The 69,926-nt window shown below is 35.8% G+C and overlaps 9 protein-coding genes and 3 non-coding genes across 12 annotated transcripts in view; 7 read left to right on the forward strand and 5 right to left on the reverse strand.

Annotated features, from left to right (window-relative positions):
- LOC116129626 (internal alternative NAD(P)H-ubiquinone oxidoreductase A2, mitochondrial-like) overlaps positions 1-322 on the reverse strand; it is a 4,442-nt gene extending 4,120 nt beyond the window's left edge. The window contains exon 1 of the mRNA XM_031415356.1: positions 1-322. This exon is cut by the window's left edge and continues 249 nt beyond it. Coding sequence (XP_031271216.1) covers positions 1-237 — 237 coding nt within the window. The 5' untranslated portion in view covers positions 238-322.
- A 453-nt stretch (positions 323-775) lies between these two features.
- Positions 776-1,727, reverse strand: LOC116129434 (protein PSY1-like). Its single transcript, XM_031415169.1, has 2 exons — positions 1,608-1,727; positions 776-1,038 (listed from the first exon to the last, which is right to left on the reverse strand). The coding sequence occupies exons 1-2, from the start codon at positions 1,690-1,692 to the stop codon at positions 896-898; spliced, it is 228 nt and encodes a 75-aa protein (XP_031271029.1). The 5' UTR covers positions 1,693-1,727; the 3' UTR covers positions 776-895.
- A 2,238-nt stretch (positions 1,728-3,965) lies between these two features.
- Positions 3,966-6,050, reverse strand: LOC116129579 (PHD finger-like domain-containing protein 5B). The gene is made up of 2 exons (XM_031415297.1): positions 5,900-6,050; positions 3,966-4,615 (listed from the first exon to the last, which is right to left on the reverse strand). The coding sequence occupies exon 2, from the start codon at positions 4,571-4,573 to the stop codon at positions 4,241-4,243; it is 333 nt and encodes a 110-aa protein (XP_031271157.1). The 5' UTR covers positions 4,574-4,615; positions 5,900-6,050; the 3' UTR covers positions 3,966-4,240.
- A 1,393-nt stretch (positions 6,051-7,443) lies between these two features.
- On the forward strand, positions 7,444-9,530 carry LOC116129514 (gibberellin 2-beta-dioxygenase 8-like). Its single transcript, XM_031415250.1, has 3 exons — positions 7,444-7,880; positions 8,770-9,088; positions 9,177-9,530. Exons 1-3 carry the CDS (start codon positions 7,444-7,446, stop codon positions 9,402-9,404), a joined length of 984 nt encoding a protein of 327 aa, XP_031271110.1. The 3' UTR covers positions 9,405-9,530.
- A 2,368-nt stretch (positions 9,531-11,898) lies between these two features.
- On the forward strand, positions 11,899-18,542 carry LOC116129515. Its single transcript, XM_031415251.1, has 12 exons — positions 11,899-11,967; positions 12,057-12,125; positions 12,574-15,117; positions 15,234-15,363; positions 15,446-15,534; positions 15,693-15,922; positions 16,423-16,509; positions 16,635-16,734; positions 17,707-17,914; positions 18,003-18,123; positions 18,249-18,306; positions 18,393-18,542. The coding sequence occupies exons 1-12, from the start codon at positions 11,899-11,901 to the stop codon at positions 18,540-18,542; spliced, it is 3,855 nt and encodes a 1,284-aa protein (XP_031271111.1).
- Positions 18,543-28,936: 10,394 nt separating this feature from the next.
- LOC116129466 (protein PMR5-like) lies at positions 28,937-32,523 on the forward strand. Its single transcript, XM_031415205.1, has 5 exons — positions 28,937-29,637; positions 29,837-30,008; positions 30,510-30,688; positions 30,808-30,966; positions 31,984-32,523. Exons 1-5 carry the CDS (start codon positions 29,282-29,284, stop codon positions 32,312-32,314), a joined length of 1,197 nt encoding a protein of 398 aa, XP_031271065.1. The 5' UTR covers positions 28,937-29,281; the 3' UTR covers positions 32,315-32,523.
- Positions 32,524-32,567: 44 nt separating this feature from the next.
- LOC116129465 (asparagine synthetase [glutamine-hydrolyzing] 1-like) lies at positions 32,568-36,300 on the reverse strand. Its single transcript, XM_031415204.1, has 13 exons — positions 36,140-36,300; positions 35,600-35,738; positions 35,413-35,508; positions 35,094-35,235; positions 34,801-34,991; positions 34,545-34,706; positions 34,380-34,460; positions 34,046-34,267; positions 33,809-33,943; positions 33,623-33,703; positions 33,446-33,532; positions 33,236-33,343; positions 32,568-33,138 (listed from the first exon to the last, which is right to left on the reverse strand). Exons 1-13 carry the CDS (start codon positions 36,217-36,219, stop codon positions 32,893-32,895), a joined length of 1,770 nt encoding a protein of 589 aa, XP_031271064.1. The 5' UTR covers positions 36,220-36,300; the 3' UTR covers positions 32,568-32,892.
- Positions 36,301-46,769: 10,469 nt separating this feature from the next.
- LOC116129649 lies at positions 46,770-46,853 on the forward strand. The gene has a single exon (XR_004127930.1). It is a non-coding gene; the product is annotated as a small nucleolar RNA SNORD25 (small nucleolar RNA).
- A 64-nt stretch (positions 46,854-46,917) lies between these two features.
- LOC116129658 lies at positions 46,918-47,055 on the forward strand. Its single transcript, XR_004127938.1, has one exon. It is a non-coding gene; the product is annotated as a small nucleolar RNA snoR136 (small nucleolar RNA).
- Positions 47,056-48,588: 1,533 nt separating this feature from the next.
- On the reverse strand, positions 48,589-50,600 carry LOC116129516 (cyclic nucleotide-gated ion channel 1-like). Its single transcript, XM_031415252.1, has 5 exons — positions 50,511-50,600; positions 50,150-50,424; positions 49,637-49,748; positions 49,315-49,554; positions 48,589-49,056 (listed from the first exon to the last, which is right to left on the reverse strand). Exons 1-5 carry the CDS (start codon positions 50,598-50,600, stop codon positions 48,589-48,591), a joined length of 1,185 nt encoding a protein of 394 aa, XP_031271112.1.
- Positions 50,601-55,891: 5,291 nt separating this feature from the next.
- Positions 55,892-55,975, forward strand: LOC116129659. The gene has a single exon (XR_004127939.1). It is a non-coding gene; the product is annotated as a small nucleolar RNA SNORD25 (small nucleolar RNA).
- A 1,735-nt stretch (positions 55,976-57,710) lies between these two features.
- LOC116129518 lies at positions 57,711-60,984 on the forward strand. The gene is made up of 2 exons (XM_031415253.1): positions 57,711-57,875; positions 57,986-60,984. Exon 2 carries the CDS (start codon positions 57,992-57,994, stop codon positions 60,755-60,757), a length of 2,766 nt encoding a protein of 921 aa, XP_031271113.1. The 5' UTR covers positions 57,711-57,875; positions 57,986-57,991; the 3' UTR covers positions 60,758-60,984.
- The last annotated feature ends 8,942 nt before the right edge of the window (positions 60,985-69,926 follow it).

The following is a 69,926-nucleotide window of genomic DNA, read 5'->3' on the forward strand; positions in this document are numbered from 1 at the left end:
CACCACTCTCGGCTTCTCCCCGGCCTTCGTGGGCCCCAGCCCGGATCCCTGCACAACTTGTGGTGACAGTGATGATGCGGATGAAACGTCCGTAGTGTAACGTGACAGACACGTGAGTATTGAGTAGGTCGACGTGGAAAACGTGGGTTTGACTTTGTGAAGTGAAGAAGAAGAAGATGATGATAATGATGATGATTTCAGTAAGGGGTTTAGAATTAGATTCTTGAACCAAACCATAGCTGAGTTTTCACTTTGAGAGGTGCTTCTCCGGTAATCTGGGACAGAGTTCCAGAGATTTGGGGTTCAGAGAGAGCAGATGTAAACGAGGATTGAATTAGTTACGTGTCAGTCGCTGCATGTGCCACAGTTTATTTTCAGCACGTGGTTTGCCACGTCAATATCGGCCAACTAGGACTGTGATCCATTGGGCCTAGGCCCAAGCTTTTTTGATGTGGACTTCAAACTGAATTTGGCCCTTGTTAAATGGATATTGTCATTAAGAATATCTATATTGATGTCCAGGACTTCGGGCCAGCTTACGCACATGTCGGCTCTCGGATAATCAGATGGATAATCGAACCTGAGGTTATGTGTCTATTCACACTATCTTTAATTGGAATACCATGATGAACATTTTCTAAAGTAAATATATGCTCGTAAATTAATACCACATGAGTTGATCGAAATTTTAGTTTCGATTCATAAGAAATTTAAAAGCAAAATAAATAAATAAAGTTAGAGATTTATTTTATTTATTTGTTATACATATGTAGGAAAGATATATGTATAAAGCTCCCGCACTAAGCAAAACGAGAGCATATACATACATGCATATTATTTTTGCACAGATATATGTTAATATATAAAGGTAAACATGACAAAGCTTGCATGGATCTCAGCCTTTCCGGCCACCGCCGCCGCCTCCTCCTTTGCTCCTCGGATCATGGCCACGGTTGGCTGATGGTTCGCCGTAATCATTAACACTCACGGCCATCAAAGACCTTCCACCACCCACCATTTCATCAATATTATTATTCCCTGTGTCAAGTAACCACCCAATGTTAATTGTAAGACAGATGCCTCGCAATTGTAACATTTTCAGTAAATAAAAATTGGAGTTTCTAAGAAACTAGTCAAATATTATTAACCCTAGACGAACCAAAGTTGTCGCTTACGATAACACAAGAAGAGTTGGTAGTAAGAACCAGACATCTATGCGACCAGATAGAAGGAATCCAGCTGACTTATTTATCGCACAAAGCACAATACAATTTAACCCACCAACCATTGATTTAAACACAAAAATAACTGTGCTTAGGTATTCTACTATACTAACTTATTCATTTCAAGTTCAGAACTCCTAAAGAAAGTGCAGTTCTTGTAAAGAGAACATCAATGATCACCCTAATTACTTTGGCTAGGGGACTGAAGAGAAATATATTCTTGACGTCTCTGCGTAAAAGAACACTAGATAAGTAGCCAGCTCAAAGCTTATCCACATCACATCAACAATAGCTATTTGGTTTGACAAGGGTTTTCTGATACCACGAGAAATAGTTAAGGGTATTACTATATAAACATGCCACAGAAGGAAGACAAAAACAAACCTGAAGGTGAAATGATGTTACGTGCAGAAGATAACACGGCAAAGGCAAGCAAAAGGCACAAGCATAGCCTTACTTTCAGCCCCATATATCTCTTTCTTAATATTTTCTCTCTGTTTTGAACTTATGCAATGGAGAGGTCGATAGAAGAGCAACCAGACCACTACCCTCTATTTATAGAGAATGTTGAGAGTTGACGTTAATTTATTTATTTTGCATATCGTGGATGCACGTTCGACACATGAAGAGTGATCTCTTGAATGTGAATGCCATCTCAGCCGTTCAATGTTCATTTATTCAACTCAACTCAACTCAACTCTACTGGGATTGGATTGTTGTCGCTTCCTTTCTCTGAAAAGGAACCAGGCTTACTTTCGACCTCAAAAGTCATAATAAATAAGAGAAATCACGTCGCCCCAGTTTGAAGATTCTGATCATTGATAAGTACGTGCATGATAAAAACTAATAAATTAATGAAATTTACACAATAAAATGTCAAATTATCAATAATTAACCTTAGTATCCGAATGGTTTGATAAGAGACTCTTAGGTGTATTATTTAAAAAGTATAGAATTTGAACCATTTTCGGGTGTTAATAAGAGTAACCACTTAAAGTTTATCCGATCATTAACTTCAAGGCCCAAGAAATTAGTTGAGGTGTGCATAAACTGATCCGAACACTCTCATTTACTAATATATATAAGACAATCATTAAATTATTATACTGTTTTTCACTTTCTGTGCACTCTTTTGTTTCCACTTCCAAAAGCAATAATTCTGATTATAGTAATCACAACTTGGCAATTTCGATGCTTGCCCAGCACTAAACACAGTGTTTATCTCAGCTCTGGCTAATAGAATTATGCACAAAACTGGATAGCCAACCAGCTTAATTGTTATTTCTGATATATAAAATCACATTTATTTTGACTTTCTGATACATCATCTCACGAGTGTAGTTTCCTTTTTAGGTAATTTAGGTTCATCGTACCTACCATTATTCAAGCATTTGGTATTTTAGAGAGTTATAATCAAATTCTGGTGTTAGCTCCACGATGAGCAGTGCAGTGCAGTAATGTCAAAACTTTAGCTGGCGAAAATGAAATCTGAGATCACATATCATAAACCCCACTTTTTGGCCACCAATCAATCAATTTGGTCAAACCATTTGTTCAGAGAAAGGAGCAGAGGTCACATAATTGAATTAATAAAGTTTTTTTCATTTCACAAAATGAAAGTCAATGGTATTCAATCAGGTTACCATAGATACACATGATCCAACATTTGCACATACATAAACAAATACTAAAATTTAAAAAAAAAAAAAAAAAAAAAAAAAAAAAAGCACCTTTGGGTGCCTGAATAGAGAGATAAAAATTCTTAAACATATTACTCGAAAGATCTTAAGTCATCGATTGCTAATAGGAATAGTTATTATCTATTAGAGAGTTTATCTAATGGTTAACTTTAAAGTTCTAGAGACTCGATTGCTAATAAGGGTGCTTCAATGTTTTAAAAAATTAGTCGAAGTGTGGTAAACTAATTCGAACACCTCTGTAACAAAAAAAAAAAAAAAAACAATTGGGAGCCCGCTTTATTTTTTGTCTCATGTAATTAATTTGACTATAATTTGAAGAACAAATGTGTCGGTGGGAAGCCAAGCAGATCTAAGTGATAAAACATTGGGCAAGATTATTTTATGAATATGCCGTCAGCAAGCTTTTATCATTCCACCACACAGAAAGACTTTCTATGAAAAAAATCAAACAGTTATGATTGTGCTTTGCTTAGTGTGACAACTTTTCCATATTTGCACCATTGGGACTAGTACATACCATAACAGGAATATATATATATTCCTGTATCAATGTCAAATATAATGGAAACTCCTCTTTCTGTTCTACTTCTACCCACTAACAAAAATTAACATTGCCTCATTCATGTAAGGCTTAGACTAGAGGCACTACGAGTGGTGCATTTGCAGCCACTAGAGAGAACAAACAAGGTCTCCGGTGACATTTAGACAATCTCAGTACCATCAATTTGCAAAGTGCAAACCCATGTATTCATGCAAAAGGCTTTTCAATGTCCTCCAAACAATGAAAAGCTAAGAATGAGACTTCCAAAATCTTGAACAGAATAAACACAATGCTCAGGGTAATCTCCAGGAAGGAACATATCAGCGAAACTGAAAATTATCATCACGTAATCTTCAAATATGGCTTCCAAAAATTCTCAGTCACAAAGCATGAACAAATAGTTTAAGCAAATACTATCAAGAAGATGATAATCATCTCATGTGCTACTGAGATCTTTTGCATACTAAACTGAAGACACAAAAAAATTTTAAACATATTAAATTTATGTTTAAGAACTACTGAGATGGTTCAAATACAGTCCAAACCCATTAGAATAGAAGTAAGTGTTTCCATAATCAATAGAGTTCTAAGATTTGTCACTCCTATAATAGCAAACTTGGGACTTGGGAGTTAAAACAATTGTCTGCAATACAAAATTACAAACTCGCACCTAAAACATAGTTCCAAACTGGGACATTTAGAAATCTGTTATCACCGATTATTGTACATTAGGGCAGATAAACAGCACTTGCAGCAGAAACCATTACATACAATCATCATCGTTTCTTAAAACCATATTTCTTACGCTCGTAAAACAGATCTGTTTTGGCACTCCCCAAATTGACAATTTTAGGACAGCCATCTCTGTCTTTCTCTTGCTGCGTGCACTCTTTGCAGTAGTAGGCATCAGAGATTCCCACTCCTCCACAGATAACACATCGACCCTGAAAGGAACCATAGTTGCATTCATCACAAACTCGCACAAGTGTGCAAGGACGCACATATGAGTCACAAATCACACACTTCCCATCACACTTCTCGCAAAGCCTTCCAATAGCAATACCTGGCTGCTTCCTACACATAATCAAATCAGGATGATGCTTGGCCATGCTTTCTACAAAACACAACTAGCTCCTATACGTCCTTGTGACCTGCAGATATGTGTCCCCAACCAACAGTGTTAGCAAGACAAAATTTTTATCAGCAATGCAGTTGTATTTTAGCCAACAACCAAGGTGAAAATACAAACAGAATAACATATAAACACTGCAGAAATCAAATCATAAATCAGCATCATGGTTATGAAACTATCATCCAATGGTAAAACTTTAACCAAACAATAAACTCAACTGCATCAATCATTTGTGAATTATCATTATGAAATGAAGTAGTAGACCATACAATGGTGAAGGGATAGTCCATGCAGACTTGAAAATCCATACAACAAAGAAAACTTATTCTTTGCGTCTCTATGGATGGGACCAATGCAATTAGAAACAAGATCAAATTTTACATGCTATTAAGTGAAGCAGCAACACTAATTCCTAGAATCATCTATTTGATATACAATCAAGTGAAACTATATCTCTATCCTTTATAAAACCAGGTAAACTTTATTCACCTCCTCTATAGGCAGACTCTCTGGTTCCAAAAATAGCAATGGAGATCTCAGATGACTTTCTGGGGAAGCCTATGATAGTCTTCAAAATCACTTGAAATGCTTCTGATGAGTTTCAAAGCAATGGGGTATCTTTGAGTTTCAGTCAAATCTCAAAGGAGGTCAATGAATGAGAACAACCCAGCAGAAAAGACACATTATTAAGGTTAAAGAGAGGAGACAAGAACAACTCAACGCCTAGAAAAACAGAACTAGGGATTAAAATACCCGGTAGTCTCAACATAAGAAGACACGCCCAAAAATACTTTAACATCCTTATACTCTTCAACTTACCTAAGCTAAAATCTTGCAAGCATTTCATCCATTCAAGAACACTAGAGAAATAAAGAACTGCAAACACGCGTCCATAAAATTCAGTTCTTGGCAGTAACACATGAACATATGGCATACTTATTTTCCATTTAATAATTCAATTTTATCATAGTTAGTGCAACTTGAAGCTCAATCAAATCAAATAAAATTTGAGACATGATGAAATTATATGATCAGCTAAAAAAAAAAAAAAAACATTATTTCAAATAAATTAACTTAAAATTAGCAACAACTTCATTCGACTTCAGTTCTCACAAATAGATACATTAACTTAACCAGCTGAATTTCAATTTCGCTACTGTAAATTCAAGGAAACAACTTCTTTTTTCTGTATTTTTTTCATTTTCCTGAGCTTTCTCGGGAACCAAAAAACAAAATATAATTTCCCTTTCAATGCGACTCCAATCAAGATTTAAATAAGGCGTTGGGCTTGTAGAGAACTAACCTGCGCTGAGAATAGCTATTTCGGCTCTAAGGGATGCTGACGTGCGGCGCGGCAAGAGAAATAACTTCAGAGCTCGGAGGTTTGAATCAGATTTTCAGTGAGAGGGTTTTGTACAAGCCTTGTTAAGCGGCAACAAGGAGCTGGCAGAACAATCGAGCGATTGAACTGGGCTTTCAAGTGTTGGGCCAATTAAGCCCATTTATCAATTCCGGTTTTTTCTAGTGACCTTGGCCCGCTTTTAAATTAATATATATTTTTCATACAATAATAGAATTTATTTATTTTTTATGAACTTTTGAACGTACGATATTTAATAGGAATCAACAAGGTTTTCAAGATATAATATATTTTTTCTTTTTCTTTCTCTTTACAGATGTTTTCAACTAACATATTTAATATTCTTCAAAAAGTTGTCCGAACTGGCTTAGCTGTATTTTGATTAATCCTTAGACAAAGTTATCCTACAGCAACCCACCGCTGCGGTCTCTTAAGTAAATCATGGATAAAAATACTATATTTGTGTGAATAAGGAATTAAACCTACGACTGTGGGTTAGACCCGAATATATTCATGCAACTTTGCTATAATCAAGAAAGTTAATTATTATTTCACCAAATTTAAAACGATTAAAATTCATAAATGAACAATACAATTTAAGAAACAAAAAAAATGCATACTAAAAGTAATAGGTTTTCTGATTTTCATATCTAATTGATTTATTTATAACTGTATAATACCTTATAAGAAAAACATTATAATTAAGATAATATAATCTTAAATTTTTTAATGTCTTGCAGCTTACTCGTACCTTGAATATCTCTTAAAGAAAGCTATCGTACGATAAGAAACCCACCGCCGCAACCTGTAAGTAATGGAGTACCTTGGTCTGAAGACTATGGGTTGAAACCATATACAATCCCTTGGTTTCCTTTACCGCTGCACTACACACGACTGGGTTAAGTCTTTATTTTTATATCAGATTTATATAAAAGTTAAAACTATATATTATTTAAAAAGAAAGATTCAAGATATAAATTGTTTAATGAGATAGACGAAGTAATTAGTATGCATGACGTAGATAGTACAATGGCCAGCCGTTTGACGAAGGGACTTTGTCGTCGTGATTAAAGTCTCCCATGATTGCCGCAAACACTACGACCAGGAGTTATACAATGGCTTATAATGAGCACTCATAGATATTAAAATCATTGCCATAAAAAAAAACAAATACATGCATCTAGTGATAAGGATTGATCAGAAAGTACCCATCGGTGATGATAAATGAGGAGGCTGGCGGAGGGACCTATTAGTTTGGCAACCTTCTACGCAGGCATATCAGAATGAGTTTCCAACTCTTTTGTCTCTTTCTGCAGATTTGGAAGTGATGAATAGCGTCAGATATGGACACGTTTCGGTGTATTATACATTACAAATGGACCCTCACTGTCACAGACAAATACAATAACTCGCATTAACTCTTCTCTACTCTATATTATTATAAATATCGTCTCACATTAACCATCATCAACTTGACACAAAAAGAAATGAGCAATCTTGGATCTTACCCTCCGGCGTTTCGCCTCCAAAACAAGGAGCAAAGCCAGAAGTATGATCCGGTTGATGAAGAGGATTCATTAGATCTTATTCCTCTGATAGATCTCCAGTGTATAAACCTGGACAAACTTGGGGAGGCATGTAAAGAATGGGGTCTGTTTCGTTTGGTTAATCATCAAGTTCCTTTGACCCTTATGAACCAACTTCAAGAACAAGCCAAAAAGGTTTTTTCTCTATCGTTTGAATCCAAACAAAGGTTATTCACTAGTCCAGTGTCCTACTTTTGGGGGACTCCTGCTCTTACTCCATCGGGAACTGCCTTATCAAGAGGTCCCAACAATATAAACTGGGTTGAAGGATTCAACGTTCCTCTCAGTCAACTCTCTCAGTTTCAAGCCGATGAAGATCCCATGCTTCATTCTTTCAGGTATAGTTTTATCACTTTGGTTCTTGTCATTTATTGTTTGATTGCTTTTCATTGGGAGTTCTCTTCTTTTTATTATTTTATTATTTTTTGGTCTAAGATTTATATTGGTCTCTGGTGGGGTGGGCAATAACAAAACCTAGATGTGACATACACATATTGATTGGATAGTCTGGATCTTGCTTTTGAACACCAAAGATTTGCATGGTCAGTGTCAAGAACTTTTTAAAGCCACTTCTCAGTTACTCTTTAAACAGAAAAATAATAGAGTTTTGGTGCGATATGAGGTCTGAATTCTGATATTTCCTTTCCTCATCAATATTGAATTCTCCCTACCAACAGCATTTCAGTATTTTGACATGTGCCTTTAATGTCTGGTTTTTATTGCATCGCTGTGAAATTATACTTCGATAATTTCAATCAATCCAATATTGGTCTGGTTCTCTCAATCTCCCTTAAAAATATCAGGAACCAGCTAGAAAATTTGAGCAACTTTTGGAGATTGTAATGGCCAATAAATTAAACTGCAAAGCGACACAGAAGATAAGCCCTCCTTATCATCTCTCTTAAACATGCTTTTTTTATATTATAAGTGGATTATTAATCTTACTGTAATGGATAGTCCGTGGATTCTGACAGACAATCATTCAATCAAAAAGGGGTTACGTCTTTTTCCGGGAAAAAAAAGTCTGCTTTAGCTCTTTTTAACAACAACAACATCACTTTCATTATTAGTAGTGGAATACTAAATCTTGATAAGAACCTCCCAGTTATTCTTCATTATTCATTGCTGCCCTTTTCCGTACCGATTTCCACCATGCATGTTTTACACACCGTCGACAAGTTTTATTTAATTATAATGTTTGCCTGTTTGGTATGTTTTAATTGCTAGACTTTTGTTGGAGGAATACGGGAGGCATATGGGAAGGCTTGCTAAAACACTATTTGAAGCAATGGTGAAGAACCTTAATTTGGATTCTGAAGAATCCAAGTCTAATCTATCAGAATCCACTGGGTATGTGAGAGCTTATCGCTACCCGGGTTTACCTGAAACTGAGGCTCTAGGCATGGAGTTGCATACAGACAGCTCGGTTCTCTCTATACTGAAACAAGACATTGTGGGCGGACTTGAACTGTTCAAAGACGATAAATGGTTCAAAGTTAAACCCATTCCTGGCACAATGATTATAAATCTTGGAGACATGATGCAGGTTAATTACTCCTCATAATAAAGATTTATATATATATGAATTAAGATGCTGATTACAGAGATTAATTTTGTTTGACATTACTTTGTAGGCAATCAGTAACGATGAGTACATGAGCGCGAAGCACAGAGTGAAAACGAAAAAACAGGTGGAGAGATTCTCAATCTGCTACTTTGTATTCCCAGAAGAAGGCAGTGTGATTCGGAGCTCAAACTACAAGCCTTTTACTTACAGTGATTTCCGGGCGCAGGTGCAAGATGACATTAAGACTTTAGGTTATAAAGTTGGGCTGGAAAGGTTCAAAATTCATCAGGATTAATTAGGTGCTTGCTACAGCTTATTATAGAGTGCTCAACAGTCAACATTCAATAATTAATGTTTCTGTGTTTTTGTTGACTCCATTTTCTAGTTAATTAAACTATATGTTATCTTTTTCTTAATTAATTTGTTTTTAAAACAGTGATTTATCATTTTATATATGTTTTTGGTTTGTCAATTGATTAGCTAATTTTACTATTAAATCATTGACATTTTTCTATTACCTCGATTTTCTGAATCTTTGTATTGCAAATAGGAGTTCATCCTTTAAACTCTTATTCCTCGTAAAATAATTTGTCAGCTTCTACTTCTGCAAACAGTTATTAAGCTCTACAAAACCTTGACCTGTTGCCATGGCAATCCTGGATTGAGCTTCTAGACTTTCAGATAGCGTTTGACTAGCCAAAGTCAGCTTGCAGTTCTTTAGAAAGCTAAAATCCTTCACAAATATTTGTGTTCATCAAACCATTTCACGCTTGCAGTGCGTGGAGATGAAGCTTCGGAAGTAGTAGTCTTTTGCAGTACTGGACATTTTGCCCTCCCATGTCCGACCTGTTTACAAGACCAACATAGAATATCTGCTTTCTGAATCTTCTGTTTTTCCTTCTTGGAAGAATTTTCCTGTTTATAAGAGTTAGGTCAGATTTTGTTCCTCTCAAGGCCACCTTGTAATCCTATAGAGAACATTGACATTCCAATAATTAAATTAGAATAATGATAGATTAAAAATAACATTCATTTCTCATAAACTTTTATCACTGACATTAATGTAGTAGTTGACTTGACCAGTGAGAAACTTTTATCACTAACATTAATGTAGTAGTTGACTTGATCAGTTCGTATTTGGTTTGACGGAATCTATTGTTTAGACAAACATGATCTATTGCAAGCTGATCAATTACGAATTGACACGTTATATTTATGAAAAAAAAATTAATGAGAAAGGTTGATGAGTATGATAGTACTATTAAATTAAGCCCATACAAAAAAAAAAAAAAATGATATGCCAATTTAGAGTTGACTATTTTTTTCACCCAAATAATGGTTTAATATCACTTTTCTATCTACAAATTTTAAAAATATTATTTTAATACCTAAATATATATTTCAACAGTGAATAGAAAGTAAACTCGGTCTAGATTAGTGAGGTTTTTGAAGAAAAGAGATGAGTTTTTTAATGATAGAATATTAGATTTTGATATTCGGGAGTGATCCGAATTTAACTTGGTAGGGATAACTGTATTAAATTCAATATTTTTATTCGTAATATAATATCTTCAAAGATCTCCCATGTCAGATGGAATATAATATAATATATTTTAAAATTAATGATATTGATTACTCCTCAACTGATCAGGTTAAGCGTCAACATAAAACTCAATTTGTGCTATGGGGAAACGGTACGGCCAACGATTTAATTGATTATTGAAATAGTATTTTATTTTATTTTTTTTCTCTTCCTTTATAATTTTATTTTTATCAGTTAATTAGCTATTCTATTAATGGCTAAATCAATTAATAAATAAGTTATATAACTAGATCAATATTCCTGTTGCATTAACTCTATTTTTTTTTTTAATATAATTAGAGGTATTCATAAATTATTATAAGTTGATCAATTACAAATTATCACGTCAAGATTTATAAGAAAAAACTTGTAAGATTAAATTATAAACGTAATATTATTCTAAAAATAATAAAAATTATATGAGCGAAGCGTAATAAAACCATTTATAGATAACTTTCCTCCTTCAACAATCTTTCTCATATTCTTATGTGAAATTTCGGATCTTAAATGAATTCCTGAAACCCAAAGGGATTCCTTTCCTTATTCCCGTTCTGTCACTAAACGTTAAGTATCTGTACTTTGTTCGTACAGAATAATCAAGCGCTCAATGCGAAATCCCACCAGTATATATGCCGTCCGATTACTGGTTCTTACCTTTGATACACACCTTCCTAATGTGCACACACCCACAGACAATTCAACTCGTTTCAAAGTAAAATTCGAAATTTGTTTTCTAAACAGAACACAGCCTTTTTCCGTTATGCCCCTGTACGATGTATGAATGTATAAAATAACAGAAATGCCCCTCTTGTCTCCGATTACACCCTTAAATTTTGGTACATTAGTAACATTAGGGGGTTAATTTGTTATCGTTTTAAATTTGACGGGTGTAGTCTTTAAAATGATAAAAACAGGGGGTTTACAGTTATTTACCCTAAAAGAAAACAAAGCCAAATCAGAGCCGTCAGTTGTGGTTCGCTCCAAGTAAACCAACGGTGAGATATCGTGGTGGTGGGAGAGAGAGAGTTTTATGTGTTGCCTGACACAGTTGACGCTCTTACTTGGTGGCAAAGTATTAAGTAGAAGTGTAGATTGCATATAACTGCGAATTCCTCTCAAGTTTCTCTTAGTTTCACGCTCGTTCTGATTCCCATATGTAACAACACATTCCACGCAAACTTGCAAACTCTTTTTTTTCTGGTCTTCAATGGCTGTTGAACCAGCGTTTGGTAATAAACGAAAGCGTATGAAACTGAAGGATGGTGAGAGAGTAGAGGTAACGTAAACGCCTCATCAATGCCGCATCGTTTTGAGTTCTTTATCGTCTACATTATTGTTATTTTTGTGAATCTTTTTGGTTTTTAGTATCTGGGGTTGTTATTTTGTTGTGGGGTTTTTGTGTCTGTTGTGTTTGTTCTCGGCGTTGTTTTGTTTGTGCTTTGTTTTTAATCTTTTTTGTTTTGTCTTCTTTAAAGTTTTTGTTTTTATTTTTATTTTTTTGAGTGTAGGGTTTGGAGTTAAGTGGTTTATGAGTTTGATTTTAGCTACATTGTATTTTTAAATTGGTTGTTTCATTATTATTTTCTATCTATGGATGGTTTATGTTCTGTTTGGCATTCATGCATGGCTTGATTTTGGGTTTCTCTGTTGCTTTTCTTAAAGTGACTTTATTTTTTAATCTGTTATTTTATCATGCTTTCAGAATTTATATTGTTGTTAGTCCAATTGAAATTTTACTATTGCTTATTAAATATTTAAATCAAAATTCAATTTCCTTTTTGTGTGTGTGTATTTTGGTTTTGAGGAAATTTCCTTCAGTTTGGTATTTTTTTTTCTAATTGGGGTTTCAGTTTTGTGTATTAATATGTATGGAATCTGATAGGTGAGGAGTGAAGAACACGGGTTTTTGGGTTCATGGCACTCAGGAGTCGTCACTGTTTGTAGAAAGCTTCTTCGTCATGTAAAATATGATCATCTCCTCACTGATGATGGGTGTGATAATCTTGTAGATTTAGTGCGTGTTTCACCGATTGTTGATGGCACTTGTTGTACCAATGCAAATCAATGTCATAACCGTGGAAACATAAGGCCATTGCCGCCTGCATTTGAGTTTCAGGAACGGAGCCTTCCTTATGGACTCTGTGTGGATGCCTACTACAAGGAGGCTTGGTGGGAAGGTGTGATATTTGATCACAATGATGGTTTCCAGGAGAGGAGGATTTTCTTTCCTGACTTGGGGGATGAGATGGCAATTGGAATTGATTCATTCAGGGTTACTCATGATTGGAATGAAGGTAAAGGGACTTGGCACCGTCGGGGTACCTGGTTGTTTCTTGAGTTGATCGAGGAATATGAGAAAGAGTCATATCTTACGGTTTCAGTGAAACAAATTTGGTATGATTTGCGGGGGAAGAAAGGTTTTAAGAAGGTTAAGGACTGGACCTCTTCTGTGAGATCATTGTGGAAAGAGTTGGTATCAGAGGTGATTGATGATAACTATAAAATTCTTTTAGATAATGTTCAAAGGGTGTTAGGCCATCCATTTTCCTTGGAAAAAGAAACCCAGCGACTATTGGAATTTGTCAGTCCTGTAGGTGATGTTACATTGCATCCAGTAGAACTTGGAAAGTCGCAGGCTATTGTGTCTGGTGAGAAGCAAGGGAACTGTGATGGAGTAAATGTGAATCATAGTAGCACACAACCTGTTCAAGAGAAGTCTGATCAGCTTCAATTAATATCTGTTTCAGAGGATGCTGGGCCAAATTTGAATCTTATGAATGGATCAGATGGATTTAGCCATGATAAATCATTGTCTGTGCTACCCCAGGCTCTGATGGTGTTACCTTCCAATCCAGATAGAAGTTCAGGTAGTAGTGTGATAAACGATAGCAATAATAAAACATTTTCTAGCATCAAGTCCAATAAGATAACAGGGGAGTTTGTAAGTTCTAAGTGCAAGACAAATTGGATTTGGCGATCTGCTGTTCCAGATATAGTTCCTGGAGCTGAGTATTGTCCTACTGTGATTATCGAATATGCACAAACCAATAAAAAAAGTGATAGGAATTCTTTGAAAACAGATGTTAGAAAACATCTCATACATCTTAAATGGAAAATTGAATATGCGAGGGATGAAAATGGAGCCCTCAGACACCGTTATATCTCTCCTGATGGGAAGCGTCACTATTCTCTTAGTCAGGTTTGTTTGGATTTAGCGGAAACCACCATGATGTACCAAGACAACCAACAAAATTTGCATACTACACCTGATGATACACAGTCTTCACCTCCTGAACAGCCAGAAGATTATTGGGATCTTGATTATTGCCCCAAAACTGTGGATTCTTCCTCTTCTAAAATTCACGTTGTCAAACCTAAATGTAACCCTCAAGCTATAGAGGACTGGTATAAGTTTGATAATGGCAGTGACAGTCTTAAAAAGAAGGACTTGATATTAAATGCTAGAAGACATCTAGCCTACCAGGGGTGGGAATTTAAATATGCGACAACAAAAAACCGTACTTTGTATTACCATGCCCCAGGAGGGAAACGTTACTGGTCACTTCGGATGGCCTGCAGAGCTTATTTAAATGGAGCAACAGGTCTTGAGAATAGTGCTCCTACTTGTAGAACCACAGACAATATTATTTCCAGTGAGGAAGCTGAGGACCAATCAACAAATGGGAAATTGTCTTGTGCAGTGAGTAATCCACAGTTTCAGAAAAGTTTGGTGCAATCAAATGCTCTCTCCAAATATTTATGTACTGAGTCTTCTTGTATGTCACAGCCAAGAAAACCGACAAGGAAAAGGAGAACTAGTTCCTCCCAGTTGCTTCAAATACAAGATGACTTCTGTAGTACCAGCCTCCCAAAGTTCAAACGGGGAAAGGCCTCTAGAGCATTGACCACATTAGCAGATGACCTGGAAGATGGTTGCCGAACCTGTGTTCTTCGATCAAGCAAAAGGGTGAAGATGCCAACTTTATCAAACCACAATCCTCGAACTCTGCTCTCTTGGTTGATGGATAACAATGTCATTCTTCCAAGAGCAAAAGTGACTTATCGCACTAGAAAGACACGGCGTCCAAATGCAGAAGGGCGGATAACTCGTGAGGGTATCAGGTGTAATTGTTGTGGGAAGGTTTATACTCTTGGAGGCTTTGAAGTCCATGCAGGCAGTACTCTACGTAGCCCAGCTAGCAATATCTTCTTGGAAGATGATGAAAGGTCATTGTTAGAATGCCTGCTACAAGTTCTAAGGGATGGTAATATAAGAAAGTTTACAGGAGAACAAAGTCATGAGTTGAAAGGAAGTCATCATGAGGGTGAGAATGACTACATATGTTCCATTTGTCACTATGGAGGTGAACTTATATTATGTGATCGATGCCCATCCTCATTCCATAAGCATTGCCTTGGTTTAGAGGTATCTCATTTGCTTAATTCTCTTCATCTTTTATTCCTTTCTGAGCTTTTTACCTTGACATAAGATAGATATATTTGGTTCTTGTGTTTGATTGATTCTTTTTTGGGCTTTCATAGAATGTTCCAGATGGTGACTGGTTCTGCCCATCATGTTGCTGTGGAATTTGTGGCAGCAGCAAATTCAGAGAAGATGCTGGAAATTTTATGGATGAAAATATACTCATTTGTCATCAGTGTGAGCATAAATGTAAGTCACAAATTTTTAATTCTGGATAAGCTCTATGCAAATTTGAAGTACTTCTGATGCAATCTTTGTTTCTGTGACATAGATCACCGAGGTTGCGTACAGAATCCAGTGGCAGCTTACTCAGGAACTCATTCTAAAGGAAAATGGTTTTGCAGCAGGAAGTGTGAAGAGGTATTCTACACTTGTCTTTGCTTCAATTGAGTGATTTATGTATGATTAGTTATTGCTTATTTTTAATAGTTATTGTTCTTCAACTTATTTACTTAATTGTTTTGTACTATAAGTTGTTCCTTTGGAAAACATGACTAACACTTTTACACTTTTTGCAGATATTTTTGGGCCTCTGTCAACTTTTAGGAAAACCAATTCCAATAGGCAATGATCTAACTTGGACGCTGGTGAAGTGCAAAGAATTTGATAATCATGAACTTGATGCTTCAAACATTGAGGCATTGAGCAAGCTCAATATTGCTCTTTGTGTAATGCATGAGTGTTTTGAGCCTGTGAATGAATTTCACACCAATAGAGATCTTGTTGAAGATGTTATATTTTGTAGAAGGTGAGTGATACCTTATCTTCATTAAGTACTGTGCCAATTTGCTTTCCCTTTCTTCTTTATTATTGATACAATATTTTTATGTTTGCTATCAAAAGTACTCTGCCAATTATATTTATGTACTCTGGTCCTTCTGGAGCAAAAATCATCTAATCTTTTGATGATTCTGAAAACACAACAGAAAGCCTACAGAGTGGAATTTCATAAACATGAGGAAGTAATTTTTATTGAATGCACAAGTATTAAACATGTGGTTGTAACTTTTGTTTTTAATGAAGTCAAGTGGTGACCATATGGTTATTAGTTCAAAAGAATTGGTTGATTATTAGGCACTTCTCATCAATCTGTTTTCTTGTGCCATTGTGTTTGAATTGCAGTTGATAATTGAACTATCATACATTGATTCTTCAATACATCATAACTGTTGTTAGTTGAGCCTTTTACCTAATGGAAATAAAGAATCATAATGTAAAGTCCAGTCTTAATGCTCTGAAAAATTTCAGGTCTGAGCTTAACCGTTTGAACTTCCAAGGGTTCTACACAGTTCTTTTGGAGAAAAATGAGGAGCTGGTTACTGTAGCTACTATAAGGTAAGCTTCATAGAAAGTTTAATTTGAAGATCATAAGCTGTACAGAATTACATGTTTTAACAGGTTTCTTAACCTTTGTGCTATGGTCAATAATGTTCGTCTAAAATTTCATTTTCCTGTTCAAGGGTCTATGGAGAAAAGGCCGCAGAAGTACCTCTTGTTGGTACTAGGTTCCAGCATCGTCGACTTGGAATGTGTCGTATTTTGATGAATGAGCTTGAAAAGGTAGATTCATCTTGCTCTGTGTATTCAGGAATTTTATTGTTTCTTTTATGGAAAGTGCTTTATTGCTGACATTATTGAAACCCAACATGAGTTTTGAGTATTTGTCCTCTTATCTCAAGCTGGGGCCAATTAAGTATTTGAACAATAATTTAGTGATAGTTGTAGAATCTGTATTCATATGAACCCCCAGAACTTTTTAATTTATTTGTATTCTATGTTATTGATAAAAATCCACTCCAATAACTCAACAATTGGGCTAAGTCATGGGTCTTTCATGGGCTTGGGAAGAACTCTCCTTGGAAAGCCTACTTGCCAAGGGAGGGTGTCCAAGCCCTTTATAACCCTCATAGCCACCCTTTTTCCTTTTAATATAAGATCCTAACATTTCACCACACTTCCGCAACTAACGTTCACGTCGGCATCTTTACCCCCGTTGGCCTCTTTGTCCCTTGGGTGACTACATGGATCTCTTTTTCCTCGGGCCTCCATGCCCTTTCTCAAGGTAGTAACCCAAGCCTAAGGTTAGTCTGCCAAACATGCGCTGCTACGTAGGCGCAGGATCATGCTCGAATACCAATTAATAGGAACCCACTCCAATAACTCAAAAATTGGGATAGGTCATGAATCTTTTATGGACTTGGGTAGAACTCTCGGAAAATCGGCTTGCCAAGGGAGGGCCCAAGCCCTTTATAACTCACATGCCCACTTTTTTTCCTTCTAATGTGGGATCCTAACAGTTACCATATTCTTATTTGGAAGTTGGCCCATGTGATTAAATATGATTTGTTTAATGTTTAATCGTTCATAAATGATAAACTGACATGGAAATAGCAGTCCAGAGGTTGATTTTAGCTGCCATTCCTGTTGTGCAATTGTTCAGAAATGAAACAGACATATATTCATTTTATCTGCTTTAATAGACGAGGTACATTTGTGAAATCCTGACTGTTACTTTTATCCAATTTTCTTCAGAAACTCATGGAATTAGGAGTCCAGAGGTTGATTTTACCCGCCATTCCTAGTGTGCTAAACACATGGACAACATCATTTGGTTTTACAAAGATGTCAAATTCTGAAAGACTACAATTTGTCGATTACACTTTCTTGGATTTCCAAGATACTGTTATGTGCCAAAAACTTTTATTGAAGAGCACGTCAGCTGAAGTGAAGCTATCAAGAGGTATGTATGTTTCAGTTGCCTTATCTGAAGGGAATTTTTTTTGTCACCATCCAACCTCACGAACTTTGTCTAACTTAGCAATGTACAGGATCTCAACCTGAAATTCAAAGTGGTGATGATGTTGATCATGCTGGGTACAGTCCTGTTTCTGAAGTGTTTCAAGCAGAACAAATTGAAGATAGCGGGATTGTGGAACAAAGACTGGTGGAGTATGTTTCATCTCACTTTAATTAGATAATGGAATATCTGAAGTAAAATTAATTAATTAATTAATTAACATAAGTGCTTTCTGCTTAGAAATTTTATGTTAATGATAATTGTGATTTTTTTGCAGTGTTGCAGTAGAAAACGGCAATAGTGGTAGTGAAGGCTGGAATCTTCTTGTCACAATGGTACTTGAAATGCCTTGAGTCCCCCCACCACACTTTTCTCTAGGTTTTTTTCTGCTACTAGATTTTGACATGTTTTTTGACCTCAGGTGAAACAGCCGACACATCTAGAATGCGAATCACAACATACACACATGAGTCCACAGTGTTCAGTTGTGGATGCCAATTTTAAGCAAGAAACCTGGAATAGAGGTGATGGCATTAGCGGCTATAAGCGGAGGAAGATGGCAGCAAGCTAAAAAGAATGATAAATTCATCATCGACTGCCGCTGTGAAAATAAGGAAAGTGGGCAAACATGAACATAGAAAGAAAAGATTATTCTGACTTAGTTGTTTAGGCTGGGCGCAGGACCTCAAATTGTTGCTTGACAGAAAGTTTCTCAAAGTCAGATCACGTTGCTTATGTATAGTTTTTTGTGATGTGATCCAAGTACATACACAAGTGATCATTGAGTTTCCTAATTTTGTGTAGAGATGCATGCTCAGAGTTGAAATGTAGAAGTTGCAGGAGTATTTTTGTTGTTTATCAAGAGCCTTTTGTCACGACCAGCCTGCTTGCCCAAGCATACTGCACGTTGCTTACTGATTAAGTATACTTCAGGGTGAAGCATACTTAAGAGCTAGGTTAACTTAGGAGCTAAGTTAACAACTCAGCAGCTAGGTTCGACGACTAAGCACCTTCGTTTCCAAGGTTGCTCCAATGCTCGCCACCCACGAGCTTCGTTTCCAAGGCTGCACCAATGCTTGACACCCAGGGTTTTCATAATGCTGAAGCATGTAGCTTAGTTCATATTAATTTGAGGAGCTTGAGCCTATAAATAGGCAACTCCACCATGTAAAGTTCATAACTTGAAATTCCATCAATATAGAGTTTATATTTTCTCTACAGTTCTCTCTCCTTATATACTTTTTAGCCTGTGAGTTTGTGTGAGCGTTAGGCTGCTTAACTCATTTCCGACGAGTTAAGGCCGCACGAACTTAGCAAAGAAGTTAAGTGCGTGACAAGTGGTATCAGAGCCTCGGTTAGCATAACCTCGGTTTTTATTCAATGGCAAAAGATACTGTTGCTTCCAAAGGAACCAAGACGGCAGAGATGGAGGCTTCCCAAGAACGTGGTCGTCCGGAGAAAGTCGACCCCAACCCCAACCTCTCAAGGCAGAAAGGTAAGTCCAAAGATTTTCTTTCCAGTTTTGACTCACGTCTATCTCGTGTAGAAGAAAGGGTGAGCACGCAGTTGGAGGACCTGGATCATCGAGTGGATGATCTAGAGACGGAGGTTATCGAAACCCACACTGTCGTGAAAGCCATGCTGCTTCAAACGGAAGAGTCACTAAGGACTAAAATGGGGAGAATCCGTGAGGAGTTCGTAGGGGAGCTTGCCAAAACCTGTCATGTGTTCCAAACCGAAATCAACAGCACGCTCGTTCGTTTAGACGAGGTGCAGGCTGATTTAGCACGATGCAAGCGTGGCATGGTTGCAAGGACCGACAGCAACGTTATTGAAAGCCAAAGGATTGACGTCCCAAGGCTTAAAAGTTTTAGTGGCTCACGCAAGGCACAAGAGGTTGACAACTTCCTGTGGGGACTAGACAAGTACTTCGTGGCTGTAGGCGTCACGAAGGAAAGCTCGAGGATTGAAACTGCAGTCCTCTATCTCACAGACACCGCAAGGTTGTGGTGGAGAAGAAGAGAAGGAGACATCGAAAAAGGTATTTGCACTATCTCTACTTTTGATGATTTTAAAAGAGAGCTTAAACGGCAGTTTTACCCGGAGAATGCCGAGGATGAGGCAAGAGCTCGTTGGCGACGGATCAGGCAAACAGGGACGATCCATGATTATATCAAAGACTTCATTGACTTGATACTGGAGATCCCGAAAATGTCCGACAAGGACTCGCTCTTCAATTTCATGGATGGGTTGCAATCATGGGTGAAAACAGAGCTAAGGCATCGGGCAGTGCAAGATCTTGCCACGGCCATAGCAGTTGCTGAAAGTTTGATTGACTATAGCACCCAAAGAGAATCCACCAGCAAATCCAAAGATAAGAAGGGCGGCTTTGTTAAAGGTGCGGGAGACAGAAGGCAATCTAAAGAAAGCAACCGAGACACCCGCCAAGACTACTCCTCATCCAAAGGTAAGGACAAGGGCAAATGTTGGGACAAGGGCTCCAACAAACCCCGCAACAATTGCTTTATTTGCAATGGGCCTCATTGGGTGAAAGACTATCCGGAGAAGAAAGCTCTTACTTCCCTCATAGCCAAGCATCAGGAGGGCAAGCCAGTCAAAAGCAGTAGTGATGGGGCACATATGGGATCAATGCAACAACAACTCAATGGAATCCAGTCCGCACCAAAAACCCAAGCCAAAGGGTTGCTCTATGTTGATATGGCCATCAATGGGAAGGCCACCAAAGCCATGGTAGATACGGGTGCTTCACATAACTTCATTTCAGTAAGTAAAGCACGTCGGCTAGACATCAAGGCTTAAGGAGGTGGAGGCACCATCAAGGCAGTCAACTCAGTGGCACAACCGATACAGGGAGTGGCTCGGCATGTCAAAACCACAATGGGAACTTGTTTCGGCTACTTAGATTTCTCGGTGGCACAGATGGATGACTACCAAGTTGTTCTTGGCTTAGAATTCATGGAACAAGTCAGGGCATTTCCCTTGCCGTCAACCAACACCATGTGTATCATGGACGGGGAGCAAGCTTGTGTGTTGCCCACTAGCCGCTCTACCAAGCCGGAGACAACGACACTCTCGGCTATGCAGTTCAAGAAAGGCATCAAGAAGAAAGAGGAAAGCTACTTGGCCATCCTTAAGCAATATGACGACGAGGAGCCAATCCCACCAGAGGCAGTGCCCCGGGAGGTAGCACAAGTAGTCGAGTAGTTTATTGATGTCTCACCAAACGAGCTGCCAAAGGAACTACCACCTAAAAGGGAGGTAGACCATCAGATTGAGCTGGAACCAGGCGCCAAGCCACCTGCCAAGGGTCCTTACTGTATGGCACCATCGGAGCTTGCGGAACTAAGGAGGCAGTTACGGGAACTACTAGATGCAGGGTTCATCAAGCCCTTCAAAGCTCCCTATGGCGCACCAGTTCTGTTTCAAAGGAAGAAGGATGGTTCCTTGCGCATGTGCATAGACTACCGAGCACTGAATAAGGTATCTGTTAAAAATAGCTATCCTATTCCTTTGATTGCCGATCTTTTCGATCAGTTGAGGCATGCCCGCTACTTCACCAAACTGGATCTACGATCAGGTTACTATCAAGTGCGCATAGCCGAAGGCGACGAGCCAAAGACCACCTGTGTTATAAGGTATGAGTCTTACGAATTTTTGGTTATGCCATTTGGTCTAACAAATGCATCAGCCACTTTTTGCACTTTGATGAATAAGATATTCCATCCGTACCTCGCCCGGTTCATGGTCGTCTATCTAGACGACATAGTGATGTATAGCCAAACCTGGGAAGAGCATATGCGACACCTCAGGGAAGTGTTCCAAGTCTTGCGGGACAACAAGTTGTATATCAAGAAAGAGAAATGCTATTTCGCCAAGCCGAAGGTAATGTTCTTGGGTCACAAGATCAAGGATGGGCAGCTTATGATGGAGGATAACAAAGTGCATGCCATTCAAGAATGGGAAACACCCACCAAAGTGTCGAAGTTACGATCCTTCCTTGGATTAGTAAACTACTATCGTCGGTTTATCAAAGACCCTAGTTAGTAAATACGGGTACGGCAAAAAAAGGGTACGGGAATTATACGGGTATAATACGGTAAACGATAAAAAATACATTTATAAAAATTCGGTCATAAAATTCGGATACGAAAAAAATACGGTACGGGTATATACGGGTTTAATACGGTGTATTGTTAATAATACGTTTTGAAAAATACGGCAATATCAATCTTAGTTTTAACACTTTTATGGACTACCTGGTTAAAATCAACATAACATTTCAAATGCAAAGTATTCAATTAACCAATAACACAAATACACAATATATAACTGATATTCAAATTATAGTCTCCAGACTCAAACACAATATTTAGCCAAGATTCAACTATAGTGTCAAATTAAACACATAAGTCATAACAGAATTGGGTTATGAGATGTGATAATTTTAACGCTACTGATGAGTGATGAGCCCTCTTCTGTTTTTCAGGCCTTGGGATAAGAGGGTTAAAATTAATCTAGTACTATAATCAAACTATTTTGAAGTATATTTATTTATTGGTTATAATTGGATTATATAGTATATTTATTTATTTGAATATAAGAAATAATTTTTATTTTACAATTAAATAATAGAGAGTCACATATTTTAATAGGCTGAATGACATTTTCTCAACCCAAAGTTTGGCGAATCTACATTTTCCCACCCATTATTAAAATTCTTACGTTAGTTTTAATGGTTAAAAGACATTCTTGTCAGTCTAGTCTGCACAAATTTTATTATAAAGTTAATATTACTTACCGCCCTAAAATACAAATAGATGGTAATTACCTTCATTAACTTGGAAATTAGTCACTTAAACTCCTATCTTCAATTTCTATTAAAAATTATATTTTTATTAAAAATCAGGTTATTAAATAAAAGAAAAGTTAAGTTTTATAAAAATAAAATAAAATAAAATGTATAAATTAATAAATAACCATTTTTAATAATTAAGAAAAAAAATCAAATTTAAAAATAAAAATATAAAAAATAAAATAAAATTGCCCCAGCCCTTTTATCCTTCTCCCACACCCTACCGCCACAAAGTCAAAATCCTCCAACCCCAATATTTCCCCCAGCCCGTTTTATCCTTCTCCCACACCCCACCGCCACAAAATCCTCCACCCCCAATATTCTTTCAGGCTTTCAAACTTAACAGTACTATTTGTTCCCTTGCTTGCTCTTCGCTTTGCCGCTCAAAAAGACAAAGATTTCAGTCTAAACTAAAGGGGTTACGCACCTTCCCTCATCCCCAAAATCTAACAACCCTTGCGCCCCACCTTCATCATCTTTCAAAACCACTACGAACTCTAGCAGGGCCACCTCCTCTAATTTCTTTTCTTCTTTCTCTTCATTCTTGTTTTCCCTCTCTCACTATTAGTTTAATGTTTTCATGGATTTGTTCATTTTCAAAGTGAATTTGATGGTTGTTTGGGGCGCACTGCTGACTGTCGAAGAACTAAAGAAGGAGGACTGAACCAGATCTATTTTTATTTTTTGTATAAACTCACTAAAACGACGTCATTTTGGGTGTGTGAGATTTTGTTTTTTTTTTTTTTTTCAAAAATTCGCGAATAATTCGCGAATTATACGCGAAACCTTATTATACGCGAATTATACGACAGATTTTATAAAACACGTATACGCGCGTTTTATACGCGAATTATACGACTATCCGTATAATACGCATTTTTACTAACTAGGTCAAAGACTACTCAGCAAAGGCAGCCCCGTTGACAGACTTACTCAAGAGAGCAAGCCGTGGGATTGTTCTAATGAGTGTCAAGCCGCCTTTGAGGAGTTGAAAGCTGCAATTAGCAAGGAACCTGTGCTTGCCTTGCCAGACCATACTCAGCCATATGAAGTGCACACGGACGCATCCGACTTTGCCATCGGGGGAGTACTCATGCAGAATGGGCATCCGATTGCTTACGAGAGTCGAAAGCTCAATGAGACCGAGCAGCGTTACACTGTGCAAGAAAAGGAGATGATAGCCATCATCCATTGCCTTAGAGTATGGCGACACTACTTGCTTGGGTCCAAGTTTGTTACTTTGACAGACAACGTCGCGACAAGTTACTTTCAGACCCAAAAGAAGTTAAGTCCGAAGCAGGCACGATGGCAGGGCTTTCTTGCTGAGTTTGATTATGTTTTGGAGTACAAGCCGAGCAAGACCAATGTGGTGGCAGATGTACTAAGCCGCAAAGCCGAGTTGGCTAGCATCAGTCAAGTCACAAGCGCATTGGCTGACCGAATCAAGCAGCGACTCCAGCATGAGCCATTGGCTCGAAATATCATTGCCTTGGTAGAAGAAGGGAAAGCCCGGAGGTTTTGGCTGACTGACGGCTTACTCTACACCAAAGGCAACCGCCTCTACATCCCGAGATGGGACAATCTGAGGAAAGAACTGATCAAGGAGTGTCATGACTCCTTGTGGGCAGGCCATCCAGGTATGAGACGCACCCTTGCTCTCTTAAAATCTGCCTACTATTGGCCTAGGATGCAGGATAGCATTGAGGGGTATGTACATACGTGCCTTGTTTGCCAGCAAGACAATGTAGTACTACAACAACCGGTAGGCTGGCTACAACCATTGCCCGTGCCCGAGAGACCATGGGAGAGTGTCTCAATGGACTTCATCACATGTTTGCCAAAGTCCGAGGTATCCGGGAGCATCATAGTCGTTGTGGACAAATTTAGCAAGTATGCCACTTTCATCCCTTCATCCACCGATTGCACAACAAAGGAAACATCCAAGCTTTTCTTCCGCAACATCATCAAGTTATGGGGCATTCCGACAAGCATAGTCAATTATCGAGATCCTCGGTTCACCGGGAGATTTTGGACAGAGTTATTGAAGATGCCAGAATCAAACCTAGACTTCTCGACCAGCTTTCATCCCCAAACTGATGGTCAGACCGAACGCGTCAATGCACTGTTAGAGCTATATTTACAGCACTATGTGAGCGCTAGCCAGAGGGATTGGGCAAAGCTCCTTGAAACAGCCCAATTCTCATTTAACTTGCAGCGGAGTGAGGCAACCAACAAAAGTCCTTTTAAGATCATCATGGGACGACAACCAAACACACCTCTTTCCCTAGCCACTCGCTACGATGGGAAGAGCCCCGCAGCCTTCAGGTTAGCCAAGTCTTGGCACGAACAGACTGAACTTGCTCGTGAAGCCCTACACAAAGCAGCGAAGAGAATGAAAAAGTGGGCTGACAAGAAAAGAAGGCACTTTGAGTTCCAGGACGGTGATCTTGTTCTCATAAAGATACTGCCCCAGCAGTTCAAGACATTAAGGAAGGTGCACAAAGGCCTCGTGCGCAAATATGAAAGGCCCTTTCAAGTGATACAACGCATCGACAAAGTTTCGTATCGACTTCAACTTCCTCCGAAACTGAAGATACACCCGGTCTTTCATGTAAGCTTGTTGAAGTCATTCCATAAAGACCTAGAGGAGCCATCCCGAGGAGTCTCTAAACGAGCATCAATAGCCATTGTAACATCCTTTGATAAGGAAGTTGCAGAAATACTTGCCGACAGAGTCATTCGCCGACGTGGTGTGCCAAATTATCGGGAATACTTCATCAAATGGAAGGCACTTCCTGATGCCAAAGCCAGTTGGGAGACCGAAGACTCATTGTGGCAATTCCAAGATTCAGTCCTACGCTATAAAGATAATGCGACGAGGGCGTCGCAGCATTAGGTGCGGGAGAATGTCACGACCAACCTGCTTGCCCAAGCATGTTGCACGTTGCTTACTGATTAAGTATACTTCAGGGTGAAGCATACTTAAGAGCTAAGTTAACTTAAGAGCTAAGTTAATGACTCAGCAGCTAGGTTCGGCAACTAAGCACCTTCGTTTCCAAGGTTGCTCCAATGCTTGCCACCCACGAGCTTCGTTTCCAAGACTGCACCAATGCTTGACACCCAGGGTTTTCTTAATGCTGAAGCATGTAGCTTAGTCATATTAATTTGAGGAGCTTGAGCCTATAAATAGGCAACTCCACCATATAAAGTTCATAACTTGAATTCCATCAATACAGAGTTTAGATTTTCTCTACACTTCTCTCTCGCTTATATACTTTTTAGCCTGTGAGTTTGTGTGAGCGTTAGGCTGCTTAACTCATTTCCGAAGAGTTAAGGCCGCACAAATTTAACAAAGAAGTTAAGTGCGTGACACTTTGCTCTCCTGTAAAAATATTTTCATCTTGTATGCTGCAAGCTCTTAGTTCCAATTCTTCAAATGCTTGCTTATATGTTTATTATATATATGTAACCTCCCAATTCAATGAAAGAGTCCTCTTTGGATTGAACTCAATATTTTAAAACCCAACCCGGCAAAGTGGCTAGGTCCCAGATTGACTGGTTTGACCGGTGGTTCAAACCGATGTCTAAAAGTTTAAAATTTAACAAAAATGTCCCTGAAGATTGCATGTAAGTCCCTATAAGTTTGAAATCTTAAAAAAACACCTTAAACGCCATCGTTAGCGTCGGCAAATAGAGCTTGTTTCTGGCGACGACAACACTTTAGATCACCACAAAAACACTCCCCTTAGCCTCATGACCAAAACTCATCACACGCCTCTCCAATTGTCGACGACAGCAAGATTTTTCCAACGACATTGTTTTGCGATTTTCGGTCGATTCTTTCACTAGAAATCGACACCGTTGCCAGCATTGCACACACCGACAGTTTCTCTTCAAAAACCCTAACATTCTTGTCTTCAATGGTTCACATCTTTTTGTCATAATTTCTAAGGTTTTGAATTAATAGGAAAATTTGTAATCCGACCCGGTGAAGACTTTGAGTCCCGATTGAACTAGTTCAACCCACTAGCAAGGTTTTAAAACTCGGACTGGCTCGACCGGTTTAACCCATTCGACCGAGAACCGATGGCTTAGCCGGATCGGTCAAGGTAGAAAACCGGAAATGAGAATTGACCCGTTTTGACCCGTGGTTGGATCGGTTTTACTGCAGCGATCCACCGGTCCAACCGGCTTTGTCAACTCAAATTCCTAAGTTCTAATATTCAAATCCTTTTTACAATTTTCAATTAAAGCCATGAGGCTAATCAACCCAAAAAAATAATACTAATCAACGAAGCCACTCGAAGAAGAGAGAATCCAACTCGAAGAAGAGGAGAAAAAACAAGTGAGAGGAGTTGAAACCCTAAGCTGTTGCTACTGCGGTGGCTATGGTGGTGGAGAATGGTGGAGGTGCATATAACAGTGGCGGCACACAGCTAATAAGAGAGAAGAAAATGAGGATTTTGTAAAAAAGGAAGAGTAGATATGCTTGTGTGTTTTTGGTGTAGAAGGCATGCACCTTTTGATTAGAGGAAAGCTGAAGAATCGGAAGAGCTTTAATAATTAAAACAGAAGAAATGAAAGAGTAAAGAACAACAAAGAGAGTTGGAGAAAGAAGTTACTGAAGCTTTCTCTCTCTACTCTTCTTCGTTCCTGCAATTTAAGATAGAAGAGATTGAAAATAAATCATTTAATTTAATAAAGAAAGATGGTTTACTTATATTGCATTTAATGAGCTTTCATTGAAAATTAAAAACAAATATTAAATGTCAAGAGTGTACTCAATTGCATGACATTTAATGAAAAACAAATGAAAAGCTGTTTGTTGGTGGACACGTATGAGAGGTGAGAGATAAATGAGCTAATGAGATAAAGAAGGAGAAGTAGACAGAAAACATTAATTGGGTGATGTCATGATGTCATCAGTTTAATCCATCAGTTTAACTGGTTCAACCGGTTAACCTGAGATCGGATCCGATCATCTGTCCAGGTCAGGCCGGATTTTAAAATAGTGATTGAGCTTATTGGATAAATGCAGCAGCAAACTTTGCTTCTTATGCACACAACAAAATAGCAACAACACATGCTTTATTATCGCCTAACGACGTTATGGGTTCCACACAAAAGGACCCACATTCCCTTTTTATATGATTTTCTATAAAGGAACCCCATAGTTTAACTAGTAAATTTTGCGCTAAATAGATAATCTCAGTTTATATGTGGAGTTAAATGTTGGCAATGTAAAGTATAAACCACAAACCACTTATTCAAATGAAAGAATGCAAAAATGTGTCATGTTCTGCCATTGCCATTCATGAATTCCTCTGTTTCAAGATATCGACAGTTAAACACACTCGCCAAAAGTTGCCATATTAGTGAGGTTTAAAAGCATATGCCTAATTAATAAAAATTTTGAGCCAAAAGACAGTCATAAAGGTTGATCACATGAAATGGTTAAACTTCAATTTCTGTGCATCATAGTCTTAGCGGGTGAACCTTTTGAATTAAAGTTGAAACAGCCTGTAAATTTGTACTAAGATATCACCATCACTTCTTCAAGTAATTCTGACAAAAAGATTGGATTTTGACTTTCATCCTACTTTTAAGTTCATCCATAACTGGCCTATATGAATCAAACTTTAGAACAAAATTTTCATGGCATAGTAATTTGATGAGCATCTGATGATCAGGATGATGCATGAAGATTGCACCAAGATACTTTAAAATAAACTTAAGAGAGGATTATGTTCCATGTTTCATGAGTGAAGGAAAGCAAAGAACATGTGCTTTCAAAAATTTTCATTCTTTGTTAGAAAGGGGGGGCAATTGCAAGAAGTGCTTTTTGTTTTGGTCATACGGCAAGTATTCTTTCTCCTTTTCTATTAACAAGATAAGAGAGATAAGAATCAAACCCTTTGAGGCGCCCACAAAACCCACCAAAAGGACCCCTTTTTTCCAGGTGGGTTTTGTAAGTTCACCCTCTTCAACAAACAAACATAAAGCTACAAAAACAATTGGCTCTCTAACATTTTGGCCCCATCTTCTAACTGAGCTCCCTCTTGTTTGCTTGTATGGTTATCTACTTGGTTGCTAGCTTTTCAATCTCTCAAAACTAATATCTGAAATTAAAGATAAATAAACTACCAAATCTTGTGGACAAAAGGTCTTGCTGACAAACTGCTTTACAAGTAGAATTAAGGAGGTCTTTTTTGAGTTTCAGAAGTCCAAATCAAATTCACAAGACACCACCACCAATCCATTAACTCACGTGAACCCATCTCAGCTACCTTCACATGTACACAACAATACAAAAACCCCACTCTTTTATATGATTTAATCCCCACTTTTGTTATATATAAATATATACGTTACAAAACAGATAGTTCCCTCCTCTCTTCATACTCTTTCTTCCGTTTAGCTTTTGCTTTTTTTCTAATATGGCTCTTCTTCATTCTCAATCTTCTTCTTCTTCTTCTTTTTGTCATCTACTTGCTTCATTTTTCACAATCTTATGTTTAGTTTTGTTAGTTCAACCGCTGGCAGTTTCATCTGCTGTCATAATGAGCATGAGAAACCACAATATTCATGGTCACCATAGAAGGCCAATGCTGCAAGCCAACCAAAGCACTTGTGCATTGTTTGCAGGCGCTTGGGTTCGTGATGACACGTACCCCGTGTACGAATCTTCTCAATGTCCCTTTATTGATGCAAAATTCAACTGCAAAATGAACGGTCGTCCTGACTCTGGTTATCTCAAATATAGATGGCAGCCTCTGAATTGTGAGCTCCCAAGGTAAAAAACAAAAAAACTATATGTTAAACTCAACTACTACATTTAACATAGATTTCTTCGTGTGGGAAATGATTTCTATTTAGAAAAAAAAGTCCGAACTTGAACCCTTTCCTTCGTGAGTTTAATTCTGAATTTTAAAGAAACCAGAACGTTTGCAAAAGAGAGAAGTGTTACAGTAATTTTGAACTTTGTGTGGCAGGTTCAATGGGCTTGAATTTTTGCTGAAAATGAAAGGCAAAACAGTGATGTTTGTTGGTGATTCCTTGGGAAGAAACCAATGGGAGTCGTTGATTTGCATGATTTACGCAGCTGCACCAGAAACACAGACACAGATGATTAAAGGAGATCCACTTTCTACATTCAAGTTCTTGGTAAGTCCTATTATTTTAGACTGCTATTAATTTGAAGCATCTTTTACAGTAGCAAAGATGTGACTCTTACTTTAATTCTCTGTCTTTTTCATGCAAAACCTTGTTTAATTCTTTAAAATTACTCAAATTATGAGTTTTCTTTTCGGAATAATGAAAGCAAAAGTAAGAAAAGTGCAAAAAGATAACGCTCAAGAACTTTTGGTTTTACTGCATTTCAATCTAGTACAGTATTTGTCAGCATAATTTGAGCCAATTCATGCCAACTGCAATGCATTAATCTCATTTTAAAGTCAACATACAATTATAGTTTTCTTCTGTCTTCTTTCTTTTTGTATTCTTTTCATGGTATTATTAATTTATTATCGTAACGGCGGATATTATTATTAGATATTTGTACATCACAACTATCTGTTACTTTGTAACTAAATTATCCATTTGATAACATTATCAAACTGATACGACCCTCTTGTTTATAATGGTTTATTATGGCTAATTGTGCAGGATTATGGTTTATCAGTGTCATTTTACAGAGCTCCATATTTGGTAGAAATAGACATCGTAAAAGGGAAGAGGGTTCTGAAGTTAGAGGACATTAATGGGAATGGCAAATACTGGCGTGCTGCAGATGTATTATCTTTCAACACTGGACACTGGTGGAGCCACGACGGGTCTCTCCAAGGGTCCATATTTTGACTTTGCCTATATAATTATTCATATAAGCTTACAATAGTTTGAGTAATCCAATAAAGATACCGTAATTGAATTTGTATGATTGAAAGATTTATGTTGAACTATGCAGATGGGATTACATGGAATCAAAGGGTACGCTTTACCAAGACATGGATCGATTAGTGGCTTTGGACAAAGCACTGAGAACATGGGCCAATTGGGTTGACACCAATGTTGACAGAACCAAAACAAGAGTATTTTTCCAGTCAATTTCTCCTACACATTACAAGTAAGGACTTTAAACTCTTCTCTCTGTTTCTCTCTCTAATATAATTGTGTGCGGTGAAAGTCTAGCTTTTATTATTGTTGTTTTTGCTTGCTAAAAGGATAGCACAAAGCACTAAAAATTCGGTCCAATTGGAGCTGTGTGCATTTAAAGGGGCCAGTTATGGCCATCCCCAGGTTGGTCCAAATTGATTATAAAAAAATGTGTAGTGTAGAGTCATAGCCTCAAATTTGCAAGTTGCAAGGCCTTCTTTAATGCCATTAGCACACTAAAATAAACCATGCCCTCCATGCAAGCAATCAACAGATCCCAGATATAACAAACAGAACTTCATTTTGTGAATCCATAAAGTTTTTTTTAGCAGTTAGATTAGTAGATTCAAAAGTAGTATATCATTTAGTATGGACCATACATATACAGGATTTGAATAGACAGTTGAATCTACAGTTATAAATCAATGTTCAACTGCAGTACTTTTACCAGCTCGTGAACATTGTAACAGGAGCATACCATTTTCAATCAAAATGTGTCGGTCAAAATGTGTCGGTAGCATTTAAAACTTACTTTTAAAATAATTTCATTTTCGTAAATGGAACTAAAAGTATGCAGTACCCAGCAGAAAGACAAAGTTGGTACTGTTTTTTAATGCTTGCTGCACATTCCAATGGACCACTTCCCAAGTCTCTATTTGAATCATATAGTGTATCCATTCTCTGCAAATTCTGGAGCATGCAAAAATGAACAATTTTAACCCTCATTTATGAAAAGATCAAGAAACCTGTAAACTATGTCACTTAACGGACAGTCAAGAAAAAGAAATTATAGCCATGTCCATTAATTTGTAGAAGTCTGAAATAAAATATGAACAGTTATGTGAGGTCAGTCAGATAACATTAGTTAAACTGACTTCAATGGATAAGTCTGCATTTTCTTATGGTTGCCGACGTCTGTACTGGAAAGACATTATTATGGGTTGTATAGTAATGTGAGTAATGTTGGTAAATGACATTGACTTGACAGTCCAAATGAATGGAGTGCTGGAGCAACTTCAACTACAACAAAGAATTGCTATGGCGAAACAGCACCGATGAGTGGAACAATATACCCTGGAGCTTATCCCGATCAAATGAGAGTGGTGGATGCAGTGATGAGGGAGATGACCAACCCTGCATATTTGTTAGACATAACAATGCTATCAGAGCTAAGGAAAGATGGGCACCCTTCAATTTATAGTGGTGATTCGAACCCAGAGCAAAAGGCTAACCCTGACAATGCTGATTGTAGCCATTGGTGCCTTCCAGGATTACCTGATACTTGGAACCAACTATTTTCAGCAGCTTTGTTCAACTAAGTAATTTTAAGGAGAATGTGGTTTCTTCTAATTGAATATTTTTATTAATTCAAGATGCAAAATAGCACTTGTATTTTTAGTTCCTTAACTAAGATGATCAGATGTAGCAAACTCTAGTTTCTGAATTGCAAGTCTCTATTAATTGTCTCCTGTAAAATATGCAATATTATTTGTGAAAGGAAATAAAAATTCTCTGGTTAATCTTCAAACTTTAGTGTTTGGGTTTTGTCACCATGGCCCAGTCCATCATCCATATCAGTACAGAAGAGTTTGTTCTCATTGATAATTTTTTCTTTTGTATACAAAAATACTGAAAGGAATCATCCAACCCTTGTGAACAGATCTTAACACAAAGGAAAGTTGCCATTTTCATTTAAGCAAGTACAACTTATTGATAACAGAATTGAAAAGAAGAAGAAGATGATGATGATGATGATGATAACACATATTTAAACAACCACAAGGAACATTTTTCTAACTTGTACACAGTGCCTAAATCAATATTACAATCCAAAAGGATATCTAAAAGATCCATTGAAGCCATAAGTTTCACCCACTTTATTGTCTTCTAACAGGCACTAGCTGGAGATTGCAAGTTCTGGGGTGCTAATTTCCATCATCCGTGGCATATCATCAATGACCTTTGATGGCAGCTTCATAGCAGTGGTGGTAGCTGCCTGGTGGCTATAGGCTGAAAGATGGACTCCCAGGGCAGCCCTACCAGAGGGATCAAGATTGTTCGCCCAAGCAGCATCCCACTCTATAGCTTTCGCAGTGCTACAGGCTACACTAGGCCCTCCAGGGACGGTCAGTCTAGCTGAGTTCTGTCATAGGAGATAATAGAAAAACATGATACAATTAGTTCATGCTAAAAAGATCACCAAAGTAGAGTAAACAATTATCTAAATTCAACTAGATTACCTGTGGGAAGAACCTCTCAAAGATCATTCTATAATAGTAGGCTTCTTTTGTGGAAGGGGTGTTGTGTGGGTAGATGTGCTGAGCATTTTGCATCATCTTATCCGTCACCTATAAAATGTGAAAAAGTCATGATTCATTCTAATTTAACTTCTTCTTGACCAGCAATCAAAATAAATGGTGAAGGAACCAAATAGAGGACGGTATATATACATGTTGTGCAGCATGGGCTTTGAGGCCATCAATCCAACTATAGCCAACCCCATCACTAAATTGTTCCTTCTGCCTGTACAAAATATGCTGCAGGAAATAGGGAACAGAACATGTTTAATTAAACAATCAATCTTACTTGTGGATAAAACAGCAGCAAATCATTGATTGTGCTTTTACCTTTGGCAGATAGGGACGCTCTTCATCGTCAAAGGCCCTCCTAAGAACCCACTTCTCAATACGACCTTCTTCTGGTTTGATCTGAAAATGATTAAAAAATAATCAATGACATTGTATAAGCTATGAGATCTGCCTGCTATCATATGAATAAAGAAAAACCAAGAGAATATACAACTTATTTCATACCATCTTCCACTCAGGATCTATAGCCATTGCCACATTAATAAAATCTTTATCGAGGAAGGGTACTCGAGCTTCCAGACCCCATGCAGATGTTGATTTGTTTGCTCTCAAGCAATCGTACTGGTGGAGGGCCTTTATCTACATACATACATGTATCAGAAGAGAACCATTAATTTCCTTCACATCTAAACATCGGAAGCCCTGTACATAGTAAACTATATGCCATATAACAGCTATTACCTTGTGACATGTTTCACGGTGGAATTCTTCCTTGTTAGGTGCCTTGTGGAAGTACAAATAGCCGCCAAAAACCTCATCAGAGCCCTCACCAGACATCACCATCTTTACCCCAAGTGACTTAATCTTACGTGCCATAAGAAACATAGGTGTGCTTGCCCTGATAGTCGTCACGTCATATGTTTCAATATGGTAGATCACGTCTTCAATTGCATCAATTCCATCCTGCCAAATGCCAAAGACATATAGTTTACAGTTTCAGATAGCCATAGAAGCAAGAGCTATTGTAGTTTGTAGTGAAAAAAAAAAAAAAAAAAAAAAAAAATTGTCTCAATACCTGAACAGTGAAGTGAAATTCATGATGCACAGTACCCAAGTAGTCTGCAACTTCTCTTGCAGACTTCAAATCTGGAGAACCCTGAAAATATATGGAGAGACCAAGTTTAGGACTAAAGAAACTCATCCGAAGTTGTACTGTAATGTGTCATTATTCGCAACCAACCTCTAGGCCAACACAAAAGGAATGAAGTTGTGTTCCCCATTGCTTAGCAACCTTTGCACTAGCTAAGTGGCGTGCTGTGATTGAAGCTACCAACGATGAATCAAGGCCCCCAGATAACAGGACTCCGAAAGGGACATCAGTCATCAGCCTTTTGATTACAGCCTGCACATATAGCATTCAACTTGATGTGAATTAAGAAAGCCGTAAGAGAACATTCAATTCAATTCCACTTGGGATTACAGTTTATGAATCTTACATTTTCAAATGCCCGTCGTAGAGCAAGTGGATCATATGGAGTCGAAGGAACAACCTCAGAGAACCAAGGAGGATTATACCATTGCTTAAATCCTCCAGATTTGCTCGAGTACAACTGACCGGGAGGAAAAGTCTCAAAATGTTCACAGTCATCATTCAGACCCTTGAGTTCTGAAGATATCCAAACAGAGCCTACATAGACAGAACAAAAAGAAACCAATTAAAAAAAATAAAAAATTTACACAAACAAACATCAATGTGCTTTAGAGGCAAGATCTAAGAAGATCATGTTACCATCTAGACCCCAGCCAATGTACAGGGAAGTGATTCCAATAGCATCCCGAGCAGCAATGAAGCTATTATCACGGGTATCCAACAGCACAAATGAAAACATTCCATCCAACATGTCCACAAAATTTTCTCCATACTCCTCGTACTAAAATTGAACATTCACAAACCAGAGTTTGATTAATTATAACAGCCATCAGAACATGCAAGAACCACGATACCATCATAAACAAAAAATCATTAATCAAAACATAGAGAAAATTCGATACAACAAGGATGTAAATTGAAGAAATTAAGATTAAAACTTCATGCTAAGGTGACCCACCAGATGAGCAATAACTTCACAATCACTGCCAGTAAGGAACTTGTGATTCTTCAAACGCTTCCTCAGTTGTTCATGATTGTAAATTTCTCCATTAACCTGCAGGTTTAAGTTTTTAACACATCAATCATCTGTAAATAAATTAAATTAAACTGGTATCACTTTATGGCCATATTAATGTGTGGCTTACCGTGACAACAATCTTCCTGTCTTCATTATAAAGAGGCTGATCACCAGAAGCAGGATCAATAATGGCTAGACGTTGATGAGCCAAATAAAAGTCTCCGTGCTGGTAAATACCACTCCAGTCAGGACCACGATGCTTCAACCTATTACAGTATTAACAGAGTCGCATCAATTTTAGTTTCTATATATATTTAACAAAACATACTACTGGTCCACAGCACGTCACATGGGCCTCATAAACCCCACACGAAAAATATAGATTAAAAAAGGTGATGTTGAATGTTAATTATATTTTTAAATATAATGCTTTTTTATTCGGGAACTGACTTTTGGCTCCAAGAATAACGTAGTCTCTGGGTCCTATATCTATCCATAACCAAAATCTAAGTTGGTTAATGGTTATGAACCCGTAAACAAAACAAAAAGACTATACAAAAAGCTCAGCTACACAACTGAAAAATATAAAATTGCAGAAAGGAAGAACATAAAAACCAAAAAGGGTATGAAAATGAAGGTAAAAAAAAAAAAAATGGAAGAAAATTGCCTGCGAGAGAGCTCAAGCACGCGAACCCTTTTGGCCTGAGAGTCATCAGAGCAACCAAGCACAGCAAGTATTCCACACATTTTGAACTTGACAATAATCAAACAGAAACAAAAACAAATAATGCAAAGAAGAAGAACAAAGATTTGGAAATGAAAAAAACGAAAGTGTTTTTGATAGTGAGCAGAGATGAACACGTACGTTGTTGAAGCAGTAAGTTAGAGACTCGCAACTATCGCCACGTATTTATAGCCAAATTTGCATGGGAAAATGGACAGCGGACCCAGAAACTCGGCCCTACAAAAACAGCGTTGTTTGGTTGCGTCACATTATCAAGTCACTGGTTACCGGCCACCGGTGTTCCCTGGATTCTTGGGGGGCCATGAGGTTGATTTTTCTAACCTTTACTCGTGTGGAAATGTAGTTTGATGGTGATGTTGATGATTAATCCCCTTTTACTTGTTGTGAAGCTTATCCACAAAGAGCTGAGTCAGCAATGAGTTTCTTATACGCTCCAGGCTTAGTAAGTCAAAGTTGTCGTACTCAGACACGTGTCATGACTAGGATGTTAGGAAAGCTTAACTGATCTGGTTGCTAAATTAGATTAGTGTAATGTTAAGCTGAATAAATCTACGAATACCGATGCGGTAAAAAATAAATAAAAGTGTAAATATAATGGGTCACTCTTTTCCCTTCGTTTTATATGAAAATTTTTATAAGAATTTTTTGTAAATATAATATTATTGATTAAATTATAAATAATATTATATTAATAATTTTTTTATACAAACTTATATGGTAAAATACGATTAAGTAAAAGTTTATTTTAAATTTAAAATAACTCAATTATCCTTTATTACATAAGTTTGTAAGAAAAAAATTATATAAAAATATTGTGGGTGTAGTATTATTATTAGATTGTTACATAATTATTTAAATATGGATAATTAATTATATCTATTACATTTCAAAAGAGTTATATAATTTTTTTTTTTTAATCAACTTATTCAAGTCAATTTATGCATATCTTAATTGCTCTTTGGAAGAGACTAATGTATTAAACCATCGTCACGACCTCTCATTTAAATCTTAAAAGTCAGAACATTAAAACTTGAAATCGTACACCTTAATCATATATTCAAATATTTATCCTACCACTTGAGCTATCCAAAGATAGGAGATGTTCAAAGGGTTTTACATTTTAGTTTCTTACGCTTTGACTTAATACATTTAAATGATTGAAAATAACTCATTTATATAATCTACAAATTCGTTATATCATATTTAAATATCAAAAATATATTAATTCAATTACTCAAAATTATGTGATAATTTATATTAAAATGGAGTCGTTTCGGAGATTTTATCGTTACATAAAGTTAAGTTAATGTTACGTTAATTGAGAAGGAAGTATTGAAAAGACATATCGAAATGTAAATGGTGAATGAAGACAGCCTATTTTAAGGGTTTAAGGGTTTGATAAAAGGACAAGATGAATGAATAAATAGAGACTAATTTAAAGGCTTTATGCATGGATAAGGTTTCGTCAAAAGGTTTTATATATAGAAAATGGAGTAAACGGCATTCTCTTATCCAAATAATGGCTTAATAATACTTTCTCATACATAAATTTTTAAAATATTATTTTATTATTTAAATTTATATTATATTTATAATTCTGGCATCATTGCGACCTCATATTATTATTATTCTCTTTCATGATCATCATTCATCAAAACCCCTCAAACTCTATTCATATTAACCCTATTAATCGTCAATAATTGAAAGATTAGGGTTTTTACAGTTGTCTCTTCCAAGTCAAATTTCAATCAATCCAAACTATAAAAATTCAACTTTCAATCACCAAAAGATTTATCGGTCTCTCTTCTTCAAAAGTTCTAATAGTCTGGATCGAATTTACTCTTTATTCGCCATCAAAATATAAATTTTAGTAGTAAAATAGTATTTTAAAAATTTGTACGTGAAAAAATATCATTAAACCATTGTTTGGATTGGAAAAAATCGTTAACTCTTTGATAAAAGGATAAGATAGATAATGAATGAATATATACTATTTTAAAGGCTTTATGCATGGATAAGTTTTGGACAAAAGGTTTTTATATATAGAAAACTATAACCAAAATAAATGGGTCAGAAAACCAGTTTCTAAACTCTTAAAGCAAGGCGCTTTCTAAATAAACTACAATGAATCGATCTGTCATCTTTCTTATTTTTGCCTCAACATATTCATGGTACACCAAAGAGCTAGCTGTCAACCTGTCAAATAGAACGAAAAAACGATGGAAACACTGAAACATAATTGAGATTGATGAGCATCGTTGCAAATATAGAAATAGAACATGCATACATGGACCTAATTAATAACCTAACCCTACTAATAATTCGTCAGGATGAAAAAAGAAAAGAAAATATTTTATGTGCTTTGTCTTGATTCATTGAATAATGCTGCAAACTAGGTGAAGAAACAGAGAATAGGTGAAGGGTTTTTTTATCTTTCCCAGCATATACAGAACAGAATTTGATATTTTGGCAACAGTCCTCTCGATTGCAAAGTAATTAACTAAAATTAATTGTCCAGAGTCTCCAGACTCCAGCCAGCCTTCACTGCCCATACTTAGACAGTTCATTGTTCGAATTCTTCACTCAGAACAAAAAAGGGAAAGCGTTTGCAAACATGTGAACTGTGGTTATTAATGTCTTACAATATGCGATATATATCTCACGATACGATTTTATGTAGGTCACTAATGATACGTATCAGATAGTGTATCATAAACCTTTTGATACGTTGATATGTATTCTACGATACGATATGTATCAGTTCGTATCTTTAAAATTATCGATACGACTTTATTCGACCCAAGAAAATTTTCGGGTCAGATCTAGGTCACACAACCCGGTTTACTAAAATCCACTCAAATTTATCCATTTTGCATGGAGAAAGTGAAGAGGAAAATGTGTTGTCCATTTTGTATAATAATAATAACACAAGTGAAGATATAAATATTGACATTGATCTTAGAAATGATAAAGATTCTTAATTTTGTAATTAATTTTGATTATGTAATACCATAATTTAAAGCTAATAATATTACAAAATTCGTTAATTAATCTTGGGGATGATATTAATTTTTAGAAAAAATTTATTATTTTTTTTAAAAAAGGCGTAACTTACAATACGATACACGATTCGAAAAATTAAATTTTTGATACACGATACGATACGCGATTTGACAACCATGATATGAATATTAAATACGGGCAATACTATACTTACAAACTTTCTTTCAGAACTCTGACGTGATAGCTTGTAATAGGTCTCGTCCGTCTAATTGTAGGTCTCGTTTATCCAATTGTGAACTATCACATTAAAATTGCGAAAGAAAGTTTGTAAGATTGGATTGTAAATCAATTTTTATTATATTAACTACTATTCGGATAGTGTCTTCGTTGTTGAACCTGTAATATAATCTCTTGAGCATATTGTGTTGTATATGTTTAGAGACAAATTCAAGAATATCACCTCTTTTAATACAAAAGTATTAGGTAATTTATGAGTCATTGGATAAAAAGTAAAAACATTTTTAGATAATCGAGATTCAATCCAAGTTATATAATAATTATACACCTTGGAAATTATTAAACATAGATCGAATCGAATCTCTCTGCATGTTTCACGAGTTTGAGACTTGTTTATTCTTGTGTAGAGTAAATAGCTTTTTCCCACCCAAGGTTTGCCTTAATGAAACTTTCACACACAAAAATTTCAAAATACCACTTTCTCACTCAAAGTTTATATTCCGATCAATCGTTGGCTTATTCCAGTATCTTTGTAAACCCAAACAACCATCATTCTCTTCCCCGATCATCTCTCACTAAAACCCCTCAAACCTTATTCTCGACGATCCCATCAATCGTCAGTAATCAAGTGATTTGTAGAACAAGTAACCACCCATCCCAAATCAAATTCCGACCAATCTTGACCACCAAAAGACTCACTAGAATCCCTTCTTCAAAAATCTCAACAATTTAGACCAAGTTTCTGTTGGCAGTATAATCAGAAAGTGTATTTTGGGTAGTAAATGGAATATAAACTTTGGGTGGAAAAGTTGTATTTTGAAACTTTTTGGGTGGCAATGTCCTTAAGGCAAACTTAGGTGGGAAAAAGTGTTTTACTCTTTTTGTGTACTCCGACAATGATATATAGTTCCATTTTCACCATGTGAAGAGCACAATATTGAGTAATTAAGTTCTATTAATATCAATAACATAAGATATCATTGATCTGACTTAGATTTTCTTCTTCGTATGGGCAAACTCGAACGTGCAAATGCAATTAAAATACGAAAAGAAACGTTGTGCTTTGAAATTAGAACCTAAAATTATAAGATTTCTTGTACATAAACGATAAGGTGTGAATGTAAAATTCTTTGATTGACTAATATATATATACCCAGTATTCAAATGAAAAGAGAGGATACAGACGACTAGAATATATGATTTGATTCTTAATTCTTAAATAATATTATCGCGATGTGGTGGGTGACATGTAAACCCTAGTTCATTGGAGTATAAATATTATATAATTCAATATAACTTAACTAACATGTGATGTTTGTTGCGTGTTGATCAAAGTAATTAAATGAACAAGTTTAGTGAGAGTTCTAGCTAACTTCTTAGTTAATTATATAATTAACCATTGACTGCATTCTGTTTTGATCTTTTTTTTTTTTTTTTTTTTTTTTTATAGCTAGAGTGTCTGGGTCAATTTGCACGTACCTCAACTAATCCTCTGAAACCATGAAGTTAACGACCAGATAAGCCTTTAATGATCACCTCTACTGGGTGGTTAAGATGAATGAAACTCAAAACATCTTGAGTAATTTATCCAAAAATCCTAATTTACCGTTCAACTACCCTGTGATGGTTTGTTTTAGCCATTGAAATGACGTTGCTCCTTATGATATATAGCATGTATGTTTTGAATAATAAAGGGAAACATGGCAAATGTTGAATACAGTACTGAAGGCCCCAGAAAGCCATGCATGGAATGCATATCTTATTGATGTTTGTATGAACATTATGGGCAAACAAATTATAGCTGCAGAGGCAAAAAACATCCTACATATAAGGATAAGAACTGCTGGTGCTGGACAAGATATGTTCGACTTCGACTCATCTGCTTTACACAGCAAAAATTTCTAGAGAAAAAACAATAGTCTTCAATCTCAACCATCCATCTGTTCGAACCCTAAAGTTGCTGATAATGTATAACCTAATGCTTATCTTTGTCTTCTTTCTTTTTTTCGAATGCTTATCTTCTTCCACCACCCAGTTCCTTTTTTTTGTTTTGTTTAAATTATCACATTGACATTATTGATTTGTAATCCTTCATTCTAATAATTCATACTTGGATTTCAAATAAAATAAACATTGAATCATCTAGATTGCTTTTATATCTCTTATGTTTCTTCGATTTTGTCGGATCCTCCTTTTCTTCTGAAAAACGAAAAGGAAAATAATCTTCTTAGGTGAGTAATACCTATTGTTCTTGTTTAGTTTCCTTCATTTTGAAAATGTTTTCTTCTAATATTAATATTAAAGGTGATTACTTTAACAAAACATGATACAAGTATATACTTAAACCAATCAAAGGAGTTAGAGTATCTTTCTAACTATTGCCAAAATAAAATAAAATAAAATCATCTTTAGACAGATGTGATGTGACATTCGAGCTTAGAACAATGGGTTACTAAATTAAATAAATGGAAAGTATGATCATTTACGTCAGAAAAAATATGTGGCGTATGAAATCGTTCGTTGAAATTGATTATACCATACTTTAGTTTATGTAGTTGTTCTTAAAAATCAAAATATTATAATTCTTTTTTAACTTAACGAGGAAAATTGATTGATAATGAAACACTTTAAAATTCCGATAATATGATGTTGATCTTCGTTTGGTAGGTAAGATTAAATATTGGAGCTTTTACTTGGTAAATCGTAATTGATGTCAAATCTTCGTGGATAAGATCTTACACCTAACAACCATTAATGTTAAGAAAAATATCTAGATTAAGATATAACACAATGTGAAAGGTTTCATCAGTTCTAACCTTGAATTAATTTTCTAATTTTAGGTGGATTAACTTGGAAAGTTTACATTAATGAAGGTTAATTTTAATTACTTTGGTTGGTGGAAGTAGACCTAGCAAAACAAACGAGTTGGGGCCTATAGGTACGAGTCTAAAAGGATTGATTGGACCGTGCCCTATCCTACGTGGGTAAGGGTGGACCTACGGTACCTCATTTACTATTCATTTGAATTTTCATTTGTTACAATCACACCCCCACAATTTAATCACCTCTTGCAAATTCATTTCAATTCACACACAACGAACTCAATTTCTCAAACGCTTATGGCTGCACAACTGTTGTATGGTAAATGTTTTGATTGGACCGACCAAGGTATGGGTCCAAAATGAGAGATCTATACCCTATATTATTTTGAGTAATGTTACAATTATCAAAAGGAGCATACCAAATTCATACACCAAATACGTGACGTAATCCTAACCGTTGATTAATATTAATTCATAATTAATCGACGATCAAGATTGTATTACGTTATTCAGTGTATGAATTCGATACACTCTTTTCAGTAACTGTATTATTTTCTTATTATTTTTTACTAATACAGGTCCAATCACGAATAATTACTCGTTTTACCAGGTCCAGGTGAAGCGTGTAAGCCAGCTAGAAGTGACAATGAATCAAAAAAAGAATCACATTTTATAATTTATTGACTTTATTATATAATAGTTTTGGTTCAAAAGATAAGACTGACACATGATGGTTAATTGGGTAAATGTTTGAAATTTCCCAGCTGAGAATATTGAATTATTGTCCTTGATTGAAAGTGATGTTCAAACTTTCTTGTCGGGTTAAAGATTTGGATTTACAATAATTCTTTGCGTACTAACGGATTTTACTAACTAGTGTATTAATCTTTGTTAAAATCATACATAGTATTTATATTATACGTATGATATCCGTACTATACGTTAGTTAGTACACAGATTAGTACACATCTGTTAGTACCCATAGCATCACTCTTGGATTTATTATTTAAAAAGATCAGTTTAATTAATTATCTTAATGTAATGTGGCCTTTGGATTCATTTGCCATGAGGCGAGAGGATATATTTGATTTGATTTCAGTACCTTAAATGAGTGATTAGTGCATTGCTAAAACGTGATTAGCATAAGTAATCCTATCTCTTTAGCCGCGAAAATCATATGAAAAAGATGTGTCTAATTACAAAAGTTTTTTGGATTTATGTGTTAATTGAGTAGGGTAAGTGTTGTGCGTGATTCCCCTACGGTCAAATTCGTGTCATCTGTTTATGAACCGTACCAAGATCGAGTGACAAGGATTGTCCCACATGTCACTCCCACAACAATTGACTTAACGAATAAGCGCATCACTCTCAAGCATAATTACTCTAGCTTAAATATAGGTAAAGACTTGACTCAGATCTACATTGTTAGATGTCGTGTATAAAAGGGAGGTACCATCTCCATCTTGGGGAGATCGAATCCTGGAAGAAAAATACACTCAAAGATAGGAGGCCACTTAGGAAGAGTATTAGCTCGCTATTACAGTCTCTCCTCTTGTAGTCATCTTGTGTGTAATCGAGGCATAAATAATAAGATAACAGGGGACGTAGGCTTAGTTTTAACCCGTTAAACCACTTTAAAAATATTCTCTGTCTTTCGTTATTTGGCATAAACACAATCACTTAGCTGATTATGTATAATCAAGAACACATCATACCCAGTTCCGTCGTGGTTAACTGGGTATCTCTAGTTGTTGTGGATTTTCGTAACAACACTAAGGATAGTTGTTTCATGTTTAATTTATGAGTTAATTCGTTTTATTCCCTATGGTTTCAGTTCACTGTTGTTTACGGATAATCGCTTCAAATATTAAGTTTTGGTCCTTATCGTTTCAAAATATAACTATATTAATCATTTGACTCAATAAAAGGTTAATTAACTATTAAGTATGATCCTTACATAATTATATCAGGACAATAACTAGATAATTAATATGTGTGTGTGTGTGTGTGTGTGTGTGTGCGCGCGCGCGCGCGCGTGCGGATGTGTGTGTGTGATGAGAGAGAGAGAGAGTGCTTGTGTGTGTTGAATTTATAGTATATAATGTGTTTATTTAATTTAGTTTTGTTCATGTATGTAATTTTCATTTTTTTTCTAAAAGGGGCCTATTTGTCATTTTATCATAAATTTAACAATCAACTAACCTTTTATTAAGTTAATGGTCTAAAACAGTAGTATTTTAAAACAAGAAGGACCAAAAATACTGTTTGAACCATTGACCTTAATAAACTGAAACCACAGGGACTAAAAAGAATTAACTCCTTAATTCATCGTTTCTAAAAGGCTTCAATATATTTGTGCTCTGGTCCAAACAGAGATGGTATTCTTTTTATATGGGCCACCATGGCCTTGCATGGTGGGAAGTGGGAACTCTAATTTATAGGGCCCAGCAAAGATAATATAAAGTTGTAATTATTAAACTAGTTCAACTTCAATTAATGTTTTGTGAAAATATTGAAAAGAATAAAAAAAATGTAAATTCAAATTAAATTTTTTCGAAGTTAAAATATGCGTCTGATATGTTAATTCCCAAAAATGAAAAAATAAACACTTTTGACATGTTCATAAATAATACACGTTTGGAAACAAAACGGGTGTGTTTGTTAGAGTATTTTGAGTAGGATTTTTGAAAAAATTGAATTGAATTATTGTTACGAAAATAGGATTTAAAAATTGATCAAAAAAATTCCTATATTTGTTAATTTAGCTAAACACCTCCTACAACAAAACATAAAAAAATAACAAAAACACCCCCACCCATCTATTAATTGTCGACAGCCAGCCACCATCGCTAGAGGGTGGTCAGAAGTCACCAAAATGGCACATGATCTACTGGATTTGGTCGATTGTGCGTTGATCTAGCCTTTTTCGACTCGATCCATGATGGATTTGATCAGAAAATGCCAGATTTAGTCGTTGATGTGGTCAAAGATCTAGTTGTCAATGACCAAATTTTTGGCCGTAGATCTGACATTTTCCAACCAAATCCATCATGGATCAGGTTGGAAAATGCTAGATCGGCCAGCCACCTTCCGACGGTTGGCTACCAGCATTTAATGGGTGGATGGGAGTGTTTTTGTCAATTTATAAACTTTTATTGTTGAGGGTGTTTAATTAAATTAACAAACCTAGGGGATTAAAAAAAATATTTTGAGTTGAATATAATATGATTAAATTTTGAGAATATTGAATCAAATATCTATTTTGGGTATGATAGGATAGTAAAACAAACGCACCCCTTGACATTTTTTTGGTGTAAATTGAATTAAAAATCATACGCGGGAAAGCAATATAAAGTTTTTATATTTTATGTGTGTTTTTTGTAAAAGAGAGGATGTGTTGATGGGGTAGAGCTTAAAGAAACATAATGCTTTTGTATTATCGCATCCGAACTTTAGAAAAAAACCAAGAGAAGTGTTCCCCACTTTCACTAAACATTGAGAATGAAAACATAAACAAATGTACCTGTTGATTATCTGGTTTTTCAAATCACCTTTAAGATATATAAATTTGGATGATCCTCAAACTCGGCTATGATTTGAAGAATCTAGCAATTACTTGACATTCATAACAACTAGGTAAACCCTGCAGTGGGTGCATCATTTTTATTAGCAATCGAGAGGAATCGAACTCAAGATTTCTTGAGTAATAGACACTTAAGAGTCCTTATTCTGCCACCCGACCACCGAGGGGTGGTTTTCACATTCATGCTTCATTTGTGTTCTTTTGTATTATGATTGTCATTTGTCAAGCTCTTCTTCTAATGACCCCAAATGTGGAAAGGGTGATCTGTTCACCAAGACCCACTAATTTCAAATCCTCAAATGGACCAAAACGGAATTGGGCTTCAACTCTATGGACTTGCCCTCAATGGCCCATTACGGAATAAGCTTATAAAAAGCCTAAATAGAAGAACTTGAGGGTACTCTTGTATTTTCCGCTAGGCGAAAGGAAAATTAGGGAAACAAAATAGCATGAAATCTTAGCCGTTCATCAAAATAAGCTGCATATAAACCGTCCGATCATCCACTTATCCCTCTATAAGATAAAACCCACCCTGCCTTCCGTTTGGACGCTCAGGCGATTAGGGTTTTGAACCATTCACTCTGCAAATTTTAGATCTCTTCTAGGGTTTAAGCAGCCTTTTTTTTTTTAAAAACCCTTTATTATTCAAAGGATCATTGAAAAGATTGTAAATTTTCAGTTGGTTTTCTCATTCTTACCTGGGTTTGTAACTGCAGATGTTGATGCTTCACTATCTGGTCAGTGTGGATACATTCAGTTCCCATATGACTCGTTCCCTTGAAGCAATATTAATCGTGTTGTTTTTTGTATTTTAATATCTCTCCCTTAATTTTTTTACCCTTTATTTTGGGAGAACACTTGAGCAACTACATTACTTTCTCTAATTTTTTACTTTTGGGAGTAATTGAGCAACGGTGATGAGTCTACAGACCTGTAATGATTTGCGGATATGATCGCAACTCATTTTGAACATCTAAGGGACTGAGTTGCTTCTTTTTACTCCCATTTAAATCTGGTTTTATGTTATGTGATTTGGGTTTTGTTGTTGATATTATAAGGCTTCAAGTTTTGATTTTGATAATAATGTTGCTTACTCTTTGTGAAGCAACATCTACAGTGGAGCCTAACAAGTTGTTCCCCTCGCTATCCAGGGCAGCGTCTGTGTTGCACTTGGACGTCGGGGAACTACATTGGTTTTAAACATCTTGCGGATTGAGAAACATTGTAGGAGGATTCTCTGGTTACATATAAGACCACTTTTATGAGATCATGCCCACATCAATGTCGACGAAGGAAGAAGAAAATATGACAAATGGAACTATTTCAATAACAAAGGAATAAACAATATTGATGTCTTGGAAGTCCAATTATAAGGGTTTTATTCTTACATGGTTTAAAATTCTAAAATGCCTATGAAGATCCAACTCAAAGCTTGTTTGGTGGAGGAATGGAGTTATTTAACAGTTGTCCAGAGAACTAATGAGTAATTTAACAGTTGTCCAAACTAATAATGGAGATAGACCAAGTAAAATTGGACTGGACGACCAGTTATGGTGCCGGTCATGATGCTGACGCAAAAGAAAACTTGTTTAAGAAAACTTGTTTATATAGAGCGTCTTGGTTAATTCGCCTAAAGAATTGTTCTAGCTTGACTCAGATTAATCTGATTAAACCATCAAGTCAATCAGGTACGTATAGCACATTGGCTTCTTGATGTATGAAGAAATTTATACCTACAAGGATCTGACCATTCTAAAATATAAATACACAAACCAAACCAATTGTTATTTCAAGCTTCTTCACTAGTTCTCTTCCTATTTAGGCTGATTTGAACTAAATTGAGGTCAATTTTTTTTTTTTGGGGTAATGGTGGTGTCTTGAGTGTAGAGGTGGCGATGGGTCATGTCATCTTGGGTTAAAAATTTTATGGCCCACCGTGCCATGGGTCGTGTCAAGACAACCAAAACTCAAAGCCCATGGCTTGTAGGTCCGTGTCATGTTGTGCCTTCGTGGGTTGGCCTAGGTGTCGCATAGGCTTTTTTAAAAAATTAATTTTTTTTTTTTAAATTCATAGGCTGTGTTGTGCCAGTCCACATGTCAAATCCTAAACCCACGGATCCAAAAAAATTGTGAGCAGTACTGACACAATCCATTGCCACCTTTATTGGAGTGTAGACGCAACTAATTTCCAATATTTATTGAAAATCTTATAAGTCTAAAAGACTATGTAAGTCGTTATATGGTAAGTGGTCCCAAGGTTTTAACTTAAGAATATTGAAAATCTTATAAGTCTAAAAAACAATGTAAGTCGTTATATGGTAAATGATCCCAAGGTTTTAACCTAAAAATTTAATGAAACGAGAAAACTTCCTACACTTCTAGGCCAATTCCTTGAGGTTAAAGCAAGTCATTTTCTGCTAACTTATATTTGAAGATGCTCTGTGTCCCTTCCAATTATACACTATTACTCCTTAATATAAATCTATGTTGTTTACACTTTAATACAATACAATAGAGTATAGTAAGACAACAAAATTCAATAACACTGGAGACCTGTTGGATTAAGATTTTGAATCTGCAATGAACGGCAATAATGTGTTCATAAAGATTTTGATTTTCAACTCAAGAACACCATAATTCACATGTTGGGTTGTTTCCTTCTGTTGTACCTAAGCCTAAATTCAAAACCAAATATTATTTAGTTTAGTTTAAAGATCAATCTGAACTCACTGCTGAGATTGTGTTGTGTTGCTGGAGTTCGCTTCCTGGATAGAGTTGGTTTCTGAGTTCCTTCTTAAACGTAAGTAACGAAAGCGTTGCTGCATACCACGAACTATATGATGTTTACGGAGTATATCTTTCAAGTCATGGGCCATAAGGACGAAGGCATCAACGTCTGTAACTGCTTGAATAGTTTTGGTTGAGATAGGAAGGTTGGAAGTGCAGGGATCAGCATTAAACCAATCCACAAGTTCTTCTCCCCAGCAGTCGCCATCTTTTAGATGCTCATTTCTGTGATTGCGACCATTAGTCCTCGAAGTGTAGGTCCATAGCTTGCCTTGCACCACCAAGATCATCTCATCAATTGGGTCTCCCTCTCGGATAATGCGAGTGCGCTGACCAAAGAAAACTGGCTTTACACAATCACACAGATGCTGCATTTCTGCTTCACTCAAATTTCCAAATTGTGTCACCTATTCATATACATACAAGAACGAGAATGAGAACTGAATGACAACATTATATCAATATAATAGGTCCTCTCATATGAAATTTGGATTTTTTTCATTTACTTTTTTTATCAAGTGGAATGTGGGGATTCGAAATTTAGACATTTACCTTAAGTTGTCATTCCATTTAAAAGTTTAAGTTAATAGGTAAGGGTTCAACAATATATTAGTCTAATAATACCCGTGTACTCTTAGTAGCCCCACAAAGTCAAAGAAACTCACTATTTCGAGCAGATCTACACAGAGTTCTTGATTCAATTGTCTTTGGAGGTTCTTGGGAAGACCATTGAAAACATTTTCTATATTTACACCTTTGGTTTTCGACAGAACATTCTCGCAATGGTAATTCTTCACCTGAGATTGTAGATCCTCATTTAGTCTTTTGAAAGGCATCCACTGCTCTGTCTCTCGTGACTTCTGTCTCATCTTGGCAAATCCTTTAGTGTCAGCTTGCAGACATAACTGTTTCACGATGTGTACAGTCGGATAGAAATCCAAGTTCTCATTTATTGCTTCATTCAATGATAAAATTACGGATACTAACCTGCAATTTACCAACGAGGAAGAAAAACAACACCACTCCAGTAAAGATAATAGCAATTGCAAATATGATTCCCCAGAATGAAGAAATTGGTCCGATGTTTTGACCAAAACTACTGCAAAAAATTTAATTCAAATATATTTATTAGATATTAGTGAAATAAATTATTGTATTACATTTACTTAATATGCACTATAGAATTCTTCTCTAATGCATATGAATCGTGTTTATTTGTATTAATTAGTGGTTTACAATCACCTATAGGTAAACAGTAAAATATGAAATTTCAATAAAACTCTCATTTTGAAAATTAGAAAAATTTATCTTTTATGATTTAATCGGTGCCATTAAATGGAAGTCAAAATCTTTCAATATAGAATTTTCAACACACTATATATTCATACATCTAAAACTATATAAAAATGAAAATTAGATTTGCATAAGGAACGTATATATTAAATATAAAATGCTTGTTACTATAGAATGGATAAAATCATAGTATGAATATGCACAAACCTGATATTTTGCAGGCCCCATTTGAAACAAAATAACATCCTCGTAATAATATCTGTCCCCACCAGCAGCATTCCAGAACGATGGGCATCAAGGAATGTTCCAAAATCATATTTCGTGGTATTTCTAGAGCAAGAATTGTTTAGCAATTTTATGTGTTCCAAACTTTTATTGCAAGAGAAAATATCAGTACTGCATCCAGTATGATTTCCGCAGGCTTCCTTCCAGCATTCTGTCTCTGCGTTTATGGCTCCGTTATACCACAAGCCTCCGTATAACTAAAACGCAAGCAAGTCCACGGTTGATCAATATATACACACAGTAGAGAAATAATTATTTGTCTAATCTATGAAATTGAACTTACATGACCGGCAATCACGTATAACATGAAGAACATCAAGGACCACCGAACGAATGTTTCTCTGCCCCCCCATATTCTCCTCAATGTAGACATTAATAGAAAGAATCTTGGCATACGCTGCAGTACTAGAACGATTTGTGCGATCCAAATTATCCAGACACTCATTCTTTTAGAAATAATATATATCACCATCACCTAGACAGTTTGGAGTCCATAAGGGAAATGAAATTATATATATGTTGGAAAATTTTATTATAAACAAAGTTTAAAAAATTTAAATTGTTGATCATGACTACCTTAATTATGTATAGCAAATGTACTAAATTAACTTCCCAAACTAACACTGTAGAGTGGACAAGAATTAATGTATCAGTAATCTGTAGAGGGTTGATCAAACACCAAAAAGGGGATCTTTTACGTAGTGATTATATTACTAGCGACAGGGTGTGATTACGGTGACGTCTCCCTTAGCTCACACCGTCAAACATTTATAGAAATTAACAATCACTCATGATCTTTGTTGAGCGAGAGAGATGAGAGAATAAATTAGTGTTCTCATCTTACTAAATGTGACCATAACTTAAATCATCTCTTGTTATTTTTCTCTTATTTTCTAATATTACTTAGGTGTTCTGTTTGTCAAGTCAAAGGGTTTGTTCTTGAGCTTTATTTTTCGCTGCATAATTTGACTATAAATTGGTATTTTTGTATGTCAATCTTACAAAATAATGAAATATACAAGAAACTATAGGAACCTGAAAAAAATAAAGCAATGCGCTTTAGGCTAGAAGTCTTATCGATCTTTACAGCAAAAGTTTCTTAATATATTTGGAAAGTGCGTAAAAACAAATTGGAAAATACATGAGGACAGAAAGAAAATGTTGCTGTAAATTAAAGTGTGTGTAGGCCTTACCTGGGGGACAGGAAGAAGGATGAGAATGTCAATGAACAAGCAACACATGTTTCCTGCATCTCTTTGTAAATTATTACACAGTTTGAAGAGATGACGTCTATAGAAGAAGAAATGTAAGATATCAACTATGGTAATGAGAACACAAGCGTGATATGCAGCGACCCGGTCAACTACGATGCACTTTTTTTCATCACTCATCTCCAGAATGTGGTATAGAAAAGGAATCCAAACAAAGGGGAAGTAACTTAAAAGAAGTTTAGTAATAACGTCCACGGTGGCATTGGCTTGAATTTTAGGAGCAGAACGTTGATTTCTTTGGGAATTTACTGAGCTCAAGTTCGCTTCATCATTTCTATGTTCTCCAGCAGGAAGTTGCCCTGTCGTAACATCGCCTACATTCACAATCGCATCCGACCTGATAAAAAAAAATTCAGTTTAAAAGATCGATCAGTGTCCATTTTCCACAAAATTGCCAACAAAAAATATGCCAATGAAGCTGTAGAAATTACCAAAATGAAAAATGAAAAGAGCCAACTAAAACGTAAATGAAAGTGTTAGAGTGTTTTACAAAAAAAAACCATCACTTACATTGTCAACAATAAGGAAAAATATCCGAGTGGAAGAAGTGAAAAGATTACAATTAAGAAGCAAAATTGAGAGAAAAAGGAGAAACTATGTTACTTTCTTGTATTGTAAAAGCTGAATTAATTGCTACAGATGAGAGATCTTCACGTTTTTATATAAGGTGAAGACAGCAAACTTAAAGAAGAAGGAAGCAGCTTAACATCTCTGCTTCTTAGCGAACAACTTAAACCAAAACGACATCACTTTGGTTAATTACAGGTCGACCCTTATATTTTGACACTTTACAAACTACTACTCAATATTCTAACACTCCACTTTAAACCAAGCTCTCTTAAGCATAGTTAGTAAATACGGGTATGGTAAAAAAAGGGTACGGGAATGATATGACAAACGGTGAAAAATACGTTTATAAAAATTCAGCCTTAAAATTCGGATACGGAAAAAATACGATACGGGTATATATGGGTTTAATACGATATATTATCAATAATACGTTTTGAAATATACGGTAATATTAATTCTGATTTTAATATTTTTTATGATTATTGAATTAATTATTCTCTATTTTTTTTATAAGTATATGATTTATATCTTTTTTAATTATAATATTTTAGTTTATTATTACAAATATTATAAAAGTGATCAATTATTAAATAAAACAAATAATTTTATTTGTCTTTTAAGTTGAAGAAGAAGAAGATAAAATAAAGAGTGGTATTTGTTGAAGAATAGTTGAAGAGGAAGAGAGGTAAAGACGCCAAAAAAGAGAAGAAAGAGAGAAAGAGGGCACAAAAAAAGAGAAAAAGCAAGAAGAGGGCGCCAAAAGAAAGAAAGAGGAAGAAAGCGGGCGCAGAAAAGAGAAGAAAAGGCGTCAAAAAGAGACTGACGTCTGTGCTTAAGAGACTGAGTATAAAACGACATCATTTTGATCAAATTTCACCTAAAACGATGCCGTTTTGGTTTAGTAAATAACAAAATTTTATTTTTAAAAATATGATCGAATTATATGTAAATTATACATGAATTATACAGCTAAAACATATAATTTACGTATAATTCAACTGTGTTTATAGAATACAGAAATTCACGTTTTATACGCAAATTATATGATTGGGCATATAATTCACGTATAAAAAGCGAATTTACTAACCAGGTCTCAAGTGTCAAGTGTCTTAGTCAACTTCTCTCAAGTATCTCAGTCAACTTCTCTTGACCTGTATTTTCATAATTATCATTCCACACTCCCCTTTAAACCAAACTCTCCCAAGTTTCTTATATTTTGAAAAAAAAAAAAAAAAAGCACCGATAAAGAAACATTAAAACATCAAACATGTTGTTCAGTGGCGGACAACCCCTCAGGCCACCCTGGACTTACTAATAGGAGCGGAAATTATTGTACAAAGTTTACCAATAGTGGCAAACTTTAGGTGCTTGAGAAGCAAAGGATATTCTATTGTTATTTTTATCACTGATTTTGATCCCAAGAAAAATGTTAAACGATGAAGAGAAAAGTTGTATCTGTGTGAATGACTGTAACATCACATTAAGGAATCATCAAGCGAGCTTGTGTACACTTCAACTCATCTTCAAGGCCTTGAAGTTAATAGTTTGATAAATCTTAATAGCCACCCTTATTAATAATCAAGGTGAATTGAATTCAAAACCTCTTATGTAATACCCCAAAAGTCTCTATTCACTGCCACCCAAGATGGTTATCAAGGATCGATGTTGATGCATGTGAGAAAGTATTCCCCCTCCCAAAAAAAAAAAAAAAAAAAGAAATAGTAAAATATCAAACATGTTGTTCAATGGCAGACAACCCCTCAGGCCACCTTGGACGTACCTAGAGGTGAAAAAAAAGGGTCGGGTTAGGTGGGTCAACCCTAACCTAGCCCGCCTCAACCAGAGACCGACCCAACCCGGGCATCTCTCACTGGGCGGGTTGGGCTTTCATAGGCCAATCTGACGACCCAGCAGGGTATTTTTTTTCTTAAAAAAAAAATTGTCCAACCCGTCAAGTTGGCGGTTTTGTTGTCAAATTTGCTCTCATTTTAATTTTTATTAGTTTTGCAATTTTCAATTCATATTCTCAAATTCCAATTCTCCTTCTTTAATTCTTTCATATCCACCGTTGTACATGTCACATTATTAATTTAATTGTAAAAAGTGGTGTGAAAGGAGTTAGAAATAATATTGATAGAATTAATGATTGCGTAGCTTGGATTACTAGTAGTAGTAGAAGAAATTTTGAATTTAAAGATGCTTGTACAACTTCAAATTTGTCTCCTATAACTTTTACATTAGACATACCAATTAGGTGGAATAGTACTTATTTAATGCTTAATTCATGTTTACCTTATACAAATTTAATTAGTTATTTTATAGCAAATAAGAGGGGTCCTCATTATTTAGTAGTGAGTGATTGACATATAGTTTAAAAATTTCATTATTTTCTTAAAACCTTTTATCTAGTCACTTTAAAATTTTCTGGTGTGTATGATCGTACTAGTCCATTGGTAATACATATAATTTTAAAAATTTCAAATTTATTTGCTCGAAACAAAAACAATAAAATTTTAGCGAGACCAATAGAAGCAATAGAATTTAAATTTAAAAAATATTAGAAACCCATTCATTTTCTTTATTGTTTAGCTTCCATATTTGATCTTAGGATTAAATTTTCGGGTTTAAAAAGTGCTTTAGACATGTTAAGTGAAAATTTACAAGAAGAAGTGTATGCCAATCAATTAGGAGAGATAAGAAAGTGTCTTGGAGAGGTATATTTGCAATATGAAAGTAGGTATGGAACCAACAAAGAGGCGCGATACCCGAGAAAGCACCAGTAAAAGACACAAATGAAGACTTCGACTTTGAGTCCTGGAGTGCAATTAATGAGCAGAAGAAGACCCAAACCCGAAGCACAACTTCCTCTTCAGAAGCGTCAACCACGAATATATTGTCCTCCATGCAGCCCCTGACTTGCTATCAGCAGGATTCACAATAAAGAGCCAACTTTGATGTCTTAGAATATTGGAAAACTAGAAAATGTATTTTCCGATACTATCAAGACTTGCCCTGGATGTTTTCTATGTTCTTGTCTCAACTGTCTCATCCGAATAAACATTTAATGCAGGTGGAAGAATTTTAAATGAAAGGAGGACTAAATTTTCACAAAAAATAATTGAAGTCCTCATATATCTTCGAGATTGAGAACAATCACGCCGTCAGGATCAATATGAGATTGTCGACGATATTTTAATAGATTCATTTCAATTTTGTAATTTAGATGATACAGATGAGAAAAGGTCCTAATCAACCATCAAATTAGTTGTTTTGTGAATTGTAATTTTGTAATTTGTAAATTAACTATCAATTATTGCACTCTTTTTTCCTTACCAAGTTTTTTTCGCAATTGAGTTTTTCTTAGTAAGGTTTTTTGCGAGGCAATAATTGTTGTAATTTCTTATTATTATTATTTTTTTTTTTTATGAATGAATAAATCTAATTTTTCTCATATTACAATTTAATTGTAATAAAATTGAATTAATATGTGAAATGTTAACTAAAAAAATTAATTTAATTTAATTGATATTTGAAAAATTAACTAAAAAAATTACACAAAAGAAAAAAATTAAAAAAATAATTTTTTGCCGAGCCGACCTGCAAAAAAACCTGTGTGGTTAGTGTTGGCCAATTGGGCTAGGCTGACCTCTCTATACAAATAATGGGCCTAACCCGGCCCGTCCTTATTGGCGGGCTGGGTTAGGCCCGGTCCGCTATTTGCACCATCCCGTCATTGGTCTAATTTTGATATCACTCCCTACACTTTTTTACCCTTTTTTTTGGGAAAACACTTTCTCTAATTTTGAGTTTTTGCGAGTAATTGAGCAACAGTGATGAGTCTACAGACCTGTAATGATTTGCGGATATGATCGCAACTCATTTTGAACATCTAAGGGACTGAGTTACTTCTTATTACTCCCATTTAAATCTGGTTTTATGTTAAAGTTCGACGATTTTCTTAGTTTATGTTATATAATTTCAGATTTGGGTGTTTTTGTAGATGTTCTAAGGCTTCAAGTTTTGATTTTGATAACAATATTGCTTACTCTGTGTGACGCAATATCTACAATGGAGCCTAAAAAGTTGTTCCCCTCGCTATCCAGGGCAGCATTTGTGTTGTACTTAGACTAACACTGTCGGAGGATTCTCTGTTTACATATAAGACCTGTTTTATAAGATCATGCCCACATCAATGTTGACGAATGACGAAGGAGGAGGAAAATATGACAAAAGGAACTATTTCAATAACAAAGGATAAAAGATTAATCAATATTATTTATGTCTTGGAAGTCCAATTAATTATAAGGCTTGACTTNAAAACAAAATTTTATTCAATGCAAATATTAAACTTCGATAATTCAAAATAAATTAACACTAATTTAAAAACACTGAAAGTAAAAGAAAATACATCATAAACTATAATAACAATTTAGTAGTTAGATTAGTTCTGGATTTTCTAAAATCATCAAATATTGCAAAGGTTTAGAGCTATTTTGAGATTTTTGACCTTTTTGTTGAGCTATTTTTTGCAAAATTCATAATTGCTCATTTAGAAAAACCTCATGCAAGCTCGATCATGGTTTACAATTATGGCAAGATCGGCACATTTTTTGAAAAAAATATATTACATGATATAATGATTGGCTGTATAATTATACACAACATGATAATCGAAAATGATCGTAATGTTGATGCATTAATCCCGAAATTGACATTGTAGGAGATGAAAATGTCCGATTTCAAATTTTTTTTGTTCAACATAGATATATCAAAGATACGGAGGCTTACCATACTCTTCTAAATGTATTAATTAATCATTTGTGGGAAGAATATACTAATTTGAAAAATTAAATTACTATCAATGTGAAATTTTAGTTTTGTGTCGTCTTGTATTTTTATTTTTTGTGGCATTTTATATTCGATGTAATTTTTTTTATTAAATGTAATGTTTATTTGATTTAAAAAATGCTTAATTTTATTAAATTAGTATGATTTTCAAAGTTATTAGTAATTAATAAATATATTATTCTCAATATTTAATTTATATATATATATAAATAATTAGCGAAATAAATTAATTGTTAAGAATTAATAAAAAGAAAAAATAAAAATATATTTTTTTGGTATAATATTTGATACAGTAAATTAGAGATACAATAATAAAATGATATGAAAGTTACGCCAATTTAGTGTTTGTGATTAAAGAAGATCTTATAACTATATACATAATTTAAAAAAAAAAAAAAGTTACATTAAATCGTTTCCAGTAATGACAGGATTTAGTGGGGCTTCAATTTTGAAGTCGGGTTAGAAATAAATGAAACGGATTTCTTAAGTTATATGTTCCCTTCAATCTAAAACTGCTATTTTACAATTAAATTTTGAGAGTACTGATAAATATTTTAAAATATATTTTTTAATTTTTTTCGTGAGGTAATAATTAGCGTTATAATTTGATTTTAATGTAACATTATCTATATAAAATGTTGGTAAAAAAAAAAAAAAAAAAAAAAAAAAAACCTTGACAGCTCCATTTGATGACCACTTGTGGATGGACTCCAAGTAATCACACCTGCTTTAGTTCCAAAGTCGGCTGATCGCGCCGCGTGTCTTCTAGAAGTCATATTCTCATTATTTCCGCCAACCAAATATAAAAGAAAAAAGAAAAATGGAAAACGATTTTTGGTACGACATCATCCCTTTCATCTCCCTCACCTGCGTCTATTAAAATCCGAAACGTTTCAGTTTTTCAACAACTTATTCAACAAACGCTCTCTATCTATCGACGGCATTACAGTTCACTTCAAGTAAGTTGCTTCTTTCTTTCTATGTGAAGTTTAATGTTTAAATATTTGTATTTTGAATGTTGTTGTTCAGTATTGTTTTAGTAATTTAGAGCGGTATATTTTATTTCTAGGGTTGCATGATGTCTATAAAACACGACCAAATCGATTTAAACGCAGAGGCCGTCTCGGTTGACCGAGAAAATGAGGTTGATACACCTGTGATTGGTGACTTTAGAGCTGAAACCCTAGAGGAATGTCCTAATGGTCAGGTTAAGTTTCAGGATACTGTAGTTGATCAAGTTAGGGTTTCTGGTTCCACTAAGGTGATTTGTGACTTGAATATTGGTGCAGATGATTTTAGTATGAGTAGTGGAGGTATTGGAAGAGAAGTGGATGTATTAGATAGTGTAATTGATGAGAAAAAAGACAATGAATGTTTAGATAGGGAGGTTGGTGTGGAAGCCGCCCAATGTATGGATAGATGTGGTGATGATGTTTCTATGCCTGATGAGAATAAAGCAGAGTCGACTGATGTAGTTGAAAGAGCTTCTGGGGAAGTAGGAATGAATCGTGATATGATTGGGGGGCCTGTTGGGGAGGTATTGGAGCAAGGGCATCATATTACTGGGAATTCAAGCTCATCTGATCAGGATGCAAGACAGCCACCAACTCACAAATATGAGGAGGTAACTTCTGATGGCTTGGAAAATCAGGCGATGGAAATTGATGTACAACCAGGGTGTAATGAGGGTCAGCTTGTGGATATTCATGTTTCAGAGGTGGAGACTTCTTCAGATGTTTTGAATGAGTCATATGGGGTCAGTCTTGAGGTAGATTTGAATGCATGTTGTACAACAGATGGAAATGTAGCTGATAGGAGTATGAAGTTGATTGCCTCAAAACAGGATTTTTGTGCGTCTGATTTGGTGTGGGGTAAAGTAAGGAGCCATCCTTGGTGGCCAGGGCAGATATTTGCTCCTTCGGCTGCAACAAAAAAGGCAAAGAAATATTTTAAGAAAAATAGTTATTTGATTGCTTATTTTGGGGATCAGACATTTGCTTGGAATGAACCATCAAAAATAAAACCTTTTCGGGAGCATTTCATGCAAATGGAAAGCCAGAGCAATCTGGAAGATTTCCATTGTGCTGTTGATTGCGCCTTGGAAGAGGTTTTTAGACGGGCGGAATTTGGGCTAGCCTGTTCTTGCATCCCTGAAGAAGCTTTAACTGAGATCAAAACTCAGATGATAGTTAATGCTGGAGTCAGGGAAGAGTCGAGTACAATAGATGGTGGGGACAGTTACTCCAATGCAGCTTCTTTTGATCCTGTAAAACTTTTTGAGCATGTAAAAGCGTTAGCACAGTCGTTACATTATAGTGGGGCTGATAGGCTGGGTTTGGTGACAGTGAAAGCTCAATTGTCAGCATTCTTTCGTTGGAAGGGTTATTTGCAGCTGCCTGAATTCAATGTGCTTGGTGGGTTGCTGGATAGTGATGCTGAGATCCCACTTTCAGTAGAAGTGAAGCACAGTGCTGAGGTAACGGAAAATGCTGCTCCTGATTTCAAAGATGACAAGCAAGCATCCTGTGGAACAGGGATGTCAAATAGTCAAGGTGGTTCTTCTCGTAAGCGGAAGCAAATCTCCGGTGATAGTGCACGTCCAAGCAAAAAAGAGAAAAGTTTGTCGGACTTGTTGGCTGAAAAGCGCACAAATATGTCCAATGGTAAAAGAGGATCAGATGGTAAAGGTGATAAGGTGATTTCATTATCTTCTAGTAAGAAATGTAATTCAATTGATTCCACGTCTGATGAGATAGCTGCAAAACATAAGAGGCTTGATTCGATTTCTGATGATATGACTGTGAAGCATAAGAGGGGTGATATGTTGCGTGTGAAACATGAGAAGAGTGATTTGTCAACTGGGGCTGATAAGTGTTTACCAATTAAGAGAACTTTTGGGGTTGGAAATAGCATACTTAAGGTTGCAAACAAGCTGAATGGGTCAAGTCCAATACTTAAGTACGGTGATAGAACATCTCCAAAAACTGTGGTTAACAATAAAAGAAAAGAGAAATATAACTTAAGAAATTCTCAAAGTAAAAAGCACTTTCTAGCAGAGGATTCTTCAATTGATGATTTTCTGTCGCAGCTTTGCTTGGCTGCCAGAGATCCCATGACCAGATACAGCTTCTTGATTTCTCTTGTTAGTTTTTTCTCAAAATTCAGGAATTCAGTCAGCCTGGAACTGTCTCAGGGAGAAGTTTCTGGTGACAAAACTAAGAAAATGTTGAACAAGTCTGAAACTGCTGAGACACCTGAGTTGGACCTTATTAAAGATTCTTATTGGACTGACAGGGTAATTGAAAGCATTCCTGAAGAAGAACAACCACTTGAGAATAAAAATGAAGTTGAAGAAGTGTTGCGTAATGACCCAAGCCAAAAGGATGTTTCCCCTGTTGAAGCGCAATCAGCTGTTCATTTGAGCGCCAATATGGAGTCTGGAACTGTTGGTGAAACTCTTGAAGTGGAAGCAGTGAAGCCAGCAGACCCCTTAGATGGATGTTGTAATGAAGATCTCTCTCCCACGGCTTTGATTCTAAATTTCACAGACTCAGAATCTGTTCCATCGAAAGAAAATCTGAACAGTATATTTGGCCGCTTTGGACCTTTGAACGAATTAGAGACTGAAGTATTGAAGAGTAAGCGTGCCAAAGTGGTTTTCAAGAAACGTGAAGATGCAGAAGCAGCTTTTAGTAGCGCTGGGAAGTACAGCATTTTCGGGCCTGCACTTGTTAGTTACTGTCTCAAATACATGTCTTCTACGACAAGTAAAGGTTCTCCTCGTTCAACAACGAAGCGAAGCAGAAAAGTTGCAATATCTATAGAGGGGAATGCAACTTGATACCACAAATTCTGATAGATTCTTTGTAGTATGAAAGTTTTAGGCATTTCTTCTCAGATGTGTATTTAATATAAGTTCCTTTTTGTCAGCGATGGAGTAGGATCAAATAGTTGACTTAATTTTATGGCTGAGGAAGTAGATATAGTTGTCATATCTGACCATATTGCTCATATTTTTATTTGCTATCAGAAAGAAAGACCTTTATGAATGAATTAGGTATATTACTATGCTTGTGTTCTACGGAAAGATTTCTTAAGTCCCTAGTGATCTGTTGGGCTTGGATTTTATTGTGTAAATGATCTCTCATTATGGAACTATTATCGGTACTTTTAGGATTTTGGTTTTCTTTGGTTAATTTGTCGTGTTAGGAAGCCAGTCATCGTTAGTGTTGAGGTTTCATGATTTGAAAAGGATGAGAAACCTTTGTCTGGATAATTATGGGCCGATTGGTTGATTATTTTGATAGGTTTTAGAATAATATTTTAAAAAAAGTTAAATTGGGTGGATTATTGGTATTATAATGTAAGATTTAAAAATTAATAAAAATATTTTTTATGTTTATTTATTTATTAAACACTTTTATAATAAAATATTAAAAGTTAACAAAAATATTTTTAATTCATTTATTAAATATGGATAATCAATCACTTTTTGACGTGATAATTAGTTATCATCATTGGAGAGTGATTGGAGTGTTTTTGTAATTTTTAAAAAAATATTTAAAAGTATTTAGTTAAATTAACAAGTTTAAAGAGTTTTAAAAGAAATTGAATAATAGAGAATAATATTTTATAGAATAGTCATTTGTACTGTTTAATTTTATTCCAACCTTACGTTTCTCCCTTGGGTTTCGAGCCACTTTCCAGGTCCTTCAGTTTAAAATATTGGCATAAACCCCCTGGATTCTGACAGATTGTAATAAGGAACTGACAGTAAAGGGGTAGAAAGAAAAAAACAGGCATGGACAACACGTGTCCCTAAAGAAATTTAGGTAATCAAGTAGGCTCAAAAAAAAAAAAAAAAATTTTAGTTTGCCAAATTCTCTGGTTTATTCTTAACTTGTTCTACTAGTTGAAAAAAAAAAAAAAACAAAGGCGAAGCAGGTGCGTATATATATAATTCTCAATTTTGTTAAGTTTGAGATATCGACATGTGACACTTATAACGTTAATTTCTAATTTTACCCTTCATTAATTAGATTTTATGTGTCTATTGGGTTTAACCAACTACATATATAGTGATATTATTTAGGGTCACCAAAATTCTTTCTAAGCTTCATTATTATTTTTAAAAAATTAAACTCGTATTTAAGTTTGAAATTGCTAAAATAGACATCATAAATATAACCGATGTAGAACAATTACGTCTTTTTTTTTTTTTTTTTGAAATTTATTAAAAATCAATCAATATTCGGAAGAGTTGAATAGTTTCAGATAGGATTCTCCAATGTTCTTGGTAGCTTCTACACTTAATTCAAGTGTTGTCACCTTGTTTGAAGGTTTGCTTGAGTTTGAGTGACATAACACTTTTGGAGGTTGATCAAAATGATATTTTGCAACAAATGTTTATGTTTAGCGTCATTTTGCCGGAGTAACGGTCACCAAGCCGTAAAACCAATAACTTAATACAGGAAACCTTTGAAAAGATTACAACTAAGGAGCAAAATTGAGAGAAAAAGGAGAAACTATGTTACTTTCTTGTATTGTAAAAGCTGAATTAGTTGCTACAAATGAGAGATCTTCACGTTTTTATATAAAGTGAAGACAGCAGACTTTTGGTAAAGTAAGTAAAGAAGAAGAAGGAAGCAGCTTAACATCTCTGCTTCTTAACTAACAACTTAAACCAAAACGACATCACTTTGGTTAATTACAATTCAACCCTTATTCTTTGACACTTTATAAAATACTACTCAATATTCTAACACTCCCCTTTAAACCAAGCTCTCTCAAGTGTCTCAATCAACTTCTCTCAAGTATCTCAGTCAACTTCTCTTGACCTGTATTTTCTGAATTATCATTCCAACACTTCCCTTTAAACCAAGCTCTCCCAAGTTTCTTGAGTAGAAGAACTTCCCTGTTGATTTTACACACAAAAGAAAATTGCTCCACTAATAGACAACCAAGATCAGAAATGGGCACCAAATTGCTACGCGGATATCAGCTGAAAAACTTGCTCTGTTAAGAAGCAACCAAAATAAAAAATGATCACCAAATTTATGCACTGATAGGCAACAGACAGCCTCTATTTTTTGAAATATCATTCCAACATTCCCTTTTGGACCAAGCTCTCCAAAGTTTCTTGAGCATAAGAACTTCCCTGTTGATTTTACACACAAAAGAAATTTGCTCCACTAATAAACAACCAAGATCAGAAACGGGCACCAAATTGCTACACTGATATCAACAATGGATAAAATGAAACCTTGTTCTGTTAACAAGCAACCAAAATAAAAAAGATCACAAAATTTCTGCTAAAAAGATCACCAAATTTCTGCATTGATATAGATATTATCATTAGACAAGAGCAAATTCTGATGCAAGTGCAACTAAACAACTGAGCAACTGCTGTAACTTTGTCCTTGATGAGTAAAGAAATTATGTTAAATTGAAATAATATCAGCAGATCAGTTACTGTGAGACAGCAGAGGAAGCTTTGGCAGAACCATCAACACAAACTACAGTCAATTTTTGTTTGAGCTCATGAAACTGAGTAGCTGATAAAGCTTTGGTCAAAATGTCAACTATTTGTAGCTTAGAAGGGACATATTGAACCACAACTTTCTTGGCTAAAACTTGGTCACGGATGTAGTGAGCATCTATTTTGATATGCTTAGTTCGAGCATGAAATACAGGATTTGATGCTAATGCACCAGCACTCACATTATCACACCATTGACATGAGGAGAACAAAAACTCAAGCCTAACTCAATGAATATGGACTGGAGCCAAGCTATCTCAGTTGATGTATGTACTAAAGCTCTATACTCAGCTTCAGTAGAGGAAATAGCAACTACTCTTTGTTTTCTAGAGCTCCATTGGATTAAATTGAGCCCCAAGTAGACACAAAAACCACTAGTTGACCTTCAATCATCTAGGTTACTTCCCCAATCAGCATCAGCATAGCATTCAACATTAAGAGAGGATGTTGGTCTAAACAATAATCCATGAAGCTGAGTTCCTTTAATGTACCTCAAAATTCTTTTGCAGGCCTGCCATTGGAGCTCAGTTGGGGTTTGAAGAAATTGGCTCAGCTTGTTTACAGCATAGCTAATGTCTAGCTTGGTGAGAGTCAAGTATTGTGCTCCTATAGTGCTTCGATAAAGACTCGGATCCTTAAATACTTCACTGTCAATGGAGAAAAGCTTAGTTCCAACTACCATAGGAGTTGAACAAGCATTGGCTTCCAACATGTTGGTTTTGATAAGCAAGTCCACAACATATTTGGTTTGTTTTAAGTGAAGACCTGCTGCTATTCTTGAGGCTTCTAGACCAAGAAAATATTGTACTGATTCAAGTGTCTTTAGTGTAAACTAAATGTTTAGTTCTTCAACCAATTGACTGATGTAAGATACACTTGAACCAGTGAGGAGTATGTCATCCACATATATTAGAACATAAGTCACTGTAGATTGTTGTTTGAGGATGAACAAACTTGAGTCAGACACTGAATTATGAAACCCCTTCTCCAATAAGGCTTGTTAACTTGTCATACCAAGCCCGTGGTGCTTGTTTAAGTCCATAAATAGCTTTATTAAGCTTGCATACATGAGATGGGTAGTGATGATTTTCAAAGCCCTCAAGTTGTTGCATAAACACAGTTTCATTTAGGGTGCCATTCAGGAAGGCATTGTTAACATCAACTTGCTGATGTCCCAACCATTTGTAACTGCAAGTGTAAATATAATTCTGATTGTAGAGGGTTTAACAACTAGGCTAAAAGTCTCAAAATAGTCTAGCCCAGGAGTTTGTTGAAAACCCTTAGCAACAAGCCTGGCTTTATATTTTTGCAATGAGCCATCAGCATGATATTTTATCCTAAACACCCATTTGTTGCCCACTATATGCATGTCAGAAGTGAAAGGAACCAGGACCCATGGATGATTCTTTTCAAGTGCATCATACTCAAGTTGCATTGCCTCTTTCCAAGGAGCACTAGCAAGAGCCTCTTTACCGAAGAGGGTTCAAAATGGACAGAAGGTTTGCCAGTGACAATAAGAGCAGTAGTTTTAGGAGCACCTATTTTGGTGAAGGTAATTGGTTTACAGGCACCTGTTTTAGTTCTAGTTTGCATAGGATGGATGTTGATAGCAGGTTTGGAAGTAGTGGGAATGGCAGAAAATTGTGATGCAATGAGATCAACTATAGGAGGACAAGATGGCAGTGTATGACTAGAGTTTTAAGGCACGGAAATTTCAGGTTTGGATGATCTTAAGTCTTCTTCGGGTATGCAACTAAGAAGAGATGCAGAAGTATTAGAGGTTAAAGGTATTTGTGGAAAGGATAGGGAAGGTGAAGTTGTGATAAAGTTAAACTGAGAGGCAAGAGACAGATCTGATAGACATTGGAGAGTCAAAAATTTTGTAGGAGGAATTTCAATGTTTTGGGCTACTGTGTTTTGTAAGTGAGGATTAATGGTTGACTAAGGAGAAGTCTTTAAGGATGCTATAGATTGAGATTGATTGGAGGGAGGTATTCGAGGTTCAGTGTTTGGGGTTGTTGTGTTTTGTAAGGAAGGATTAATAGTTGAAGTTGAAGTTTGCTTACCAACTGCTGAGTGAGGATTTACTTTGGAACAAGTTGCTGCTGGAGAAGCTATATGACTGAACTTAGAGATATCACTGAACTTAAAAGAGTTAGGAATATTGACAAAAGGAAAATGTAAACTGGAGGAATTAGAAACAGTCTTAACTCCTGATGATTCTGAGGAAGAAGACTGAAAATTAAAAGTAAAGAGAAACTCAGACTCATTAAATTTGACAGTTGGAGTTATGAAATTTTTTCTCTCAGAACTAAGGCATTTGTATCCTTTGTGAACTAAGCTATAGCCCACGAAGACACACTTTGAGCTATGAAAATTGAACTTATGCTTATTGAAATATCTTAAATAAGGGAAACAAGCACAACCAAAAGTCTTTAAAGAAGTGTACAAAGGAGGATTGTTAAAAAGTGTCTGATAAGGATAGTTAAAATTCAAGACAGATGTAGGCATTCGGTCAATAAAAAACACAACAGTTTCAAATGCAAGCCACCAATAATGCAAAGGCATGGATGCTTATGCTAGTAAGGTAAGTCCAATTTCAACAATATGTCTATGTTTCCTTTCGCTTCTACCATTTTGTTGATGGACATATGCACAAGAATATCTAAAGTGAATGCCAGCCTGAGTAAGATAAGGAACTAAACCTTTATACTCACCTCCTTGGTCAGATTATAGACACTTAAGTTTATGATTGAATTGTTTTTCTGCTAAATGGTGAAACTTGACAAAGGTGGATTGAACCTCAGCTTTTGTTCTTAAAGGGAACAACCGGTTAAATACACTATAATCATCAATGAAATGAACATAATATCTATAGCCTTTGAATGAAACTGTAGGGGCAGGGCCCCAAACATCACTATGCACAAGCTCAAAAGGTTTGACAGCTCTAGTTTGTGAAACTGGAAAACTATTTCAATGCAACTCGCCTAGTTGACAAGCATCATAAAAAGGAATAAAAGACAGACTTTTGGTGAATTTTTGTTCATTTGAGTCACAAATTTTTGCAAAGGCTTTAGAATGAGGATGTCCTAGTCTACGGTGCCAAGTTAAGCTAATTGATCATGACTGTCATTAACCTGTAATGCTAGTGTGGAGTTGGTGCAATTATTAGACTCAATATGATCAATGCAACGTGAGGATGTAGGGTGCATATCTGTAGAATTATCATCAATGAGTGCAACATTTTCACTACAATTTCCTATAATGGATGTAGGGTGCATGTCTGTAGAATTAACATCAATGAGTGCAACATTTTTAGTATAATTTCCTACAATGGAATGCTTAACAGCAATAGCACAATCATTTGTATCACTATTCACAATAGTAGATGCATTAAAACAAGTAGTAATATTATTTATTTCATCAATAGATTGCATCGCAGAACCAGCACACTCAATATTACTTTTATTGGGAGAATGTGAATCAGTACTTAAAGCAATAGAATTCAGATTATCAATTGAGCCAGAAACAATTTTATCACACGAACTAGCAATTACAAGTATTGAGTTTAGTCCCTGTGAACTTGCAGTATGGACTGTCAAACTCTGAATTATTCCTAAGACTCTTTATTGGAGACTTAAAATTGACTGATGAAAGGAAGGTATTATAACTAGAGTTTACAGAATCTGGACAGACAACAAAATTTGTGTTTGGCAGTGAGCAAGGTAAAGACACAGAAGATGGAAGTTTCAATTGTTAAAGTCCAGCCTTAAGCTCTCCCTGCAGTAACACTGTTCTGGAGCATTTGTCCTTAACAACACAACAATCAGAGTTAAACTCAACAACAACATTATTATCCTTGGTAAATCTAGAAATGCTAAGTAGGTTTTTTGTTATCCTAGGAACACATAGAACATTTTTCAAGTATAAACATTTGGATTGTAAAGAACTAGGTAATAGAGTAAAACCTACATGAGATATGTCAAGGAACTCACCACTTCCCACCTGTAGTTGTTCACTTCCATGATAATTTTAGCTTAGGTTCAGCTGGTTAAGGTCAGAGGTGACATGATCAGTGGCCCCCGAGTCCATATACCAAGCTGGATCAAGAGATGTGGTTGAATTGGCTATCACAGGAGCTATGGTTTGTGGACTGCTCTGATGATGAAGTGAAGGTGGGGCAAAGTGAGTGAAATTGGTTTGATTATGGGAGGCAAAATGAGCCTGAGTGGAAGTATGAGGTTGTTGTTGGCAGGGAACTTTTAATCCTATTTGTGGTGAGGTGTAAGGTTAGGGTTGTTGTGGTTGATCAATTTGATAGTGGTGAGGATGGTCAGTATAAGATTCTTGTTGTGAAACCATACCATTATGGACTGGTTGTTGATATGTAAAGGGATATGGTAAAATTGATTAACAGGAGGCTGATTAGTGCCATAAGATACTGTTGTATGAGATTAATGGCCTTGAAATGAGCCAGCATCAGCAGGTTGTCCAGAGGATGCATATTGTGGTGGGTTCCATTGTATGTAGAGTTATATCGGTGGTAACACTGCACTGCAGTGTGCCCAACTTTACTACATAATTGGTAGACTGGTTTTCCTCTGCCAGTGCCACGACCTCTTCCCCTGCCAATTGTATTATAGTTTGGTGCTCTATAGTGGGAAAATGGAGATCCATATTGATTTACAGGACCATATTGATTTACAGGACCAGGCGTGACAACTTGATTAGCTGCTGGCATATTAGGAATAGTAGCAAGCAAAGAGTAGTGTTGAGTAAATGAGGGATTGGAAAGTGTATTCAAGGTTGGGATAAAGTTGGTAGGTGTATAGGTAGGATACGTTGGGGTTACTGTATGATGTTGAGAGGATGAAGATCTTGAGTTACTAATAGCAGCTATATTAACTGAACCAGGTGAGAATTCAACTGAATTAAACTTCTCAAGACGCATCTCATATTTTTGCAGCAAGTATTATGCCTCTTGTAAAGTGACTGAATCAAACTTAGATTCAATCCTTGAGGTAAAGTTAACAACAACAACATCAAATTCAGGACCTAATCCTTCTAAAATGTGTTGCAATAACTCTTCATCAGAGACAACTTGACCAGTTGAAGATAAACTTTCAACTATACTACTCATTTTCTTGATGTAAGCATTAACACTAAGACTTCCTTTCTGAGTATTCTTAACTAAGTTTTTCAAGTGTAATGCCCTAGCTTTAGAATCAGCTAAGAATTCGTGTTCTAGAGCAAGCCATATTTCAGTTGAAAATTGACATTTAGAAACACAACTGAACATGCATTATGAGATAGATGCTAATAACCAGGTAATGAGGAACTTATCTATTCTCTTCCAAGCTATATACGCTAGATTAATTTTGTCCTTAAGAGCAGCTTCTTTTGACCTAATTTCTCTGAGCTCATCAAATAGTTCAACTTCAGTAGCAATAAAGGGAGTAGGACATTGAATTACACTTGTCAAATGATCTTCAAGATCATGAGGACCTACGGCAAATAGGACTTGTGACCGTCAAAATCGGTAGTTGTCACGAGTTAATTTGGGAGTTATCACTTGAAGACTTGAAGAAAAGGCTGCGGATTGGAAATTTGCCGATTGATGAAGAACCTTTTCCATGTGATTTCCAGAAAAATCAAAACCAGAATTTTTAGCCATTGACGCAAGTCTATAGCTCTGATACCATGAAAAGATTACAATTAAGGAGCAAAATTGAGAGAAAAAGGAGAAACTATGTTACTTTCTTGTATTGTAAAAGCTGAATTAGTTGCTACAAATGAGAGATCTTCACGTTTTTATATAAAATGAAGACAACAGACTTTTGGTAAAGTAAGTAAAGAAGGAGAAGGAAGCAGCTTAACATCTCTGCTTCTTAACTAACAACTTAAACCGAAACGACATCACTTTGTTTAATTATATTTCGACCCTTATTGTTTGACACTTTACAAACTACTACTCAATATTCTAACAACCTTGAGATTTGAAGAGTATTTCTTGAAATAGCAGTTTGGTGGCAACCAATGAGAAGTATAAAAAAGTTACTTAAGTAAAGCTTGCAGAGTTTTAGATTTTCTAGTGTTGCAACTTGCAAGGAGGAAGGTGAAGGTGATGGACAATCTTTGAAATAAGTTACAATATATAGCTCATTTTTTTGTTAATTAATATAATCTAAAATGAAGTTTGGGGAGGCTTAAATAACACCACTCCCACATATAATCATTCTAGAAGCCCTGGATAAAACATGAGGACTGAATTGATACATCTAACAAATTAATACAATTTGAGAAGCTACAAAGGTTTTACCCTCCATTAGGCCGAACAACATCTTCCCACCCGAAGTTTTCCCTAACAACAATTTACTACCCAAAAAGTTTGAAAACGACAATTACCCACCAACCGTTAAGATTTGTTATATAGTTTCCCACCAATCATTGATATACATGGCGGTGGTGATGG

This window comes from Pistacia vera, unplaced genomic scaffold, assembly GCF_008641045.1.
Source record: "Pistacia vera cultivar Batoury unplaced genomic scaffold, PisVer_v2 Contig212, whole genome shotgun sequence".
In the NCBI taxonomy this organism is placed as follows: Eukaryota; Viridiplantae; Streptophyta; class Magnoliopsida; order Sapindales; family Anacardiaceae; genus Pistacia; species Pistacia vera.

Bases quoted from the DNA above. Each gene is read 5' to 3' on its own strand.
- LOC116129514 (XM_031415250.1), top strand. From the start codon at position 7,444: ATGAGCAATCTTGGATCTTACCCTCCGGCGTTTCGCCTCCAAAACAAG. The intron at 7,881-8,769 runs GTATAGTTTTAT...TTTAATTGCTAG, and splicing joins CCCATGCTTCATTCTTTCAG to ACTTTTGTTGGAGGAATACG. The intron at 9,089-9,176 runs GTTAATTACTCC...ATTACTTTGTAG, and splicing joins ATCTTGGAGACATGATGCAG to GCAATCAGTAACGATGAGTA.
- LOC116129516 (XM_031415252.1), bottom strand. From the start codon at position 50,600: ATGTCTACATTGAGGAGAATATGGGGGGGCAGAGAAACATTCGTTCGG. The intron at 50,425-50,510 runs GTAAGTTCAATT...CTTGCGTTTTAG, and splicing joins TATACGTGATTGCCGGTCAT to TTATACGGAGGCTTGTGGTA. The intron at 49,749-50,149 runs GTTTGTGCATAT...AATTTTTTGCAG, and splicing joins TGGGGCCTGCAAAATATCAG to TAGTTTTGGTCAAAACATCG.
- LOC116129579 (XM_031415297.1), bottom strand. From the start codon at position 4,573: ATGGCCAAGCATCATCCTGATTTGATTATGTGTAGGAAGCAGCCAGGT.
- LOC116129466 (XM_031415205.1), top strand. From the start codon at position 29,282: ATGGCTCTTCTTCATTCTCAATCTTCTTCTTCTTCTTCTTTTTGTCAT. The intron at 29,638-29,836 runs GTAAAAAACAAA...TTTGTGTGGCAG, and splicing joins CTGAATTGTGAGCTCCCAAG to GTTCAATGGGCTTGAATTTT. The intron at 30,689-30,807 runs GTCCATATTTTG...TGAACTATGCAG, and splicing joins CACGACGGGTCTCTCCAAGG to ATGGGATTACATGGAATCAA.
- LOC116129434 (XM_031415169.1), bottom strand. From the start codon at position 1,692: ATGGGGCTGAAAGTAAGGCTATGCTTGTGCCTTTTGCTTGCCTTTGCC. The intron at 1,039-1,607 runs GTTTGTTTTTGT...TACTTGACACAG, and splicing joins TAACATCATTTCACCTTCAG to GGAATAATAATATTGATGAA.
- LOC116129465 (XM_031415204.1), bottom strand. From the start codon at position 36,219: ATGTGTGGAATACTTGCTGTGCTTGGTTGCTCTGATGACTCTCAGGCC. The intron at 35,236-35,412 runs GTGGGTCACCTT...GTTCAATTTTAG, and splicing joins GTGAAGTTATTGCTCATCTG to TACGAGGAGTATGGAGAAAA. The intron at 34,268-34,379 runs GTATTGAGACAA...GGCATTTGGCAG, and splicing joins AATTTCACTTCACTGTTCAG to GATGGAATTGATGCAATTGA.
- LOC116129518 (XM_031415253.1), top strand. From the start codon at position 57,992: ATGATGTCTATAAAACACGACCAAATCGATTTAAACGCAGAGGCCGTC.
- LOC116129515 (XM_031415251.1), top strand. From the start codon at position 11,899: ATGGCTGTTGAACCAGCGTTTGGTAATAAACGAAAGCGTATGAAACTG. The intron at 11,968-12,056 runs GTAACGTAAACG...TTTGGTTTTTAG, and splicing joins AGGATGGTGAGAGAGTAGAG to TATCTGGGGTTGTTATTTTG. The intron at 15,118-15,233 runs GTATCTCATTTG...GGGCTTTCATAG, and splicing joins AGCATTGCCTTGGTTTAGAG to AATGTTCCAGATGGTGACTG.